Raw genomic sequence first — 70,886 nt, forward strand, 5'->3', positions numbered from 1 at the left:
ATGGTTTTAAATATATCTATATACTCAACACATGTTGGTCCTACCCAATTTCTACAAGAAAAGAAGTTTGGGTTATTACAACCTCATCCTAGAATAATAGACCATCAACCTCCAACAGCAGCAACCTATTTAAGAAAATGAAATCCTTATTATATAAGGCTAAAAAATTAAAATTAAAATTAAAATAATTTATTTATAAACAATAATTAATTAAAACTTAATAAAACTGCTTCCCCATTTCTCATTGCAGGTTGGTAGATAGATTAGCAATTAATATTCATCCCAATTACAAAGCCACAAGAATTATGCAAATCACACCACGTAGGATTTGTGATCACGAGTTTTTTTCTATCCTTAAGAACAATTCGAGTAGGTGAAAAATGGGGCATAAACAATAACTTTCATTCCATTTGCGTGGCTCATTCTCTCAATGAATGTATCGGACAATTCCTTTAAAAAGTAATGTGCTTGCTTAGGAATATTCAAGCCACGATCAAAATCAGATGACCTCAACTTCTTTGTAAAAAGAAAAGTGGATTGGAGCATTTAGAGGATATCCTTGTATAAGGTCACTTGGAACGGGTTTTGCTATTTTAATTTTAATTTTAATTGTTCATTTTCTTTTTCTTTATGTTTCTAATGTTAATATTGTATTAAAACAGAAATAGGTGCAATTTCGGTTCCAATGAGCTAAACATGTTAATTACAAATATACAAATCCTTTGCACTTACAATCCAAGATTCCATGCCCGCTTCATGGCGTGACTTCCGCTCCATGGAGCAGATGTTTAAAAAACATATAAGAAATCAATGAATAATGATAAAGTTAAGCTAGTCAATCCAAGACAAGTTACAAACAACTAGAAAATTTCACCTCACCTTTTCTAAAAAAGAAAAAGATTGAGGAAAGATTGGGAGCAAATTGTGAATGAATAAAAAGTATCATGCCTATTCGGCATGAAATGAAATCTTCACCTCACTTTTCTTAAGAAAGGACAAGGACAAGATTGAGTAAAGACTGACAACAACTGGTGAATGAATAAAAAATATCATCCCAGTCAATTAGAATGTTGTAATAAAATTATTGTTCAGAAAAAAAGTGAGTGAAAATGATTTAAGTAGGGGCTTATTAATTTGTTCTGGAATAAGCACGTTTGTATCTAAAAGGAATTATCTGATTCAATCACAGAGAGAATGAACCACGAAAATGGATTGCAAATCATTATTTATATATCCTGATTTCACATTGCACATGTGATTTTGAAGAACAGAGAGAAACCACATAAAACACCAAGACTCAAGATCATGAATCCTGAGTGGTGTGATATGTATGTTAACTGTGGGTTTGTAGTTGGTGCCAAAATTAATTGTTGGTCTGCTACTATTCTGCATCATCTTGTCTGACAAAGAGAATGTAGACTAGTAGTTTGCTATGTTAATAAGAGTTTGCTATCTATCATTAACAATAATATCATATATATATATATATATATTATATAGGAGTGAACATGGATCGAGTTGGGTAGCGTTTAGGGAAAAACCTCATCTGACCTGCATAAGGTCGGGTGAGGTTTACTTCAACCCTTAACCAACCTCATTTAACGATGAGTGGGGTTGGGTCGGGTTATCTATCACTAAGTTTAAAATTTTTCCTAAAATTCTCCACCTAAATCATTATGGTGCAATTAAATACTCAAGCCTCATATTAAGTGGGTTGGATAGTTGGGCCATTAGATACTCAAGCCTCATATTAATAAACTAATAGATAGAATAATAGCCTAATAGGTGTTAATATATTAATGGGTATTGTCTATACAAGTATAAAACAACATTATATAATAAAATGAGGTTAGGTCGGGTAAGATAGATACCTCATCCGACTCGCATAAGGTCGGACTACCCTTTAACAAACCATTATTCACCCTCAACTATGCTGATAGGGGTTGGTTTAGCCGAGCCGGGCCGGGTCGGGTCATATGTGGGTTTTGCACATCCCTATATATACAGGAATTCTCCTATGTGGACCAAAAAGTGTGGACAAAGTTTGTGGACCAAAATCCAATGGTTGTAATAAAACACAACATAAGTGGGGGCCACACATTTATTATGGGACCCACCACATCTATGGTTGAAAAACAAGTCCACAAACTTGGTCCACACTTTTGATCCACATGGGAGAATTTCTGCCTATATATATATATATATATATTAGAAGATGATTCTTAATATACCAAAAATCACAGGTCTCTAATAAAAAAAATCACATGTCTCTAATTAAAAAGTCAAAAACAAAGATAAAGTTTTCTGATCAAGAAAATGACTCATAAAATCATGTTGTTATCCTCTCTAGCTCATCTAGATTTATGAATCATTGGCTTTTAACTTTGATTGTCCATAACATTTTTAATCTAACCAAAATTATATATGTCCATAATTTTCTCATCAATAAACTTACATAATCTAGGTGGCAAGCCATATAGGCATGCCACATAGATTAGAAAAAAAACAAACAAACTTCATTAAAGAAGCCACATAGACATGCCACATGTTTATGTAAAGTTTATGGATGTTTATTTTATGGATGTGTAGTGCTTCCCTTAATCTAATTCATCATTCTCTATTTCTTTATATCTTATGTTAATACTGGAAGTCTTAAAACAAACTTGGTACAATTTGGGTTAATAACTAGGATTGTTACGGTAACGGTAAATTATCCATTAGTATATTGTCATCAACATATTGGTTACCAAAAATGACAGAATATTGGTATATCGTTACCAATATTTCAGTATGGTAAATCTATCAATGAATTCGATACCGATAACGGTAAGTAAAGTTCAAAATCGATAAATTTCCCGATTACCGACATATATATTAAATATATAATAATAATATTTTTAATTTTTAATCAAATTTATTTATAACCGTTACATAGATCTATACCATTGATTTTTTAGGGTTAGTGGTCTCTTATTTGGTCCTCACGTTCTCTCCCTCCAGCCTCTCATCTCTACAGGCGACTCCAATTCCAATCCAACCGTCCATGAGAGCCAAAGATGATCAAGCTTCAGCCCCAGCCATAGAATCTTAATCATATCTTTCAATTCTTAAGCGGAGATCATAATCTTCATCCTCATACTTCATTTCTATTAGCGATATCTCCAAGGGAAGACCACCCAAGATCTGACTCAAGCTCAATCCACTAGTGATAGCATCACCGCTTAGGCTCGTGTACAAGCCAATCAATGATCAAAATCGTGAATCGATTGTAGAGTGCTCGTTGTATCATTTCTCCAAGAAAAGACCCACCCAAGATTGGGTCCACTAAGAGATTCTTTATTTCTTTTTTGTTATAACTACAACTTATCATTCTTGTTAGGGCTATTATTATATTGTGTCATCTAGATGTGATTTAACTTGATCTGATCTCATTTTTAGGAAGACTGTAAAGGGTTCTTATTATGAACACACAAATGTGTTGTGTTTAGACTCTGTTTTCATTCCTGTAGTTGCAGTTTTGCTACTTTTATAAGTTGTTTGTGTCATTGAAAAAATTATCAATTACCGATATATCGGTATACTGACTTTATCGATAACAGTATCATTGTCGACGTTATCGGTATGGTAACAGTATTCAGTGTTTGATAATGATAACTGTTACCATAACAACCCTACTAATAATAATGAAATAAAGTTTCATTTTTGTTATATAATACCATATTCGAAAAACTAATTAAATTTTTGACATGATTATTGTCACTTTGACCACGTTAGTATGAAGAAAATAAAAGAACCCATAAATTTTTTTAAAAGTATATAAGGTTCTCATAATTTATCATTAATTTATTCAATATTATTATTTTTTTTTAAAGAACAAATTTTCCCATTTAAACTATAATTTCTTTCTACTTTAGGATTAATGGGCCAAATTGTACAAAGACTTAACGATCGACTTCCAATACGAAGCCCATCCTACTAAAGAAATATAAATTTTGTGAAAAGGCAAGAACATGATGCGAGAAAAGAAGACAATCTTCTACCTCCCATCCCACGAGAATCCTCGAGAATGACATTTTATTCTCAACCTGCTTCAAACAATCTATATGAACAACCCATTCAGCTTGAAAATGTCTCTCTCTTTTGCAGCTTCTATTCGTACACTCTGTTCATATTCAGTGCGTAAGTTTCCCGCAGAGTACACTACACTTGTAGTAAGATGCGTTTGCTCTGTCGGGTTGAAAGGGCGATTCGCGTTTAATCACAGTAAATTGGGCGTTGATCGAAGTAGGTTGAGAGGCGAAGTGAAGGCGTTGTCGTCGATGGCGGACTCCGTTAGGAAGAAGAATAAGGAGGTGAAGGTGTTCGAAACGGAGGAGGATCTGGCGGTGTCGCTGGCCAAGTATACGGCGGATCTGTCGGACAAGTTTGCCAAAGAAAGAGGGTCTTTCACTGTTATTTTGTCCGGTGGTTCTCTTGTCAAGTCTCTCAGGTGAGAGCTATGTCTTTTATGTTTGAAATTTAATTTTGATTTTGTATTCAGAATGGTCTGTTTGGTTGCCAAGAAAATAAGAAATGAGGAAGGAAATTGAAAGTTTAAGGTTTTTTCAAGAATTTCATCACGAAAGCAATGCAAATGCAAAAAGATTCTACCTAGTTTGAATTTTAGCTGCGTTGTTCAATTTGGTGTCAGATTTTCTTTTCTTTGGAATAAGGGAATAATACTACTGATGGGTTTAGTTTTTGATTTTTCAGGAAATTAGTGGAACCACCGCATGTTGATTCCATTCATTGGTCGAAATGGCATGTTTTCTGGGTGGATGAGAGGGTTGTGCCAAAGGATCACCCTGATAGTAACTATAAACTAGCATACGATGAGTTTCTCTGTCAGGTATCTATGAGGAGAATTTTTGTAATCTTTGGTGCAATTCTTTTTATTTGAACGAATTATGGCTGAAAGGCTTTAGCCCTATCTAATCACTTGTGAAAGAAAAGTTACTTCATATTTGAATTTTGAAGCTATTAATGGTGGATTCTCCATATGCATCTCAATTACAGCCAACATGTAGAGAAGTAGGCATTGTCACTAGCACATTAAGAAATTCCCTCTCTTAACTAAAATGCAGCTTTGTGTTATTTTCTGGGGCATACATGTACGCATACTTAACTGCTAATCATGCAATGACTTAGGATGCGTTGTTGGCCTTTGATGAAATTGGAGTTGCGGATGCAACTATTGGTATTACTTCTGCAATTCTGCAATAAATGAAATATAGTAGCATGGAAGCATGCATTGATGCTCGGAACTGATTGGCAACTTTTTCAATCCTATCACTTTTAAAATGGAGGCTTAATTGATGTAAATTGATGATGTTCAATTCGCTGACTAGGGTTCATTCTTTTTATAGTATTATTATACTTTGGTTCAAATTGTTGTATGTTCATTTCTATGCAAATTTTGAAGACTTTACAATAGTTAGTAATTTACTATCTTTGTGCCCCTCAATAATGTTATCTTTTGCTCTGAGAAAAAGAGTAATTAACTCAGAGCTGCGCTGAGATCTGAGAATGCAGTTCTTTTTGGGAGCCATGTGCTTATGTATTCCATAACAAACAGAGAAGTTATAGGATTGTATTATTCGAAATCTCTCTACATTACAGCTTTTGTCTTATTCTTTCAGGACTAATAAGTCATATTGCACTCTGATTAGATTACTTTGTCTGCTATTCTTGTCTTAACAGGTGCCAATTCTCCCTGGTCATGTTTATGCAATCAATGATGCCCTGTCAGCTGAGGGTGCGGCTGATGATTACGAGACCTGTCTCAAACAGTTAGTTCATTGCAATATTCTAGACTCAGCTACTAGTGGGTTTCTGAAGTTCGATCTCACGCTTCTGGGTATGGGTCCAGATGGACATGTGGCTTCTTTATTCCCATGGCATCCTCTTGTCAACGAGAAAGAGAAATGGGTCACATTCATCAAGGACTCACCAAAACCGCCCCTGGAGAGGATCACCTTCACATTTCCTGTGATTAACTCCTCTGCATATATTGCACTTGTGGTGACTGGTTCTGGTAAAGCAGATGCAGTGCACAAAGCTTTCGATGAGAATAAGAATCCCATGGAGCTGCCTGTCAAAATGGTTTCACCGGAAGGGAAGCTGACTTGGTTTTTGGACAAGGATGCAGCTTCACAGCTGTAGGAGCGAAAATGCCTATGCTGTTGTTAACGGTTAATCGATAATCCATATACAGGGTAATGTATCCATATATCTGTCTCTTCTTCTGTTTTGGACATGGTTGGTTGGTGGAGGTAATGAGACCTTTCGTTGTGATTTAACGATTTCGGTTGATGTTGATTTTACGGTTAACGCATGCCAAATGCAACCGTAGGAATTGATGTCCTGATATGTCACTAGTTTGCTATACGGATACTTATGCCTTCGCCAGTTTGTAGACATCTTTGTGGACGGTGGTTCATAGTTACAAATGAAGCTGCGAAATGTTTTCTTTTGTTATGTCAGTAATATGAAACAGACCATCTTTTCTTTTACTTTTTTTCATTTCGTTCATTGGAATACATATTGTAGATTGGAGAAGAATTCCAGTTCCTGCATCATTAAAACATATGCACTCCACAGTTTCCAAATTGCTACAATGAATGAAAATTTCATGAGGTTGTAATACTTTTTGCAAATCAAAACAATATCAAAATGATTCACGACGAGTAAGACAACGTTGGAGGTGTTGTATGTGTTTTCTTAATTCGTAAGCTTCAAGAAGTTGGTTTTGCTTCATTTGACTGCACAGTGATCGTAGTTCATCCTTAACATGAAGAACTCAGACCCAGTCAATCGCTGGGTTAAAATCTCAGCTTGCCTCCTTAATTGATTCTTCTCTAGAATCAAGCGGATCATTAATTAGTGCACCTATTTGGTGGCATTCTTTATTTTTTGGAGTCATTAACTCAGAACTGTGTTGAGATCTGAGTAATGCAGTTCCTTGTTAGGAGCCATGTGTTTATGTATTCAATAACAAACAGAAAAATTATAGGATTGTATTATACATAATCTCTCTGCATTGCAGCTTATGTCTTAATTCTTTCACGACTATTTAGTCATATTGCACTCTGATTAGATTACTTTGTCTGTTATTCTCATCTTAATAGGTGCCAATTCTCCCTGGTCATGGTTATGCAATCAATGATGCCCTGTCAGCTGAGGGTGCGGCCTATGATCACGAGACCTGTCTGAAACATTTGGATATGGACACTTAATCGCTGGTTTTTTTGCATGACAAAGTTAATTGCGGTAAACATTGTTGAAAGGAAAAGACAAAAAGAAAAGCTAATACGAACTTGAAAACCCAGCTGAAGGCAGTGCAGTATTATCACCATCAATAGAAAAACCTACAGTGTCCACAGAATCTTTGTTCTACAGTCATAGTGAATGATGAAGCTGCACTCGGTATTGGGACATGCTAGTGATAAATCTTCACAGTCTTCGCCACATGAAATGCAGGGAAGATAATTTCTTGTCATTTGGACAAAAGTGAGTATCCGACCTTCATGGTGAAGGGTATTTTCGATGAAGGCATCGCCAAGAACACATTTCATATGACCGCTAAATCCACATTCCAGACAGTAGTAGAACAAGAGCTCTCCTATTATCTGATCCTGACAAGCATCACAAGAAAACTCTCTGTTATATTGTTTATAAGAAGATTGATGGACAAGGTGAACGGTATGCTCATGGCTGCTTTCAACTGTCTTCGGCGGAAGTGTCAGCCCGCAGAATTCACTACAAGTGTCACACAGTTTGTGCTCCGAAGATCTTTGGAGTACCGAAGAGAGAGGATGTAAGTGGTATTCATGACCTGGTTTGAGGTAAGGATGCTTACCAAGAGCACATACGGGATGAGCACAATAATCAATCTCTGCACAGTAGTAAAACCAATGCTTTGGATCTCTCGCCTTTTCGCATAAATCACAATAATACTCACCATAAGCTTTATCAATGGAGTGATAGGTGAGTAAATATTGATCGCAAAAACTTGAGTGCTGAATTGTAGCAGGAAGTGTGGCGCATTTGTAGCACAAGGCGAATAAACACTCGGGGCAGCCGAAGGCGAACGATTTTTCAAGAGCACCACAAGCATTACAAGGAAAGCTGGTATATCGAACGAGAGAGAGGTCATGCTCGTGACCGGAATGTGTGAATTTGTGCGGAACTGAAACACACGGAATACAAATTTCGGAACCATTGATTCCATCACACTGGTAGGTGAAGCCATGGCAATGATTATGGCAGGCAGAACAAGAGAAAATGCCATTGTCATCCCACTTCGGTTTTAAGTCGTAGATTTGGGCATGATTTCTATCCATGGCATTAATGCATGTTGGTAATCGAAGGCAGGTTTCGTGAAGCAGGAAATCACATTCTGTACACCTGTAGAAGGGGTTTGAGATTGGTAGAATGCATCCATCACAATAGTACTTCTTGTTATTGTGAGCATCAATCTCGTCGTCAGAGAGGGTTAAATTGTGGGGATGACTAAAATGGTTGATCTCTGTGGGTACTGTGTGATCGTCTTCTTCTTCTGGTTTAATCTTCTTGGACCAAGGCGGCTGGAATTTCTTCAAATTCCTAAAAGAGAGAACCATATCTGAGTAAGTATGTCTAGGGAGGATTAACGCCTGATCTTCATCTTGGTCCCTGATCGCATTTTGTAATCCACATTTCACATGGACAACGAAATTACATTCTGCATCCGGGCAATAATAGCAGGCATAAATCGTGCTCACCTCATCGCGACAAATTCTGCATTCGGACTTAACACCTTCACTTTCTTGAATGACACAAGCGTGGACGAGAGGATGACGATGCTGTCTAAGAGAGATTCTCTGCGATGTTGATCTGCAATTAAAATGGACCACAAGATGACACACAGTACATATATTAGGCTGTAATAACCAATCAGCAAGGTCACAGTCGACGCCACACGCATCGCATCTAATATTCTCTGCCCTCATGAGGAGAACAAACTTGTGTTTGTGATTACTACTCTCTGCTTCTTGTTCGCGTTTTGATGACAAGGAGGCACATTTGACGTCAACTCTGAAGCTGCAATCATCACAAACATAGATGAGGCCTTTTTTTGAGTAATAGCAACCGCAAATATAACATGTCTCGGCAGCTAGACGAAGACTGAGCCTGTGTTGTCTATGAAAACGGTGCCAGATCTGAGCGGTTAGCTTTGCGCAACTCTCATGAAGGGAAAAATTGCAGTCACGGCAGTTGTAGCTTGCAGCCGTTATTGGTTCCTCACACAGATGGCAAGAAATAGTATTGTCACCATCAGTTTGGTCTTCAATATTACCGATGAATGTTAGCTTATGCTGGTGAGAGTAATGTTGGATCTCCATCACAGACTCAGTTCCAGTTCCTCCTCGCATAATACTTGACTGCGCAACAGAGTCTAGCTAGCTAGCTGCTCAGGTAGATGGCAACTTGTTTGAGTTGGGATTAGGGTCTGGAGCTTAAATTGACTTGATCAGCATGTGCAGGGAAGGCAATATTGTAGCATCTCGATAAAATATGCCACTACCTCCAAACCATTCTTGACAAGAATAATTTCTTTTCTCATGCCACTATTTCGGGCTCGAAGATTCGTGGTTTTGTTCTGATCAAGACTCCTTTTCTGAGATTCTTCTCTCCATACCAGCCAGTGAACCAATCAGCCATGGAGGTCGGTGATTAACAATACCAATTACACTACCTTTTTGAAGAAAGCAGATAATATTTTTTTTGTTAATATCAAGAAAAATATTAATTTTTTATATTTTGTCTACGCGCCTAACAAAAATATTAATATTTTATATTTTGTAATCCATAAACGACCAAAACCTTGTGGCCCTTTCTTTGGATTCTGTAAGTGTGTTTTTCTCTTTTATATTAGCCAATTAACAGAGGAAAACATGGGTTGAATTAACTTTGGACTTAAAAACGGTCAGGATAATTTTTGATCACTGAAAGATGATCAAAATGGAGATTAAATGTGCCAAGTTTAACCCAAAAATTTAAATTGTTCAACATTGATCACTCGAGCAAATTTTAGGGAATTAGGACAGTCAACAATCTGATGTGGCATATGACACATTTGATCTTTCAATGATCAAAATGAAATCTTGATCACGACCAAAAGTTCATTTAACTCCGAGGAAAACCGTATCTGGGTAATGAAGGTTACAAGCCCCATATACTTCGCTACACTTCAGCATATTCAAAACAGAAGAAGGATGCTCCCACCTAATGGGCTGAGGCGGCCCATCTAGCTACATTATGACTTATGAGGTACATCATTTACTGTTCTTGATGAATTTGTGCAGTATTTTGTTGCAGGGTCCTTTTAAATGACTACAAATATTGTAGGACCGTTGATGAATTAGGTTCATCAACTACTCCATCACTGCATTTAATTACACCATTATTGAGAGGGAGATGGGTGCATTTAAATTCATATTTTAGATATTAAATTTTTTTTCCAAGCAAAATTTTCTTCATAGGGGATGTGGGTTAATTAAATGGTGAGAGATAACTTCAATCTCATAAACAACTCCAGTATCACAAAATCTGTCGAGTTCAATCATAGTTGGATGATGATGATGATAATAATACATGTGGATGAGAAAAATCCTATGTTTTGAGAAGACACGCGACAAGGATGACCTGTACAAAAGTTTCCACAAGTGAGGATAGTTACAGAGTAGTTTTCTCATGTCAACCCATTAAGATCTCAATCTAGAAGGATTGAAATTCAAACCACAAGATCAAGAAGAACTGTTAAACTAAAATCAAGAGGAATCGTTAAGCTCAAATTTCAAACCAAAATGATATGTGTTCATAATTTTGATATCCATAATTGTCCATAATCTAGGTGGTATGAAGAGAAGTGTGAAGGATCATTTAATACAAAATGGTTCCCCACACTTCTCCTCATGTCACCTAGATTATGGACATCAAGATTATGAACATGTAATGCTTTCGAATTTAAAATGACAGTTCAAATCAAATTTAGGGTAAGAAAATCTCAATCAAAACACTCCATAACGATTATAAAAGGAACCTCATGGCTTATGAATGAGGTACTACTAAAAATTCACTTGAAACTCCTCGATTTCTCTCTCTTAAAATATTTAAGACTTGAGCATCGGAATATCTCCAAGCTACGAAGGACCGTTGATTCTTTTGTTATAGGTACGGAGGTTCAATATCGGCCAATTCTTAAGTCGTTGGAATTTTTGCATCGAGAACAAACGTTCTGATTTTCAAATACAAAAAAAAAATAGAAAAATTAGGTATGATCATGATATCCGCCGTACATCTTTTATCCAATCATACACTGTTCGTCTGTATATCTGCTTATCTCATTTCAGTCAAAAAAAATAATTATAATTATAAATTATTTTATTAAAATAACATAATAAGCTCAACTGGACATTTTTCCTCCTTGTTGGAGGTTTTTTTTTATCACTTCTCTAATTTAATTTAAGCCAGGAAATTATTTTTAATAGACACGTGTCATTGGGACCCACCTCATCAGAAAATTCAAGGACAATAAATAACTAGTGGGGCATACATCTTTGCTTTGGTTTTGGATCAATCGACTACAACGTGGACCTTAGTGGGGCCCACGCGCCACCAGGTCTCTCTCTGGAAGGATCAGATCAGATCAGATTAGATCGTCGGTGACTCCTTTTTCTCTTCCTATCTGTTTCTCATCCGGCAAAGCGGAGCGAGTGCGAGTTTAGGGAGGTTTGTTCTGTTGTTGGGTTAGATTTATCCCGATGTCCAAACAGACCTACAAAGTCTGCTTCTGCTTCAGGAGGCGGTTCCGGGTGACCATATCGGAGGCACCGGACGAGATCAAGACCTTGTTCGATCAGTATTCGGAGAATGGCTTTATGAACGTTGATCATCTCCGCAGGTTCTTGATTGAGTTCCAGAAGGAAGACAATGCCACCAGAGAGGACGCTCAGGCCATCATCGATGGCCTCAGGCATCTGAATCTCTTTCACCGAGGCGGTACCAATCTCATGGGCTTCTTCAAGTACCTCTTTGGGGACTCCAACCCACCTACCAATATTTCTGGAGTGGTAACTAGTTTACTTCAACTTTTTGGAGGCTTTTGTGATGTGGGTTTTGTGTTTGCTTGCTGAGAAAATGTGGGAAACAATTATCTCCTTGAAAAGGTTTTTTGTGCTCAGCTATTTGTGGATGTTGAGGATTTCTTTGTTGATTTTTTATTTTTGTCCCATTTTACTTGGACATTGAAGCTTGTTCACCTGAACTAAATTATGGCGTGGGTTATCTGTTGGTACTTGGCAGCTTATGAAAAATTTAAAGATAGATGTGAATTTCTCCCAAAAAACAGAAGTCCTTACTCAACAACAGAGTTGTGGCTAGAAAATGAAGTGGCAGATTGAAATGAAATTTTAAGTCATTTCTTGTTACTGCTTCTCAATTCATCCAAGTTGTGGCTTCCAATCTTACTTGTTTAAAGGATTAACCGTGTTTGTATGTTTCAGGTGCATCAGGATATGACAGCTCCGTTATCACACTATTTCATACATACTGGCCACAATTCCTATCTGACTGGGAATCAACTGAGCAGTGCATGTAGTGATCGCCCCATCATAGAAGCATTGAAGAAGGGTGTGAGGGTGATAGAACTAGATATATGGCCGAATTCTGCAAAAGATGATGTGCATGTTCTTCATGGAGGGTACAAATTCGTTGTTATAAATGGTGTCTGATTTAATCTTGACGTTAAGGTTCAATATAGAATGAATGATTGCTTCTTTGATGACCTTTCCTTTTTTTGTTCTTCTTGTCATCTTGAACAATAATATGTTATCGCAACCAAAAATGAACACTTAAAAAGTTGAATGAATATCTGTTCAGCATAAGGAGTGGTTATCTTTCTTCTTCATATGACTCTTCAGTTTGATCATGGTTGAAAGATTGAACTAGTGGAAGTTGTGATTCGAAAACTTTAAATGGTATTATTCTGTGCCGTGATTGTAATTGTTGAAGCATTTGAAGTGTTTTTTAATCTATTTTTGCAAAAGTTTTTGAATTTGATAGTGTTTGCTTGGTTATCGCAAGGGTTTGAGATCCCCTGTGGTTTTGAAGTTGGCATGTCACGTAAAATTTCATACTGTTTTTCTTCCTTATTAACACAAAACAAGGTTTAGGAATTACTGGGGATCTCAATCTTATGGCACTGTACTTTATATGATCAGTTGTCCAAATCATTGGCTTTGTTAATTGATAAATGATAATCATTTCCAAACTTCTGAAATAGTGCTGAATTAAATTCACATATGAATGTTATTAATTGTGAGGTTTACCGGGTAGGACTCTCACAACCCCTGTGGAACTAATCAAATGTTTGAGGAGCATTAAGGAGCACGCCTTCATTGCTTCAGAATATCCAGTTGTTATTACTCTAGAAGATCACCTTACCCCAGATCTTCAAGCTAAAGTGGCTGAGGTAACTCTCTCGATTTTGTTTAAGGATTTAAGATAGTATGGCTTTTAGAATTTATCGGTCTGTCATTAATTTCTAGATGGTGACTCAAACATTTGGAGACATACTATTTTCTCCTGGCTCAGAATGTTTGAAAGAGTTCCCATCTCCCGAGTCATTGAAGAAACGTATTATCCTATCGACAAAACCACCAAAAGAATACCTTCAGGCTGCTAAAGAAGTTAAAGAAAAGCATCCCGAAAAGGGGAAAGCTGAAGACAATGAATCAGCTTGGGGAACAGAAGTCCCTAGCATTAAAGGCCGTACTTTAGCTGATGACAAGGTGTGCAATGTTATAAGTTATGATGATTTAAAGCACCATGTGTAATGTTTTGCTTGGTGTCACTGTCTTATCTGCTTCTAGTAGAATGATTTGAATGAAGAAGATAGTGACAACGAGAAAGATCTTGATGATGGAGACCTCAAGTCACATAAAAATTTACCACCACCACCTCCAGAATATAAACGCTTGATAGCGATTCATGCTGGGAAGCCTAAAGGCGGATTAAAAGAATGCTTTAAGGTGGATCCAGATAAAGTGCGGCGTCTTAGTTTAAGTGAGCAACAGCTTGAAAAGGCTTCTGAAACTTATGCAAAAGACATTGTCAGGTATTGATAATTATCTTCAGTAAACTTTGTCTGTAAGAATTCTTATTTTATGATATTTTCATACTATCTCTGTGTAATGCATCATTTGTTTTCCTAGTATTAGAATGCAATGCATTCAACGGAAATCTGATCATATCTTTGAGTTAGCTGCATTTCTTAGCTCAATTTTATTCAGAATTATACCAAGTAGTTTTAACAGATAGTAAAGTATAAGCTACATGCCCATTAATGGTGACGATTTCATGTGCATATGGGCAAACACGCTTTGAGGTGAGATTTTGGTAGTGCGTATTCGTTACTGGATATGAGCAAGGCATGGCTTTGGATTATATTTTGCTATTCTATTGTCTTTCTAGTGGTGCGTACATTGGGATGAGAGTTTGCGTTAGTTAAAGAATTGAGATGCTTGCCTGCAAGTAGTCTTAGAGGCAATAAATGGCGTGCATTACCTCTTTTATGTCTTTCGGGTTGGCTTTTGCATAGTACATATTGGTGGTTTTCTTATTCTACAATTTTTTTGTTTAGTTTCCCTGATTCGTTGGGAGTTTCTCTTCTTAGGCTAGCTTTCTTGATGGTATCTTGTATAGTAGCTGTTCACTTATGGTACACCATCTTTTTGGCAATTTTTTTTCTTCTAATGAAACCCATATTTATTATGGAAATTTACAGCAGTATTTGTGTATTGTATTTGCTTGTAATTGTCGCAGAATCTTTTCTTTTTCATTCTTTGGCCAAGGCAAAAAGAGGCAACTTCTCCCTGTACTATTTTCTCCCACAGTTGTGATGGCGTTGGGTAAGGGAAGATGTATGATCCTTGCATTGTAGTGAGGATGTTTCTAGGATTTAGATTTGTTACCCCTAGGATGTGATAAAGCAACATTACCACTATGTGCACAAGATCATACATATTGATGGGAAGGTGCACAATAGCCTATTGGGTGTTACCACTTTTTTTGAATGGGAAAAGAAATTTATGAAGTTGCACAAGAGGAATTACAAGGGAGACGAGAGAGATGACCCCAAGAAAAACATAATAGTGACTAGGGGTGAATATCGGGTCGGGTTCCGGGTTATCAGACCGGGTCTGACCCGGCCCATAATTTTTTATGGGGGGGGACCCTGTCCAATAACCCTGTTAAAGATTATCAGGTTATCGGGTTCTGGGTCGCCGGGTTATCGGGTTCCGGGTGACCTGGTATCATTAACAAGTCTCAGCCCATGACCGCAAAACCCAATATCTTCTTCAGCTTCTCCTCCATTCCTCGATTCAGACTTCAGCCATGGCTCTCACAACCTATAATCTTCTATTTCGTCCTCACTTGTCACTTTCGGGTATCACCGTTGGGACTCGAACGCCAAATCCTAGTGATCCCGAAGATTTGGCTTCAATTTTTGAGACCAAAGCGATGGCAAAGAAGATGAATATGATAACTATCTAGAAGAATATCTAGAATAAGCGGTGGTGGTGTTCGGATGTAGGAGAAGAAGATATAGAAGGGCTTGGGATTATGGAGTAAAGCTCTTGATAGTGTCTGTCTTCATTATCGGTGACGGCTGGTTGCAGTAGTCTGTAGTGACCTAGGACTGTAAATGGGTGTAATTGTAAAAGTAAATTAATATTAATATTTAGTAATATGTAAAATCAAAATTAGGCTAAGAGCCTAAAGCAGCTGCACTGTTAATGCATGAATCCCACATCGGACAAGTTAAATAGAATAACAAAAAAATATTCTTTAAAAGCACAACCACATAAGTTACAAGCATATAATTAATATATTTTTAATTTTAATCGGGTTATTAGGTGACTCGATAACCCGAAAATCACAAAAATACTGACCCGAAACCAGGCCCTATAAAGAGGTCTTCGGGTTGGGTTTGGCCCGGACCGATAAATTGGGTTTCGGGCTTGCCCGATAAGCCTCGGGTCGGTCCGGGTTTTGAAACCCGATGAACACCCCTAATAATGACTTTTTTAAAAAAAAAAATTTGAATTGAAAACATTTTTATTCAAAAGCCACCAAGGTTACCATAGTGATCATGTTTTTTTAAAGTTTTATTGGAGTTGGAATAATTGTTTGAATTTAAATTATCTTTATTGTTTGGTAGTCAAAAACCAATTTTTCATATTTCTTTCCTCCTATGTCATTACATGCATGATTCTGCCTTGTGTTGACATTACGCGCTTCTTAACTTATGATTGGAAAACTTTTTTCCATTTTGATTCTCGTCTAGGTTTACTCAGCGAAATATACTCAGGGTATATCCAAAGGGTATACGTGTTGACTCATCCAATTACAATCCACTAATAGGGTGGATGCATGGAGCTCAGATGGTTGCTTTTAATATGCAGGTTTGTTCGAATCTTTTTTCACATGGAGGTGTCTTCAAATAATATTGCAGTTTTCATTTTCTTTCTTTGCGTGCCTCTGGAACAAGGGAGTGTATTTGTTTGCACAGCTAACCTTGAAAAAGTCATATTGAAGGATGTGATGGTTGGTGTGAGATTACATCATTCAATTGCCTGATACTACATTACATTTAAGATTGAAGGATAGTTTGTCCACTTCACATGTAATTCCTCTACATGTGTGTATATGTATGTGATGCCTGTATGTGCATATGCTCCTGCCATAAAATATAATAGGATATTGCAATGTATGAGAGAATGGTTCAAATTCCTTTGCAAATAATTTGAGTTGTTATTATGACACTTGTTTATCAATACATTTGTTTGTCACCGTTTATATATAACATTTAGATTTGTCTATGGCTCTAGGAATTATACTATGAATGTGTTATCTCGTGACAGGGTTATGGAAGATCCCTTTGGGTGATGCAAGGAATGTTCAAATCCAATGGTGGATGTGGTTATGTGAAAAAACCAGATTTCCTATTGAAGTCTGGCCCACATAATGAGGTATTCGATCCTAGAGTTACGTTACCGGTAAAAACAACTTTGAAGGTGAGTGAGCCATTGCTTGTTTCTCAACTCAATTTGTAATGCTTTCGATATCTATTCATGTCTCTAAATAATTTTGAATTCTCATCTCTTGAAAGGTGACCGTGTTCATGGGGGAAGGATGGTATTATGATTTCCCTCACACACATTTTGATGCATATTCACCCCCAGATTTTTATGCAAGGGTAAGTGAACGCAAACTATGACTATCTTATGATACAGTTGGCTGACATCTTACTTTCTATAATCTGAATTCTTATATGTTACAATCCTCATCTGGTTGCTAGTTAATTACCACTTGCAGGTCTTATAATATATTGTAGCCTTCTTAGCAGTTAATTTGTTATTCCACTGTTTGTTGGAGAAGTTTTTGATACGTAAACAGTATAGGTTAAAGTTAGAAAAGGATATAACAAGTGGGATTTGCTTAATCTGTGCAGGTAGGGATTGCTGGAGTTCCTGCTGATACCATAATGAAGAAAACAAAGTCATTAGAGGACGATTGGACACCTGCTTGGAATGAAGAATTTGAGTTCCCATTAACAGTTCCAGAACTCGCTCTCCTTCGAATTGAAGTTCACGAGTACGACATGTCTGAGAAGGATGACTTCGGAGGCCAAACATGCCTCCCCGTGTGGGAGTTGAGGAAAGGAATTCGAGCTGTCCCGCTCCACAGCCAAAAGGGGGAAAAGTACAAATCGGTGAAACTACTCATGCGCTTTGATTTTGTCTGATGTTGTACAAGCATTTCCACGTAGCGGAATGGAGTATATGCATATCTGTGAAGCTATTTGATTTCTTTGGTGTTCATGATGTTGTGAGTTTGTGCTAGAAGGAATAAAATCGTCTTTAGCATGTGAATGTGATCAAAGTTTGCTACTTCTGTTGTATTGTGAGGACTGGAAATTTATGTTGTACTATAATGAGTAGTTGTACTGAAATCTTTATGTGTATGTAATTATCAAAGCTTTATTTTTGTTGAGAAACAAAAGTACATGGTAATACCTTTTTATTTAACATGGGAATGGTTATTTACTTGTCCAAGATATTCCATTCATTTTAAGCAGACAAATCAATTATCCATGTCTAGAATTAAAATATATTCACCAGAAAACATTGTTATGCTGATACAGCAAATCACTGGTGAGCAGAAGAAAGAGAGTTGAAAATGCTAAAAGTAGACCAAATTGTGAGTGTGAAAGTGAAGATAATAAAAACATGGTAAATTTGAAATATGACTGAAAAAGATAAGAGTATTGGATGTATTTATTCAAATGTTTGTCCCAAAACCAATTTCACAATGTTGCTTAAAATGCTACAATTATGCTATTTGAAATGGGCATTTCACTTTGGTACTTCAAATTGTTTACCAAAGAGACTCATTATGTTGAAGATCACGTTATTACATACATGCCAAATACTATGAATTGTTGTTCTTCACATTTTATTAAGAATCATTGGAAATCTTTAACTCTCAAGATTTTATTTGTAAGTTATGAATCATAAGAGTATAATCAAGGAAAAGAAAATACATCTATTTAAATTGTGCCCGACTATTTTTCATTGAACATAAATCATCTATCATAATATATGAGAGTTCATAGTTTCTATGTTAACCATACATCTTCTATAGTTATTAGAAAATATAAGTATTTTTGGTAATATATATGTAACGAAAATTTTTCACAAAAGGAAGGAGTTAATGAGAAGAAATGCATGTATTTTTACAAAAAATGTATTGTTTATCTCACATTATAAATATTTATATATATAGTAAAGAATTTCTTTTTTCAAAGGTCAGAGTAAGGTAGAGCCGATCTTCAATACAGAATGAATCCGTAACTGTGTCTCCACATATATATATATATATGACAACTTTCACACACGGGATCCCGTAGATTAATTACCAATACCGGCATTAGTTTCTATCTCGGGCTGTTGCATTCCCCCAAATCCACCATCTTTGGCCACTCGAAACCACCTTCCGCCACTCGAAGGAATTTGGTATTCAAACCTCTTTTTTTGGTAGATACACCCCCATGTCAGAGATTCCATTATAATATTTCACTTTTGCAGACATTTTTTTTTTCTGTTTGAATGACACTTCATGTCAGAGATTCCATGTCACTTCTTCCCTTTTGTAGACATTTTTTTTTATTTTGTAAATATTTTTTTTTGTTTGAATGACACTTCATGTCAGAGATTCCATGTCACTTCTTCTTTTGATTATCAGTGGGGTCCATGTCAATTTGACATGGATTGATAAATTATCCCTCATGTCCCCTTCCTTCAATCCTGCGTATCTTCAAAGAAAAACATCATATGCTGCTTACGTTTGAACATTTACCAACCCTTTGATCATCATCCTCTTCAATTAACATAATCATTTGTAGGCTTCAAAACTCTATAATTATTTGACATCTCTTTCAATTCGAAATTATTTGACAAATAAAGTTCTCTAAAAATTATTTACTATAATAAAGTAAAACAATTATTTTATTGAATCACATTAGTACATGTTACATCCCTAATCTTCTAACACAATAGTTTCAGGAGGGAACCTAGAACGAGTATACTGTATATACGCATCAAGTTGTTCCATATAAGCTGTAGCCCATGTAGTTGCACAATCATACCGGAAGTGTTTCCATTGATACATAATGGGAGGCATCAAATAACCCTCTGTCAACGCAACCCGAACGTAATGATTATTAATTACGTGCCCAATAGCTATAGCAACATGTTGATATAGCGGTGGAAGAGTTGATCGAAGTGGCAAATATGTAAGCTCTGTAACTGACTAAGAACGTGTAGTATGACATTATACCTCGAAGAAATTAAGAGACCCATGTCTGGCATTGTCATCCAGTACTCAACTAGTGCTCCTCTATCTGTAGCAAAGAATTTCAATAAGTTTTGAATATGATATGCTCGCTCTTCACTGCCAAATATTGCAACATATTGATCCCACAATGTGTTCAACTATTCCATCAAGTTATATCGGATGGTGGCCCATACATCTTCGCCAAGACGAAGACAGACAACTATTGCTCGAAAGCCGCAATTTCCATCAGGTATTACATTTTCTACTTGTTTGATGTAATCTTGCAATATAGGTGAAAATTGACGAACATAGCCATCTATAGAGTAATTTATCCTTTCAGACCTTGAACTCATTTGTGCAGACAAATTTCCCTGAATCGATGTGCCTGACTTCAAGTTCGAGATAGGGCGTTCGTATGTATAACTGTGTCTACTTGGTGATTTATCTTGAATAACTGCCTTTTTGCTTTAAGATGGGGCGTTCGTATGAATAACTGTGTCTATTTGGTTCTTGATCATGAATAACTGTCTTTTGCTTGGTATTCACCACCATGTTTTTCGTTGGTGGGCGTCCACAAGTATTTGTCTTAACAGTTGGTTCTTGAACAGAAGTTGTAGACGATTTGATTATCTCCCTCAGCTTCCTTAGTAGACTGAATTTACCCTGTCTGAACTGCTTCTTAAATTGTTCTGTGAACATTTGTACCTTGACGGCACAATCAATGTCATCATTGAGTAGAGAAACACATGGTGACAAGTCAAGTTTCCTCCAATATGCATCAATGGAAGCAAGTAGTATAGGTCGATCATCATTCACATGTATTGCAATCTCGTGGGCACATGGTAGACCGTAGCATTTTCTATACTTGCATCCGCAGGCATATGAATCTTGTCCAACAACTTCATACCGCTCAAATTCACTCGAAATCAGATCCAATGCATAGATGGAAACAAAACCCCATAATTCTTGAAAGTGCTGGGTTCTGAATCGATATTGTATGATGTTTCTACTTTTCTCCAGACTGGCTTTAATCGATGAAATTTGATTTTGAATGAGCTCATGAATGAATGATACCGAAGACTTCAAGTTCGACTGTGTTGAACCCAAATAGCGTTTCAACTTGGCATGCTGACTCTCCACTCTGTTAGTAGTCTGGTTCCCGAAATGCAAATAGCTATCGGTCCAAGCAGATACAAACATTTCCTTATATGGTGTCAACCATACAGTTTCGATGTAATTAACCATAGCTGGATGGTTTTGTAAAATTACCTACATATATGACAAGTTGCATAGATATACTGACTCATTTTCTGATTCCAACAACGTTTTCCACATAGAGTAGAAAGAATTCCACAATTGCTTCTCTTAGTAATGACTTGCAGTTCTTGACGATGCTATTATAAATATGCCAGGTACAAAGTAGTTTCGTAGCATTTGGAAATACCACTGCACATGAGTTTATAAGCGCCAACTCCCTGTCCGTGACAATAACTCTCGGAGCAGTGCACTCTTCCATTGTTGACTGTAAACACCTTAAAGCCCACATGTAGTTCTCCTCTTTTTCTGAGTTCAAGTACACGAACGCTATGCAATATGTCATATTTGTGGAAGTCACACCAACAATCTCGAGGAGAGGCATCTTAAACCGGTTTGTCTTGTACGTTGCATCCATCAATAACACATGCGGGAATGCACGCAATAATTCCAACGAGCCTGGATATGCAAAGAACAAATCTTCGAGCTCATTAGTTAAAGCATTGGTACGATGATAGAAAATGTACCCAGACTCGTATAGGAAGCTCATGAGAATCTGTATTTCAGATCTATCAGCTTTCTCTGCCGCCCGAATCTTCTTGCGTGCATTGTATATAACATCAATTGTGGATGCATTGTAGGGATCATGGTTCTTCAACGAATTCAACATATTTCGGGTCTTCACGAAATTCTTTGACATATCTACTAGTATCTCATTTTTAACAGCAGATAATCGACCGACATACGGGTGTCCCTCCATAAATAATGTCGCGGCATGGCTATGCTTTCCACATGGCACCCTTAACATCCAATTGTCATCTGTTTTCAATTTTACTCCTTTCAGTCTGAAAGGACAATCTATTTTTTTGGTGCCAGTAAATTTTGTCGACAACGTCTTATTTTTGTATGTGCCACCGCGATCACAATGTAACTGCAATTTGGGCCTCTTTCCGAATCTACCAATCTCTGACCTTTTAATGATAATGATAAATCCCAAATTACGTCCAGTGTCTTGAACCCAATCAATTAAGGATTGACGCGATTTGAATACCTGATGATATAGTAATTAATATAGAAATTAAGAAAGGTAGGTCAGGAATTAAATGTTAATGTGTGAAATTTAACCCTAAAATTGAATACCTGTAGACAAAGAGCTACTTGCGTGGGCTTCTATTGGAAAAGACAAGCACCAAAAGAATTTCTTTCAGCTCATTCCTATGTCAATTATGTGGCTGATTTGGAAAGAAGGAACAACAGAATCTTCGAAAATAAGGATTCTTCCCTAGACTTTTTTATTGTAAACTGGTTTGATTGTCTAAAATTCTGGAGTCTGTCTTTCCCTAGAAATGTTTTTGATCTTATTAACTGCTCGTCCTTGATGTAGTTGTGGGTTGCGCTGCTTTGGTGCTTGAATAAATTTTTTCTATTCAAAAAAAAAAAAAAAGAATCTTGAAGCCAATAAATTTCGTGGTAAATCGCAGCATTATCATACCATGTTAGTGAAAAATTCATTTGTAACATCAACGTCTATATTGTCTTCACTTTCTTCCACATGTTCATCTTCTTGTTTTATGAAAATATCATCCTGCCAATAATGGATATTCACCTTATCATATGCAATTAATAAAAATATTTTATGAAAAAGTAAAAAAATATGTATATTTACTTGACCATCACTAGAACCACTTGACAATCGCAGATCTTCGGCCCAACTTCGTAACTGATCCAAATTCATTTTTGTCTGAAATGGCAAAAATAAGATAGGGAGAATGGAAGAAGAGGAGAACATCTCTATTTATAATAGAAAAAATTATAACCGTTAAAGTTTGAATGTTAAAACATATAGAGTCGTTGCAAATAGAGCAAGAGAGAGTAAAAAAAAAAAAGTGGTTTTGAAATCATGTAATTTTTTATGAGTTCGAGTGAGTTGACAAGTCATAGGGTGATGTACCTATATTTTAGAGTGGTTTTACATACAGTTCAGAGTAGGTTTATTTACATACCCCCACTCGAAACCACCTAATCCACTGTGGGAAGGTCGTCGTGGTACAGACAGTCACAAACGGGTGGCAGGGGTCTGCTGTAGTAAAAACTACAGCAGATCCCGCTGTAAGTAATTTGGATCCCAAAAATTTTTTATTTTATTTTGAAAAAATTATAAATGTGTAGTTTATGATCTAACGAATCCAACGATATATTTTTTGTTAGAAACAAAAATCAAATTCATCGTGATCCAGACACCGAATGTTTTGAGTTTATATCCGACGGTCTAAAATTGTTAAGCATTTTTCATATAGCATATGATTTTTGTTTTGAACAAAAAATATATCGTTGGATTCGTTAAACCATAAACTACACATCTATAATTTTTTTAAAATAAAATAAAAAAAATTTTCATCTCAAATTGTTATTATAGCGGGCATGCTGTAATTTTTTTACAACAGAGCCCGGCACCCGTCACCCGTCACAAACGGGTCTAGTAAAATTGAACCCACGTAAGAGCACTCGCATCACAGAAAAATTAATGACGTGTCATTGACAGGTGGTATTTAAAATAATTATGACTGTAATATTGGGAAAAAACTCAGGTTGATGATGTATCCGCCACTCTCCCGCTGACGGCTCACCTCAAACAGTCGAACGCCACTCCATTCCTCGAAATACCAAAATGACCTCCGCGAACCACCCAGCCCCGTTGTCGGAGTCCGACTCCGATTCCGACCACGGAGACTCCCAACTTCTCCATCATAACGACCTCACCGACTCTATCTTCAAGTCCTACTTCGAATCAACCAGTCAATCAAAATCATCCTCATCAATTAACTCCTTTGATCTCTCGAAAATCCAGTCATTTCTCACATCCTCCTCCTCCGGCGCTTTATCGTGCCTCATATGCCTCGAGCGCATCCGCCTCTCTGATCCAACCTGGTCTTGCACCTCCTCCTGCTACGCCGTCTTCCACCTCTTCTGCATCCAGTCCTGGGCACGCCAGTCCTCAGACCTCTCCGCCTCACGTGCTGCCACGCGTCTTCCTATCTCTCCTGACAAAGCTGCCGAGTCATCCATCTGGAATTGCCCCAAGTGCAGATCAGAGTATCCAAAATCGGGAATTCCCAAGACGTATTACTGCTTCTGCGGGAAGCTCGAGAATCCTCCCAGCGATAACCCATGGATATTGCCGCATTCTTGCGGCGAAATCTGCAGCCGTCCTCTCCGCCACAATTGCGGCCATTTCTGCTTGTTGCTTTGCCACCCGGGCCCCTGCCCGTCCTGCCCGAAATTAATCAAAGCTAAATGTTATTGTGGCTCCGTCGAAGATGTGAAGCGCTGCGGGTTCAAGGATTTCTCATGCAATAACGTTTGTTCTAAGACTTTGGACTGCAAGATTCACAGGTGCACGCAAATCTGCCATGATGGTCCATGCCCTCCGTGTTACGAGATGGGAGTTTATCGTTGTCGGTGCGGGAAGTCAAAGGAAGAGAGAGAGTGTTTTGAGAGGGATTACCGGTGTGAAAATTCATGCGAGAGATTGCTTGGGTGTGGAAAGCATTGGTGTGATACAGGGTGCCATAGAGGAGAGTGTGGAGAGTGCCCTCTTCAGGGGAAAAGGACGTGTCCTTGCGGTAAGAGATTCTATGAAGGGATGCCTTGTGATGTTCAGGTGCCCCTATGTGGCGCAACCTGTGATAAGTTACTCGGTTGTAGGCTGCATCAGTGCCCAGAGCGATGCCACCGTGGGCCATGTGTTGAGACTTGCAGGATAGTGGTAAGGAAGGCTTGCCGGTGTGGAGGCTTGAAGAAAGAGGTATACTTTTTTTTTCCCCGGGTATCAAGGATGTGCGGTTCTATTGTTTTTTAAATTGCATAAACCTGAGGCCTATGCATTGGTAAACAAATTCTTGTTTGGTCATAGGAAAAGAGGATTGTGATTTCATAGAATTAAACATATATGGAATTAAAAAGAGAGAGAGGGGCACAGAGTTAAAAACATAAGAAGAAAGAAATTTTAGATGCTTGGTTTTTTGCGAGGGATGGATCTATGGATAGTGCGAGGATAGAGATGAGTGGAAGAATATGGGTTTAAAATAAGAGAGGAAAAAGAAATAACAATAAAACAAGAAACTCTCTTCATGGTTTTATGATGACATTTTTTTAAGAAAGCAAAAAAACTGGTTACTGATTTCTATGATAATCCATTTTTTTGCTGAACATGTTTGCAGTTTTTTCCCCTTAAAATAGACCAAAATATGCAAATCCCACATTGTGAGGAGTTCATTGCAGCATATTTCTGTCATTTTGTGCCATGATTGTGCTATGGTTAATATTTGAAATTGGAGAAGTTTCACTAAGTTGAGAATAGGTTCCTTGTCATCAAGATTTAGCATGTGAAAGGAAGTGTCAGAGAGTGAGAGATTGTGGCCGCCATGCTTGTAAACGTAAATGCTGTGATGGGGATTGCCCACCGTGCTCAGAGGTTTGTCTCAAAGTATCTGCTGGTTAACATTTTGCCATTCATATGAGAGTACATTTGGAATGAAGTATTTTCCTTTTTTCTCCCTAGATTTGTGACAAGAGGCTACGGTGTAAGAATCACAAATGCCCTTCTCCATGCCATCGGTATGGTTACCTCCTCCTTTTTTACTTACATTGGCTATATGCACTAGAGGGTTAGCTCTCCTTTAAATAGTAAAAGATGACATAAGTGTTTTATCATATTTGCAAACCCCATGGTTGGGTTTTCGAAATTACCTATCAGTTATATTTGTATTACAATTTTTTGTAAATAGTCCATTCTCCAATTTTGAAATGTACTTTTACAGCACAAGGTTAAGATTTGGTTTTTAAATAATAGGTCTGTAGACTATATCTTGCGTTTCCCAGACCGTGCCTCCATTGTATGAGGCTTGGGCATGTGAGTAGTTTAGTGTTGAACTTTTTATGTCTGTAATTGGCATATATGCATACAGTTGAAAATTGAAACCTTTGAAAGCTCTGGTCATTGAAGCTTAGAATATTTTAAATTATCTTCTAACTTGAATTTTCAAAATTTTCATATATAGGAATGACATATTGGTTGTTCTATTCTTTGTAGAGGCCCTTGTGCTCCTTGCCCAGTAATGGTGACGATTTCATGTGCATGTGGGCAAACACGCTTTGAGGTGAGATTTTGTTAGTGCATATCCGTTACTGGACATGAGCAAGACATGGCTTTGGATTATATTTTATTTTTGTTATTCTATTATCTATCTAGTGGTGTGTGCGTACACTGGGAGGAGAGTTTGTGTTAGTTAAAGACTGGAGACACTTCCCTGCAAGTAGTCTTAGAAGCACTAAATGGCTTGAATTACCTCGTTTTGTGTCTTTGGAGTTGGCTTGTGCATGGTATATATTGGTGGTTTTCTTATTGCACAATTTTTTTGTTTAGTTTCCCTGATTTGTTGGGTGTTTGCCTTTATCTTGTATAGTAGCTTTTCAGTTATGTTACAACACCATTTTGGCTTCTTTTCTTTTTCTTTTTTCTTTTTTTTATTGAAACCCATATTTATTATGGAAATTTACAGTAGGATTTGCTTGTAATTGTCGCAGAATCTTTTCTTTTTCATTCTAAGGCCAAGGGGAAAAGAGGCAACTTCTCCCTCCACTATTTTCTGGTTTCATGATGATATGTCACAGAGCTAGAACTATCTGTTAATTCCCTGTAGGTATCCAAAGTTGGATGGGATGGCTAAAAGAACGACTGTCATTTTAAAGGTACAACAACTTCCTTGCACAAGGCTCCCACAATAGTGGTGGCGTTGGGGAAGGGAAGATGTATGATCCTTGCATTGCAGTGAGACTGTTTCTTGGATTTAGATTTTTACCCCTAGGATCCGATAAAGCAACTTTACCACTTTTCCATTAGTCTCCCTTAATAATAACTTTCATGTATAGAAGGTACACAACTCCCATACATAAGGCTCTTGCGGTGGAGTTGGGCTTGTCATATATCAAACGAAAACTCTGTACCCAGTGATATTGGCAGCCATTGATTTTCCAAGAAGAATCCATTCATAAGTTAATGATTTTTAATATGGACTATCTGTTCTCTAAATGTATTGTTGGTCTAGTACTGCATGGAAGTGTAAAGTTCTAAAAAAATTTCCATTCAAAAGAATGTCAAGAAGGTACACAACTCCCATACATAAGGCTCTTGCAGTGGAGTTGGGCCTGTCATATATCAAACAAAACTTTGTACTCAATGATATTGGCAGCCATTGCTTTTCCAAGACAAATCCATTCATAAATTAATGATTTTTAATATGGACTATCCATTCTCTAAATGTATTGTTGGTCTAGTAATGCATGGAAGTGTGAAGTTCAGAAGTTGTAAAAAAATTTCCATTCAAAAGAATGTCAAGAAGTTTGATTATAGCATTTTTTTAATGGTCATTTATTCCTGGCTGGAACATCATTAGGATAATAGGATGTTCACCTGGTAGGGTGTTTTTTTGTACTCCTGTTCAGCTCTTATCTCCTCGTTGTGGAAGTTTTTGTGATAATTTGTCATTGCTTTTTCAGACCACTCAGAAATGTTCAAATCGCTTACTACTTCTTACATTTGTTTGATGTACATCATGTTGGTGAATCATCTGGCTGTTAGCCTGTTAATAGAATTCTTGCTTAGTTTAGACCTTTGTGGTTTATAATTTTTGCTTTATATTTTGATGTTTTTCTCGATTTATACACAGACTAGGTAGATGGGATTATGTGACTAATTATTTTTTGTTGCATTACTGATGTATTATTAGGTTCCTTGTGGTACTGAGATGGATCAAAAGCCTCCTAGATGCCGTAAACTATGTTCCATAACTCCTTTATGCAGGCATGCATCAACTTGCAAGGTATCCATGGTTGCTCGAATTTATAATCTTAACTCTTTGGTTCTCCAACCAAAACCCTTTCTTGGTTATCAACCTTTATCATTATGGATGTGTGAGTGCTTGGTGATAATTACTTAGCAAAGCCTTAATATTTATTTCTTGTGGAAAAAAATATAACTAGAAGTAAGTAGCCCATTGTTAGAGCTGCAGGGGTGCAACCTAGAGGTTTATTCAATTCTTAGAAATAGCGCTTTCACATATTATGTTGGGGTAAGACATTGCGTACATCCTGCTTGTCCCCAATCCCTCCCACTGTGGGAATTTTATATACGAGAGTTGTTTAACTTAACAGGCAAACATGTGGCATAGTGGTAGAGTTGCAAGGGTGCAACCTAGAGGTCACAGGTTCAATTCCTGAAAACAACATCTCCATATATTATGTAGGGGTGAGGTCTGTGCTGGTGTTGTTTACCCTTTTTATTTTTACTTCAAAATTGAAATCAGTGTGTTGCTAAAAGAATTTTAAGGATGATAGATCTTTCATTTTGGTTCAGCCACATAAATGCCACTATGGAGGCTGTCCCACCTGTCGGCTACTTTGTGAAGAAGAATACCCATGTGGCCACAATTGCAAATTAAGGTTTGCCTAGCTTTTATGTTGAACGTACGCTGTTTTTTTTTTTTTTTTTTTTGTCTCCTTCTTTCTTTTTTTGAAAATCCACCTCTTTGTTTATTTTGTTATTTTCTTGTTTTTGTGCTCCAGGTGTCATGGTCCGACGCCACCTCCAAATCCAGAATTTTCTGTGAAACCTAAGAAAAAGAAATTGAGTCATCAGACTGAAGGTACTCCTGGTTCTCCATGTCCTCCATGTCCAGAGCTTGTTTGGAGGCCATGTGTTGGTCGTCATATTGGATCAGAGAGAATGGTTAGTTCCGCTTATTAACGTATTTATCATTCAGAGCAGTACATGAACAATTAGGGTTTGCGGAATTGATCTAGCTGATCCCATAAAACCCTCCCGTAGTTTCTTCATTTCTTTCTTCTTGCCCAGATGGTGTGCTCAAATATAAAGCAGTTCTCCTGTGAAAATTTGTGTGGAAATCCTCTTCCTTGTGGCAACCACTATTGTACAAAAACTTGCCATGCACTCAGTAGTCCGTCTACAGCATCAACACAGCATAAAAGAAGTCAGTTATGTGAAGATTGTAATCTTAATTGCCAAAAGGTAACTCTTTCATTCCTTTTCTTTGGACTTTGAATCTTTTTCATTCGGACTTTTTTTATCAGCATAATTTTCATCTTTCACCATTTACTCCCATAATCTTTTGGGTTAGCAAACTTTCCACAATTTGGTGATTCATTTTTACTCTATGTTGTTTACTTGCTTCTGCAACTGCATGGGATTGTTAGATATAAAAAAAAATACGTTTTTTAATTCCTGCTTGACATTTGGTATGTTTATTCAGGAGAGGGAACCTCCTTGCCAACATCCTTGTCCCCAGCCTTGTCATCCAGGGGATTGTCACCCCTGCAAAGTTCTTGTAAAACGATCATGTCACTGTGGCTCAATGGTCCATGTTTTTGAATGCATATATTACAACACCTTGTCAAAAAAAGAACAGATGGTAGTTCGCTCCTGTGGTGGGCCCTGCCACAGGTAAATGATAGATTTTTCTATTCTTGCCTATCAGTTTTGTGTGGGGCCACCATTGGTTGTTTATTAAATTGATTTATTTAACTTAACAAAGTCTGAATTCAAGCTAAGCTATCTTTTTACTGGAGCTCTGCCATTTTTTCCCTTTTAAGTTAACCATGTCACGCATGATTTGGGTGTATTTGTGCATATGTGTATCTGCATTGCATGCAGAAAACAAGACTTTGCAAGTCATGTTATTTTTGTAAATATTTCTCCGTTTATATTCATGCTTCTTGTCTTTAGATTTGTTTGGTCAAAATGTCGCTTGGACTTTGTCACTAATATCGGTCATGTAAAGTAGTCCTCTAGTGTTCGTGATGAACAGGAAACCCAAATTAGAAAGGACAGCCCACTGAACAGTAACACGAACCATAGAACTATCACTTTAGATGTTCTACCTTTAAAGTTAAAATGTTCTCAAGTAATTAAACATAGGCTTTTGCAATGGAATGGGATATTTAGGCTTCATTAGAACTGCTACTCAGGTGAAATCAACTATTAATAAAATTAGACCGGAGAATAGATATTAAAACCTTGAATTCTTACTGTATCTGGAAAATACTGAAATACTGGAGTCCTGCTAGTAGAAAGTAAGGAATAAGTTGTCTGGTACTTTTTCGTAATTTGCTTGCAGAAGTCTTTAATAACAAATATTCTTTAACTAACCCGAGTTCAGACATGATAGGCATGACTCAGTACCAAATTTCAATTGGACTAAAGAACTCTGAATCTGGAAACTACAGAAATAGCCTTAACTAGATAGATAATTGTGAAATGGTGACACCTATTGATGAGTTTCAAACTAGTTTTGGAATTCTTCAGGATTGATTCTTTCATCAGTTTAAGTTTCACTGCACTTGTGGGAGAACGTGTGTTTGTTTGTTTGGCTTCCAGTATGTATTTTGCCATTTTTTCATTGGGTCACTCCAGTATGTATTTTGCCTTCTTTTTTTTCATTGGATCAATTGACAAAATAATTTCTTTCATATACCCTTAATGTCATGAAGATGGCAATGTGTATGTGTGATGATGTTTAAACTACTGAATCACTGATGTAGATTTTTGCTTAAGATTTAAAGAACCAGAAACCCGAACCCCAAGTTATTCCCAAAATTAGGAACCCTAGGACAGAAATTTCCCAATTCCTAGGTTTTTAAAGCTGAAACAGAACAACCAGCAAACAAGCACCGGGTTGATCCATTAATTTACAAGTTAGAACAGTAGTGCCCTGAATTTCTCTCAGATAGGGTCAGATAGTCTTCCCCTCTCAGCCTCTCACGAGCTTGTAAAGGAGTCTCTTGCAAATTATTGCTGTAAAAATTCAGTCCATCCATTGCTAAGGCAAGCAAGCCTTTAAATAGAAGTTACAACGAAATCCTAGCAATATTAGAAAACCTAAAAGCACATGGGCTTCATGGGCAAAGGCTTAAGTAAATAAAAGGGTATCTTCTTCTAAAAAGGATTCCTGACCAAAACGTAATTTTTTTTAAAAAAAAGTAAACATAAAACTGGCTACTGTCTTGCATCAATGTGTATGTTAGTGGAGCGTCATCCCAAGATACCCCAATAATCAGTCAGGTAATGTGCTTTAAAATTTTTGGAAGTTACAAGTTTGTTTAGGTCTTCCGCAATATATTTTTCAAGTGGCTTAAGGATTGTTTAGTTTTAGTTTTTTCCAAGTGCAATAGTGGCTTGTCCAAGGAGAGCATTGCGATTTACCCCTGACATGGATGTCATACTGGTGGTGCAGGAAGTTGCCCTATTGTACGCATTTATGCCCGGAGACATGTCACCCAGGCGAATGCTCTTCACCCGACAAGTGCCGCAAAAAAGTAAGTGTGTTATATGATCAATAACTACTGGAGAAAATTGTTTCATTTATTAATTATATGAGTTCTATATAGGTATATGAGTTCAATTGTTGTCCTGCCTCTCATGCTATGTTCATCAATCATCTGATTAACTTTTTCGTGTTGCCTTTATTCTTGGGCAAGGTAACCATCCGTTGCAAATGCCAAACCTTGAAAAAGGAGCAGCTCTGTCAGGATGTTCAAGCAACCTATCGTAGGGCTGGTTGTGATCCCAAGGATGTGTCTAAGAATCAGTTTGGAATTGGACTTCTTCCTTGCAATTCTGACTGTAAGAGTAAAGTACAGGTGGTTGATCCAGAACTGAACCTGCGAAGGTCTAAACCATTGGAGGTATTTATTTTTTGCCATGGACTATTATCTCTCTCTTCATCATTGGGATTTAGCATATGGCACATAGTGGTAAGCCAAACCTTTCCGAAGTAGCCAAACATAATGCCTTCTCTCCTCTCCTCCTACTATTAACCCCCCCCCCCCTTTTTCTCCTTCCTCAATTTTACACCTGCGCCAGTATTTAATTAAAATTGTAAGTGGTGGTTTTTGAAGTATTCATGGCTCATGGTTTGAACCAGTTTACCTTATGACTTCATTTCTGCACAGAACAGTTTCTTTATACTATAATCCTAAAGCCAAGGCTCGACATCCAACTTTTTTTGACTTGGTTGAGCCTATTATATACATCCACATGATGAAAAAAATCTTAATGTCATGTTCATGCTTTCACATTTTCCAGCGGAGGATTCAACTCGTGGATTATATGTTGACGACGTATTGTAGTTGAATTCTGTGTCATGTTTCCTTATTTTTTATTTGCCTAGTTAGGCTGGATATGTTTTGGGAGGAACCGAAGAAAGTTTTTTGAAGAAACTTGTGCATAAGTTTATTGTATGTGTATGTATATGCACATACATTTACATTTACCCAGTAGATGCATCCAAATATGTGTATTATAAATACTTGGCCCCTCTCCTCCATCGCCCTCCTCTCAGACATAATGTTAATATGATTTTGCTAACAAATGGGTGGTGGGCTCATTAGCCACTTTCTTGTTTTCTGGTTGTATATGCTTTCACGTTTGTCAACATAGTACGTTTGCCTTGAGTGAGCACCACATGGAAATTTAATACCAAACTTGGTGATTAAAGGAAAAGGAGTCTGATACTGAGAAGCATGTGCCCAAGCGTAGAAGGCGGCGTGAACGGTTTCAAGAACCCAAGCAGCTTACAAGATTTCAGGTATCGTATTTTGTCCAGCAAAAAGAAAAATGACTCTTGCTTGCCTTTTGTTGGTTGGTTTTATGAAAGCTGTCTGTTTTCGTCGAACAGAACATTGTTGCCACTGTGAAGCGACTGCTTCTGCTTTTTGCGATCCTGTTATTGCTTGTTGCAGTAGCATATTACGGTTATCACGGCCTCATGAAACTCTCAGACTGGATGAACGAAGTTGAAGAGCAACAACAGAGAAGGCGGCCCTTGCGAATCTAAACCATTCAGAACATTTTCATTTCTCGTCTTATTTTCCTTCATTTATTTTTGGCCAATGCGCCTTTTGATGTAAAGAAGCTACAAGTTAAACTCCAGTAGACACCAATTACTCCCTCACATTCATTTTTCTTAGGCAAGTTTATGATCAATTACTAAACATCTTGTAGAGATATCAGAGACTTTTCATTATGGTTCTCGCGTTAACATTACTCTATCCCTCCCTGAGCATTTGTACTTTAACAGAGCAAACTTATATTTGTTATTAAAATTGTTCAGCATTTTCATCATTTCTGTTAATATATCTATTATTTTCAATATGCTTTACTGAACTGGGTCATATATTGAAGCTCAAATCCTCGCAGAAAACAGCCATTGACAAAGCCTTTTTTTTTCCCGTCAAAATCTGTCTTATAATACGCGTTTCTCAGTAGAAAACGACAAACACGTGCATGACTTGGCGGCCATATATGTCGTTTTTACTTTATAGTTGGCCTCTAATTATTAAACACCTGGGCACAACATAAAGAGAGATAGATAGATAGGCATGGAAGTTTTTAGTCAAAATGGTGGATTTTGGGGGAACATTTGTGGTGGAGGGTGTAGCTCTACTCTATGCTTCAAATATTTGCTTTCAGAGTTATCTTTTGTCTTGTTAAACAAACTATAAAGGCATTGATTGCTTCTTAGTTGTAACGTCCAACACCCAACGACGACAAATAACAGCTTCACTTGACTGCCATTCAGAGTCAACGGGGCATGCATTAGAAAAATATTATGACCTATTTTTCTTGTTTTCTATTTTTGTTAAGTCCCACGTTGGTTGATATACTCAACCAAGAGTAGTTTATAAATTCAAGCTTACTCTTTTACATCCAACTAGGCCTTTTCCCTAGTTTGATGGGTTGGGCCTTGGCCCACTTACTTCTTAGGAAGAAACAAAGTCATACGGGTTCGATGTATCCACGAGAACCGGACAACCTCAAATATAAGACAATATATGGTTGGTATTTACAACAATTTTCTAGAAAGCTTTTTTTTTTTTTAAAGCTGTTTTAAATTTATTTTTTGTTTTTTGTGTTTTCTAAAATAAAAAATCAAACATGTTTTCAGAATTATTTTATGTTCTTCGAAAAGTAAACACAAAAAATATACAGAGAACAAACATATCAAATAAACTATGATGTTTCCAATCGTATCAAATAATTATATAAGTGCTTTTAATTATTAATAATTTATTATTATTCTAAGTTTTTGTTTGATTATTTTATAGTCTTCCAATACTTAGGGAAAAGAATCGAAATGGTTCCTCAACTTTGATAATTTGGTCTATTGAGCCCTTAAACTTCATTTTGAGTTAAACATACCCATGAACTATGATGAATGATGTTCGTTACTCATTCTCACATTTTGCATCCAATTCGTTGATTTGACAAGATTTTTCCGTTAAATGTCGTACATGTTGCCCGACATGGATGTCAAGTATCTTGCAAAAATGGTTCATTTAAGCCTCTATACATTGATAAAAATGGATCAAATAAGCGTTGAATGAAAAATGTGACGAAGGGGTAACGGACATCATTCATTATAGTTCATAAGCATGTTTGACCCAAAATAAAATTTAGGGCCTCTATCGACTCAATCATCGTAGTTCAGGAGTCAATTCGATTCTTTTCTCCCAATTGAGATTCTCTTAATAAAGAGGAATTGTTATTTTTTTTTTATAATTCTTTGGAGTTGATTTCAACTGCATTAAGTGAATATTTTATATAGTGAATTGTCAAATCAAATGCTTGATTAGAATATATCTATACTTCAAATAGTGGGTATCTTCAAAATCCTATTAGGTTTGAGAACTAATTTCAAAAAATTCAAAATTTCAACGTATTCATATTACTCTACCCTTTTATGTAACAAGATATAACAAACCCCACTTTAATTTTTGCTAACAAATTAATGTATTTTATAAATATTTATATTTATATAATTTAAATAGGAGGAACAAATGAGAAAACCGACAAAAAAAAGTTGGCCACCGGCCACAAAATTAATTTCAGTAAATGCAGCATTAATATATCAGGAATAACAATCACTAAATCAACCATTTAATGCTCTGCTTTATTGGCATTAAAGTAAGAGGCACCGCTTACTTAATATAATCTAGAATTGATTCTAAACACATTAAAGTCATGCTGATGCAGGATACTATGTTTGACCCCCTATACCTATACCTCTCTATTAAATGAAAACCTAACACTCAATTTTCAAACTCAAATTCACATCTAAAATCAAGTTTGGAAGAAAAAAAGAATCATTTTTTAATGGAGAATTTCCTAACCCAACATGCCTATCAAATACCTATTAGACTCGACGTTTGTGACAGCAAAGATTAGGTCAAAACTCGTGCAAGAAATAACGTCGAAATTGTTGGATGTTGGAGTTGAACTTACGACCTCCCACATTTACGACAATCAACTTCACTATCCGAATCAAGTTTGTTGAATAACTTTTGTAAGTATTGTGCAAAAATCTGAATGTTCATATGAATACATAAACAATAGGTACATATATGCAAATCCAACACTAACACTTGAAGAAAGTAAAATAAAGAATAACTTGCTATCAAGAATTATTGTTAGTGATCACAAAAATGCCAAAACCCTACACTACAAACTCAAATGTTAGGTGAAGAATCTCCTCTAATTTCTTTACATTCACCAAAAGAGGTATATGAATGTATACCCATATAAAAATCATCACCAAAAAGAAAGAATAAAAATTGGACTAAGAATTCAATTTGCTTTTTTTTTCAGTCTGAAACAATTGAGATTGTACCACTAGAGATGCTGCCATGGCTATTATGATCACATAGTGTCAATGCTCTCTCCAAATTAGCAACAATGTCAGACATGGTTGGCCTATCTTTCCCTTCCAAATTCACACAATGCATTGCAGTGTATGCCACCAGCTCCACCGCTTCCGCCTCGTTCAGCTCTGGTGGCCCAACCCTGCCATCGAATATCCTAACCAGCTCTCCGGCCATTATCGCTGGGACTGCAAAGTCCACCACACTAATTGGTGTTCCTCCATTTTCACCGCTCTTGAATATAGCTCTCTTGCCAGTCAAGAGTTCTAGCAATACAACTCCAAGTCCATACACATCGTTCTTTGCTGTTAACACATTTAGTCCATAGTACTCGGGATCAATGTAACCAACTGTTCCTGCTGCCTTCATTGGCCGGTTGTCGCTGTCTGATTCTGGCCCCATCAGTGATAATCCAAAATCAGATACTCTTGCTGTCCAGTTTGAATCAAGCAATATGTTGGAGGACTTGATATCTCTATGAATTATTGGAGGGACCGCATAATTGTGCAAGTATTCAATCCCTCTTGCAGCATCTAAAGCCACTTTGATCCTGATTTTCCATGAATTTATAACACTTGAGCTCTTTTCGACGTTGTTCTTGGCATGTAAATGATCATAGAGAGCTCCATTTTTCATGTAGTCGTAGACTAAGAGTCTCTCATCTCTCTCTTCACAATACCCAACAAGCCTCACCAAATGTTTGTGGTGAAGCCTTGACAGAAATGCCAATTCTGAATCAAATGCAGTCTCTTTCTCCTGGAATTTCTTCATTTTCTGACCCGTTTCGCCTCTTTTAATGGCTACTTCACGACCATCCAGCAACTTGCCTCTGTAAACAATGCCAAAGCTGCCTGCACCAATTTTGTTCTCTAAGGAGAAGTTATTGGTGGCAGCCGCAAGCACTCCGAATGTGAATTCCTCTGCTTTATCAGCATGCTTTGATGAAGTTCCACTTCTTTGACGCCTCATCGCTCTTGAACCCTGGCGCCTGATAGTAGAAGATCTTGAAATGGGGCTATTATTCGAGTTTGCTCCACCATTGGAGCCTGCTCTAGTGATTGTAGGTTGTACTGAATTATAAACCTTTTTGTTGCCAAAGCAAACTCCAGTATATAAACAGTAGATTATAGTACAAATACCAAAAAATGAACCTACTGATCCAACAATAGCAAATGCCAACAAGCCCCTTCTCAACCCCCTCGACGGGGGCGAAGGAGGCAGAGCTGTTGGAGGTGGTGGCACCAATGGTGGCGGCACCTGTTGCATTGAAACATTGAAATCACAAACCCTGCATATGTTACCAGAACCAGAACAGAGGTTCTCAGATTGGGAAAACAAACCGCAATCATTACAGGAAGATTGAATACAAGGCCCCGGAAGAGTTCGAGGCAATGGAAGCTCCGACACGTCAGGCCAACCTGGTCCCCAACACAATATTGACAAATTAGCAGTTGTTAATCCACAAATGAAATCAGACCCAGAAACAATGTTCTCGAAAGAAACCCGAGTTGTTAAATTCACACTGTAATCTCCATTTCCGCCCCAACAAACCACTGACCCGTTTGCAGTCCTGATTGCACAAGTATGGTTAGCTCCGAGTGCTAATTCTCTATACTCTAACTGAGCTTCGACCGGAATATCCAATTGGCCGGAGCTATTGTCGCCTTTACAGACTAAAAAGCCGGTTGAGTTCACCCCGCAAACATGTGAACCGCCCGCTTGAACACTCAACATTGACATGTTTCCAAATTCGGACTCAATCCGACTCACAATCGGGTTACTACCCCAACAACGAATTGAGCCATTACCGGCGAGAATCCCACAAGAGAAACCAAACCCAGATGAAATTGACCCGAATTGAGTATCCCCAAAAGGTCTAGTGTAACCGTTTCCGTCTCCGCCTCTCCAGCACGAGACAACGCCGGTGGTTGTCGTAGCGCAAACCTGATTGTCGCCGACGGAGAGATTGTTTAAGAAGATGGAGTCATTGTAGTAAATACGCTTCCGTTGAAAGGTAGAATTGGAGAGGTTCCAACAGAGAAGACTATAGCCACCGGACCTGAGACCGCAGAATATGGAGGCTCCACCGGAGATGGTGGAGAAAGAGACGTTTGGTTGGATTTGAACGGAGACGTTAAGACCACGGCGGTAGCATTGAATGTGTTGCGTAGACTGGGAGGCTACGACGCCGCAGACGGTGGCTGAGGCGTAACTGACGGCGAGGGTCGATCCAGAGCCCAAGGCATGGGCTAACTGGATGTTTACGGTAAGGAAATGGACGGTCACGACGATGACAGCGATTACGGAGACGGTGATTGGAAATGGTGAAGGTAATTTCGTCATCTAATTGGATTGTGAATGACGGCGGCAGCTCCCGAGTCGCTCAGCCTCATTGATATGACCGATTAGAATTTTCACAGAGAAACAGAGAGAGAGATAGTCCCAACGAGACCGGAAGCTATGAGAGTAGAGAGAGAGAGAGGCAGGGTTTACTTTTGTAGTTTTCAGCTTCAGCCTTCAAGACTGTTTTCTGTTTCTTATTTTCTAAAATTAAAAACAGAAAAAGTTTTTTTCTTTTCTATTTTTAAATTATTTTAGCTCTTTTCTTATTTTCTAAAATAAGAAACCAAATAAGTTTTCGAAATTATTTTCCATTTTTTGAAAAATAAAACAAAAAAATGCATGAAAAACAAGTATACCAAAAAAGACTCTAAATTTTTTCAGAATGTGTTTGTAAAGAGTTCAAATTTTTTACCATAAATAGGGGAAAATGTAATTATGATTTTCCTTAAATTCATCGTTTGAAATATAAATTTTTTTTTTTGAAGGTTTGACATATGATTGTTTGGTGCGATTTGCATTTTTTGTATATTTGGTAGTTACTATCAAAGAAAGATTTGCATTTTTTGTATATTTGGTAGTTACTATCAAAGAAAGATATGAAATTGAATTTCGATGATATCGCATTTTTTAAGGCATGAAATTTATAACATATCTTATTAGAAGATTATGTATATATCATGTTTTTATAATCATCAACCGAGCATTTATCCCAAAAGATATATCATGGTTTTCATATATATATATTTCAAGAAAAGGAAAATTTATCCAAGGATGAATAATTGGATTTTCCATTGTATCTATGAAGAAATTTTTTAAAAAAAAACAAAGATTTTTTGTGTTTAATAATTTACACGTTTATGAAAGAAAAAAATCATAAGTTCTTTTCTTTTAAAGTGTATGCCAAGTAAACAACATATTACATTTAAAAATCACATAAATATCATCAAAAGCTTTCATTGCAATCCACAATGAATCTTTTGGATTCATCGGTTCTAACAAAATGTTATACTAATAATTAATTAACCTACAAAAACCTCTTAACATATCGAGTTTGAAATCGATCGTATTAATAGACAATTTTCATTATTTATAACAAGTTTTATTTATTTATATATAAATATTTTGAAGACATAGAAGACGATTGAACCCTTGTTGCCAAGGCCAAGGGGGAAGTAGACTATCCTTGCAACTCCAACTTATAACAATTCATGTAATATAGAGAATTAATTTGTTGAGAGAAGAAAATCCATTAAGAAACATATTTCATAAATTATTATAATTATAAAAAGAAGGAATCTATTTCAAAATAAAAACTTACCATCATCATCATTCGAGTCATTTTCACTACGTGTATTCGTTTTCGCCATTCATTTCTAATTATGATTAAGTTATCATCTACTTTTATTGAATTCATATTCTTTCTTACTATTTCAAGTAATGTCTTTTTAGTTCTTTCTCTTTAGTTTCTACTATCTTCTGCACAAATTTCTTCGATTTTCCTCATTGTCGCATTGCTTTCTCTAAGTTTTGCATGTTCATACCTTTTTAACCAATTCTCCCACAATTTATCTTCAATTGATGTTACTCCTACTTTAAATATAATAACCTTATTTCTTATCTTATCTTCTCTCATGTGGTCACACATCGAACTAAACATTTCATTTCTGCTACATGTCTTTTTTGGATATGTTATCTCTTAATAGCTCACCATTCAGAACTATATATTTTTTTGCGGGTCGTATAGCTAACATGTAAAATTTTCCTTCAACCTAAAAGGAATCTTTCGGTCGCATAAAATCACGGATGCACTTCTCCATTTCATACACCTGTTTTAATCATATCAGTTACATATTTACCAGTGTCTTCATCATTTTGGAAAATCGAGCCAAAATACTTAATCGTTTGTTACTTTTCTTTCACCTAATTCAATCGTTTGTTCATTCTCTTGTCTTCTCTCATTAAACTTGCATTTCATATAGTATCTTTTAATCCTACTTAATTTAAATCCTTTAGACTAAGGCTTGCCTCCACATCTTGAGTTATATTATCTCATTCACTAGATGTATGCATCCACAAATAACATGAACCAAGGTACCTCGCCTATCTTGGATATGTTGTGTGAGTTCATTAATTACTATAACAAATAGAAGTGAACTTAGTGCCGACCCCTAATGCAAAACTATTGTGATTGAGAAATTCTCATGTAACTCCTTCATTACTTTTAACACTAGTTACGACTTCTTCATACATATCATTTATTATAGTAATATAAATAATGGGGCCTCATATATCTTCTCTAAATCCCTATCACATTTTCTTTTAATCTCTTCAACATCTATTATTATGCCTATATCATTTATATTTATATCGATTCCAGTATACCATAATTTGTAATACGTATTTTCAATCACTCTAGATTTTTCACCCATTTAATCTGTTGTAGACACATTGTATTAACCATACGTCTAATCATGGTGTCAATTAGTTCAACTAATCAACATGTGACCCTATATTTCAAGCGTCAACTAGTTCAGCTAATCTAGTCATGGTTTGCACGCCATGAGACCCACAAGTTTTGAAGGGTTGGCGACTGTTGACTCAATAACGGCTGCGAGTAAGATGAACGTTTTTTCAAAAACAAAAAATAAAATCTAAAGCAACACGGAACTTTAAAATTAAACATGACAAGTGTGCACTATTATTTCATATTTATTTTAAATTACTTTTACACATAAATTGTCCTCAACAACAAAACCTAAATTTGAGGAATAGAAGATGTATATATTTGGTCAAATAAAGATGGATTTTATGAGGTTAGAAAGAGAGAGATGAGGGAGGGATGGGGATGGTTTTTGTAATACTTGGTCAATGTTCTGAATTTCTATAGATTATTCAATATTTTTATTTTTACAATCTTTTTTTTTTAAATAGGGGGAGGGAGATTTGAATCATGGTCATCAAGGTGATTAACACCATTCTTATTCCTCCAACTATTGGCTCAGGTGTTTATTTTTACAAAAATAAAGAACGAATTTTTTTTTTCTAGAATATATATGATTTAGATTTAATTTGAATATATATGATTTAGATTTAATTTTGCCTCATTAATGCCAGGAAGGAAGGATAATATTAATCAGATTATCAGATTTGATTCAGTCAGTTTAATCCAAATAAGGATAATTGATTTTGCATGATTTTTGTTTGTGTTTGTGTGTTTATAGGTTTATATGAATTAATTTTTCGATCTCATTACTAGAGAACTTAATATTTATTAAATATTAAGGTTCGAGTTCTTCACACGCTAATAATAATAATATTACTAAAAATGGGATTCGTATAGGAAAAATTCATATGTTAAGTATTTGGCTTTATTCCGTCCCGAGGTTAGCTGAGGGGATTTTTTTGACATCAAAATCCGCAATCATTATCTTTCGAGATGTACACTGAATAAAGTTACGAGCCCGCGCAATAACATGCAAACTATCGTGCCAAATAAAAACATGATAAACTCTAGATACATAGGTTATTCTGTCCCACTAACATCAGACAATTACAAAACCTTTATTCCATGGAGAGGCATCAAAAAACGGCTGGAAATGAGAGCCAAACACAAGACCTTACTGCCACCTAGCAACTCTCTTTATTTTTTATTTTTTTTTTACATAGCCAAATCTGTTGAAATTTATTAACAATTGAAGCTTTAGAACTATCTTATAATTAGCACTTCATAAATGATTCACAATCTCTAGATAAGTCTATTTCAAATTTGAAAATATTGTAAATGGGATTCTTCAAAAAAAAAAAGAGGATGGATTCTAGGAAACGTAGTTAGAAAGAGATTGAAAGGGATATATGGGTCGTTAGGTGAGAAATTTTTGTGCGAGGGTCTGTCAGCCTGAGTTTAATTCCATATCGAATGTCTAAAGAGTAAATTTATATGATATCGTTTTCGGTTATCAAGAAAAATAGATATATGGGGTAGCTTCATTGCAAGAACTTTCTTTCATAACAAGGAACCTAATTTGGGTTGGACCATGACAAAAGACATTTTTGGCATGTTCGAAGACTTTGAGTTATGTGGAAAAGCAAGAAAGGAAAGTAGTGGCTAAATAAATAGGACTTGTCACGAAATTCCTCGGCACATTCGTTTGTTGTTCCTTTAAATTACATCTAGCCTTTGTGAGACAAACATTACGTGTGTTTTCTTTCATTTTTGGTATCTAGAAGTTGACATTTTCAAATTGATCGAAGGGTAGAAAGTAAAACAATTCGACCCTCCTAAATAGGTTATAATTTCTTTCAAATAATATATATTGATTTTCAATTCAATAAGTGGTCTTGCCATCCATATGGGCACTTTTTTTTTTTTGTTTGTGTTAGCCACAAATACAATATATAGTCTAATATCTCCAATCACTTTTTATATAGCTTTATGAATTACTAGTATATTATTAGGAGTTCTTTTTATTTCTACACGAGCTCGTTCATAGAATTATCATGTGATTACCAGTGCCGACTCCTTGGGGAGGTTAGCTAGGCAGTTGCCTAGGGCCTCTCATGGGAGGGGCCTCATTTTTTATTGAGTTGTAAGTTTTTTAGGTGTGTACAGTGTACTTGCCAATTAATATAAGAAAAAATATCCTAATATATTGCTATTTAAGAAAACAAGCTCATTAGTCCAAATACAAAATGACACGCCTCACATATATAAAAATTAAACAATGTAATTCATTGACCTAGAACTTTGATTGCAGTGTAACCCACTAGCAGAGTAGCAAATCAAATTCCAACCGTACAAGTGCGGGTCATAATTGTAAAAAACACCAATAAAAGCCAAGGTGTAAGAGAACCTGTTCCGCTGTTTGTCGTCTACTCGTCTTATTGTGAAGATAGATTGAACGGTTTGGCCATATTGTCTATTGAGAAAAAAAAATGACAGCTAAACTTGATCGCAACGATTTAATTAACAATTATGCACACCAAAAGGCTAGAGGAGTATCAACTTTTTCTTCTTAGATTTAGTTTAGCGTTATTTTGTTTCATTTGATGTAATAAATTTACAAGTTTAAGTTGCTTAATTTATTGGATATTGGTGATAATTTATGTGTATTCAAGAACTAATTATATTGCATTTTGGATTTATTAGACATACTGGATTTTAGATTTATAAAAAACAAATTATTTAAGGGGATGAGGGCCTCATTTTCTTAATTTATCTAGGGCCTCCAAAATGCTGGAGACGACCCTGGTGATTACCTAGCAACATGGTTTGGACATATAAAAACTTTAATTTTAGGCACCTTTAACGACTATGTATTGGACCATTCTATTAAATAATCCATCTTTTTAATCAAATAATATATCTGATGATATCAAAAATATAGTTTTGGACGTCATCACCATTTTTTTTATTAATTAAATAATATTTCTTTTCTTGAACATTACACCACCTTGTGTTTGTGAATCTAGCAACAAATTACACAATATATTTGTTTACATAACTAAATATGATAATCATGCTTCCAGAAATTCAGGTGTGTATCATATACTACATGACATAGAACAGAAAGGAAAAAAAGATTTCTTTCTTCTTTCGACATTTGAATTTTGAACCATCACTCGTGTGATAATTTAAAATTAGTTCTTTTTCATTGAGTTGACAAAAAGCGAATTAGAACAAATTAGGTGTCATTTAAATTTTGTTGTTAGGTATTTCATTTGTTGATTAATAAAAAAAATAGGGTGAAAAAAATATGAAAAAAATACAATTAAGAATGTGATATTTTTTTTTAATATATATGTGTGTGTTATAGTCTAGGGAGTTAGGGAGACATGACATGACAGTCTAGGGTCTAGGAGAGGAGGATTCAAAATAAGGGGGTTCAAATATCCAAATCATTCGTTCAATAGCTTATACACAAAATGTGTACTTTTTATGTATTTTTTTTAACCGAGAAGGCACCATAGATACAAGTTTGTGTTTTGTACATCCAATCAGGGGCGGAGGTATGGCTTGCCCCCCTTAGTTTTTTTTTTTTTGTTGAAAATTACCCTTATACTATCAAGAGTCTTTATTCTACTCAATCTTCGGCTATTTGACCTTGATATTGAGCATCTTCTTGGTAGGAATTGCAAGTCGACATTGGTGTGTATAAATGATGGGATCTATTGTCTAGTAATGGTGAAATCGGTAAAAGAGGAGAAGAGACAATTGTGGATTATGGTTACTATGTGGGTAAACTTATAAATTTTTCGTTTAAACTTATAATGTTTAAAAGTGGTGTAAAGTTAATATTTTAATGGTGTGTAAATAAAATTTCTCAATAATCTATCTGATGACACGAAAAATATAGTTTTGAATGTCATCACTATCTTTTTATTTTATTAATTAAATAATCTATCTTTGTTTGAACATCACACCACCTTGTGTTTGTGAATCTAGCTACAAATTACACAACATATTTGTTTAAAAAACTAAGTATGATAATCATGCTTCCAGAAATTCAGGTGTGTATCATATACTACATGACTTATGAAAAAACAAAAAAACAGAATGGAAAAAAGCTTTCTTTCTTCTTTCCACATTTGAACCATCACTCGTGTGATAATTTAAAATTAGTTCTTGTTCATTGAGTTGACAAAAAGCCAATTAGACCAAATTAGGTGTCATTAAAATTTTGTTGTTAGGTATTTCATTTTTCAATTCACATAAGGAGTGACATATATTTTGTTCAATAGCTTTACACATAAAATATTTACTTTTTATGTTTTTTTTTTCATCGAGAATGCACCATACAGGTTTGTTCATTATACATCTAATAAGAACATAAATTTTGACCGTCAAGCCCGCGTACACGAAAATTTTTCACATTATGACATGATAAGTTGGGCAAAAGTGTGACGCGTGGCCAAAATGGTATTTGCATCCAATGGGTGAACTTTGTGTATGTAATCAATGGAAGTGGTCAAAAAGTGGACAAGTTTTTGAACATGTATAAGTAATTGAATCATGATTAATATCTTGTTTGATTATTATCATTATAATAATAGTAATACGAAATGATTAAAGAAAACTAATTACGTTTCCATGGAAGGATTAGACCGACATGTCAGTGTCTGTTCATACTTGCAATAGTGAAAGACTGCTTCCAAAAATTATAATTACGACATGAGGGTCTCTCCAGCTGATTAAACTTGATACATACGAAGAAAATGATAAGGAGATATGGTGGTCACGCTTACCAATCAATACAAGTTTGAACATAACTTATATGTTCGAAATCTGAGTTCAAATACAAAATTTTTGTCCAGATAAAAACTGGGTCCGGATCCAAACACAGAAATATTATGTGATTTACTTCTCCGGATGCTAATCTGAATTAGATCATTGTCCGATTTAGTTGTCCGGGTTTAAACTAATCCGGATTTGAAATTAAGTACATCTGAAATTCAATTCGAGTTAGGGTTCGGACATATAAATATCTCATAAACACGTACTGTTGTCTGACCTATAACCGATTTTTTTTTTCATCCTTACTCTAGCCTCACAAAATTCAAAAAAAAAAATAATAAAGCACAAAATATTTTGTACAATCAAATGGGGTATTAGGTCAGACTAGTGTGAAAACTGCCTAAAGATAAGTAGACAACCCCACAAAAAGGGTCCTAGCACATGTATGTAAGTATAGTTTTTTTTTTATTATTATATAGAATGTAATTGTAGTTGTTTCATGACATTTAGACATTGACTATTATACCATTTATGGTGACTATTATTAATTCATTAAATAACTGCAAGTTTGCCTTTCTCTACAAAGAATTGAATAGACTGTAAACCCTAACGGACTTTGATGGCCACACAACTTTTTTTAAAACCAAGAAATCACTCAATGCAATCCCAACATGACCTTCGGATAGTTGAGTGACCATAAACCTTGGGCCATTAGAACAGCTCGCATCACGTTGACGATAAATAAGATTGGATCAAAACTCATGTAGGTAGAGGCTTAGAAGTGGGACAAGCCCACAAAACCATGATTCCACGAGAAAATATCATGGTTGGTTGGTTCGAACTCCCAATCTCGGGCACCATAAATAAACCCTATATCCAAAAAGATAATCAATTAAGTTATTGCCAAGCATCAAATAAAATCATGAAACAAAAGGTAGGGAGATATGTCACTACAAAGAATGAAAAAGACTGATCAAGCAAACACCCGACTTTGTTACCTTTTGTCAACAGAGTATATTATTATATATATCAGCTTCAGAGGCAGGCAGAGCTGGAAAAGGACTTGTTTGATAGCTTAAAGTGCCTAACATTTTTGTTGGACTGCTAACTAATCCTTAATTAATAGTAAAGCTTAACCATTATCCAGTTGACAAAGCTATCACCGACCATGGAAAGTCATTCGCACTCCTTTGTTGGCACCTGGCAGACAATTTCCACCTACTCATAATAAAGCTGTAGACAAAAGGAAGGAAACCATACCTTGTAACCCCAGAGCTGGAAAGGCAGCCAGACATTGCTGAGTCCTCAAGGTTTGAAGCCTCTTCAGTCTTTTTGCCAGCTTTCAGGTTGGTTCATGTGTTTGCACATCTAGCTGAAGTTAGGCAAATGGCGAAATCTGAACCATAAACAGGCATTTTTAACTTTTAACATTGAAGTAGAGAAAACACTGAAGACATGATAAATGAACATCAGAGCAGCTTAGGGATTTGCTCTGAACTCTTCTTTGACCTGTAAGATAATAATAATTTATATGAAAGATTTTCTACCAAATGCAAAGGAAGAAGTTAATCCATCAACTCTATAAAGAATGTCTAGGCTGAAGATCATTAGTGAACAAGTCGTTTTCAAGTTCGAGGGATACATAAAGATTCCAATTGCAATGTTACCATAAGAATCTGGACTTGACAAATTTACATACAAAAGTTCGCCCATCTAATAGACATAAGCAGCACAAAAATCCTTTTCTTCCAGAGATTTGCATTCCGGCAATCATCCGTCACGCAAATAAATGTTATACACAAAGTAGTGCTGCTTCTGAATGGAAATGATCTTTGACAATTATGAATGGATGCCATCACTGCATAGGGTTCTTTTATTCTAACGATGGCCAACTGGATGCGGGGATTCCCTGCTTTTGAAACCATTCAGGCATGTGGAACCTTTCATAAAGCAAAGGTCTGACATCGTTTTGCTGAGATAGATGCTTGAGAAGTGGAAGAAGAACATCCAGCAGCTGTCAAAACATGCAAAAGACAGGACGGTAAATGATAACCAAACACAATAGAAGAGTAGTAGGCATGCGAGCTTGAATAAGCTAGATGTCGATACCTGTGTATCGCGTGGTTGCCCTGCAGTGAAAGCAATACAAGGAATTCCATTAATTGGTTGCAGCAAGAAACTGAATGGATTGTTGTCAACTATGACTGTCCGACATAGATTTTTAGATAAGCAAGAGAGATCTTTCACATGCTCCCTATACTCCCTGTATTCATGCCAACAGAGTTTCACAAGCTTTATAACACATTTATCTTGAGCCAAAAGGAAGGGTCATGAACTTCACACTCCAATCATTGTAAGTAATTGGTTAAACATATAATGATCTACAATACTGAAAAACATAAGTCATACACCAAAATGAACAGCAAACTATGATGAGCACTTAGGAAACTTTACAACATGCCATCAACATATTATTCAACCTAGTTATCATTAAGTATGAAACTATGAACATGAAAATATCCATCCCCATGCTCATCCAAAAACATATATACGTGCTTTATTTCCTCTCCAACTTGAGCGAGCATTAGTCATAGTTCATCAACAGCATAGTAAAAAATTATTGCATTTTCTTTTAGTGCAGGCGACATGAATTTTATGTCTGGCACAATCCTTACTCGTTTTCTGCAGTTGAGAACTAAAGTTTTCAGACGACAGATCTACAAAGCTATGACATTATCCTCAAACAAGTTTGGAGAACAAAAGTGACGAAGACAGTTAACTCATCAAATCTATGCAGACTACAAAATAGTGTTTATTTTAATGGGACCATAAAAGACTTATTCAACCTCCACAAATAGTGAAATTCGAATTCGGAATAGATGTGGAAAGGCAAAAAGTAAGAAGTAATTCAAGGCAGAAGTAGAGAATAATATGGCGTAGGAGACGGCACATAAATCTTCAAGAATTTGCATTACCATGCACCAAACTCTAACCACAGACAGATAACGCGGATTATTACATTCCTGGCATGGAGGTGGCAGGCTTTCTTTGCAAATATTATATATAGCATATAGTACAATTATATGTGTGACCTGCAAAAAATAATATTTTTTATCATTAGGTTCATTGCATTCTATTAGGCCACCTTCCATCCACAGAATAACGACAAGTTACCGCTGCTCACATTAGACTAAGAACGAAATTGGGTCTTTGCAACAAGATAGGTTGGAAATTACTCTAGATAAATTGAATATTATTATCTCCCGAATAAATCTGCTTCAAGAATTGTGTAATTGGAATCCCAAGAATATGCCAATGCCACTTTGCTCACTTCAAAAGAAAAGCTATTCCAATTTGCAAGAATGCTTCCACTTCAGAATTACTTGGTACACATGAGAGACATGAACAAAATAAAATGTGGAAATTGTATCATATATGCTTAACTACTGCAACGAGGGTCATTTCCCTGAGATAAGTCTCATAAATTCTTGAATTAAGAAAATGTTATTAGCTTGCTAAACACCATGGTGTCATCTGAAAATCGCATATGCCATAATCAAACCATCCAGCAAAACAAATAGAAATTTTATTCTAATCACCATCTAAAAGAAGAAACAAAAAAGGGACAAACTAGAGGGCTGACTCAAGACAGCCTCCTCAGTCAAGCCAGCTCAAGGTGCATAAGCAATGATATTCAAACAATGTGCCAATAACAGAACCAGGTATATGCTTATGTGTTTAACTTGAATAAGCTAGGGTGACATATGCATATATAAGTAATAAAAAAAGTAACAACATATTGGAAAAGAGGGATCCAGGAAATAGTACTAACGTGCTAATTGTTGAAGGCCGATAAAGACGAAGCATAAATAGACTTTCCACATCTATTCTGTCAACAAGAGGTCTTGCATATCCTATCAGCACAAACAGGATAAACTTTTAAGCCAATGAGCAAGAAAATAATGGCAAATCACTAAGAAATAATAAACCTAGAAAAATTGTGAAGTAGCAAGCAAACCTTCAAGGCCAGCAGTAAACAGCACAAGATCTGCAAATTTACTAAGTTCCTTCAAAAATTCTTGCAATCCTGGACGCTCAAACACCGTAACGTAATTTATCTTAGGCTTTCCTTCACATTCCTTGAAATCCCAAAATACACAAATGAAAGAGTTTCTTTTATATGATTACTAAATGACCTATTAACAACGAATTGACTAATATTACAATTTTATAACAAACCTTCTCAGAAGATATGCATTCCAGCTCGAACCACGTCAATCCAGCCTCGGTGGCTTGATTGCGCAGAGCAGCTGGCAAACTTGATGTCTCGTATGCACATACTAAAGTTTCATCCAAATCAAGCACAACCTGTAGTTACATGTAACTCGACAATCAGCTTATGCAGTAAGCAATCATTGCAAACACCTTGCACAAGGCTTCCGCCACCAGTACGGTCGCAAAGGGGAGACTGACATAGCCTTGGCTCTGTTGTTGAAACTAGGAGGGCTAATTTTCTTTTGTTATTTTTTTTAATAGCTGTGAAAGGTTTAAATAGAAGGAAACAATAGAGAGACCAGAAAGAACTTGATGAAACCATTTGAATTATCATCTTACCGCTTCACTTCAAGAAGTAACTCAAGGTAACTAAGATTTAAGTGATTTAGCATCATGGTCTTGAACTCTTTTAACAAATAACCATATTCAGTGATGGACGCTGAGCCATTCTAAGGTTGATACACATATCTATACACCTATATGTCTATATATATCTACGTTCGATACAGTGTTTTCATAGAAACAAAAACATTGAGTGAAGTAAAAATTCTCAATTTTTCATGAAATTGAAGCATATAAGGTAATAAAAAGCTAAAATTTATTCCGATAAAATTGAATTCCATAGACAAATACATATCAGCGACCGTACCGTTAGTCTCTCGAGACGGTCGACGGCGACCGAGGGAGGAACGGCTGGGGAGACGTCAACGGTGGTGGCAGGATCGGTCTCCGGCAACTCGACGACGGGCAAGGGTTTGAAGGGCAGAGAAGAGGAGAGGAGAGTGTGATGGCCGAGAGCTCTGATGATTCTGAGGAAGATCTGGAAGAAGAATCCAAGCCAGTTCAACAGAGTCCTCAGAAGTTGCAGAGAGGGCCGAGTCGAGTAAACCTCGGCCTGAGTCAACTCGGCCATGGACAAGATAAAACGAAGTCGTTTGGTTAATTGTAGAGAGACGAGAGAGTCGCCGACCTCTGAAGAAAATAAAAACGAAGAATCAAAGCGGTGACGGTGGTGGCGGTGGTGGTGATAGATTCAACCACGTCCAAGTCCCCCGACAGAGTGATTGAAGAAGATATCGTAATACCACACACGCGCTGATTAGGTGAGTAGAGTTGTTTTCTTTTAATTAAATGAAAATAAAAATTAGATTAAAAAATTGACAAAAACAAAATTTAATATATTCAAAATTTTGTTTATTATTGTATGGCTAAACCAACTCTTAATACTCTCAAAATTGCGAGTGTTTCTTATTTCTATTCTTGAAATTGAAATTTTGCCTCAAATGTCCTTAAAGTTTCAAAAAGCTAATCATTTGTATTTCGAAATCGATTTTTCCATCAATGTTCGTCGAAACTTGAATAGCTGGCAATCGAAAGGCTCAGCTGGCAATTCCATGTCATTATTGTATCATCACTCAATTATCTCTATTTGAATTTAAACGCATACAAGTACATCATGATTTGTGTATTTTTAGGAAAATACTACATAGGCCATGCAGCATCTCTATTAACATGTAGGTATGATATTTGATCACTAGAAGCTAATATATTAAATCTCCTCTCGGTCTCAATAAAATCACAAGTCAATTAAATGGTGATCAAACACTTAATAGCATTAAGAAGGGTGATAAAAATACCCAACATGCAAAATTAAAACTTCAAACATATAAATTATTGAAACCAATCCTTCATAATTTTGGCTACATCTGCAGCCCTAAGCCCCTAACTAATGGAGTTTAGTCTATCATAGTTGAAATAAAATCCATATAAATTATAATCAATTGATAACATGAAGAAGAAATATAAAAACAGAAGTAACAAAGAAAACATTGTGCATGTTAGATGGATTTCTTAGTTTCCACCGTGCTTCTCGGATTTTCTCCCCCTTTCTCTAGGTTTTCCACGAATTCTCCAACGTTGGGACACTTAGAAATTCACACCCCCATACACACTAACAGTATTGTCCGCTTTGAGTTGTCTGGTTTTCGAGTATCACAACTTTCTTCCTCATTAGCCTAGCTACTAAGGGTCGAAACCCAACTCACTTAGATTAGGAAAATTTTTTGTTGGTAGTAAGGGGTGTGCTTTATTAAGGGGAATATCCACATATCTTTTTACGATGTGAGACTTCTAACACTCCCCCGCACTAGTAGAAGTCATGTCCAACTTGATCGAATTGTTCCGATACCATGTTAGAAATCCACACCCCCATACATGCTAACAATATTGTCCATTTTGGATTGTTCGGTTCCCAATGATACATCAAGCCACATAGCTTTGTTCCTCCTTAACCCAACTATTGAGGGCCAAAACCCCAATGTTCAAAGCTCAAATCACTTGAGTTAGGAAAAAATCTTGTTGGTAGTAAGGGATGAACTTTACCCTTATTAAGAAAAATATCTACACATCTTTTTACGATGTGAGACTTCTAATAGGAACTACTCTTTAATCTCTAGAATTGTATCTCCTTATATGCGATTCGAAATCCTCTTTTTTTTAACCTTTTTTTTTTTTTGAAGGAAGATTTTTGAGTCTCGACTTATCACGCATTGTTTTTCCTTGAAATTGACTTACTAGGAAAAATTGGTCAACAAATTAATTATAGCTCGAACTTTTAAATTTAATTCGCAACAAAATTTATGACAATTGGACTTGTGTAGCGAAATTTATCCCCAATTAATTGAGACATGCTCTGGCTCTCTGGAAATTCCTAAAAGGCTAAAATATAAAAATAGTTTAACTTCTTTTCTTTTGACTTTCTTCCAAAATTAAATCACCTCACCAATACGCAATGAAGATTTTGATGTCTTTGAAAGAATGCCTAAGAAAGATGTGATGTATTGGAATGCTTTGTTCCTTGGCTCTTTATTTTAATTTACTTAAGTTCTTGTTTGTAATTGACATGTCAGCCTATGAACCATATTTCTTTTGCTAGAGGGTTTTGTAATTGGTCGTGTGCCATCTAATATCTTTCTTGTTTTGGCTTTTGCCCCCCCTGTCTTAATACAGATTTTCTTTCCAGTGAATTACCCTGTTTTGATTTTGTTACTTGTAGGTATCGAAAAATAGTGAAGACACGTGCTTCTAATGAGGACGAGGAGAATTTCGGAAATGTGTTATTTTGGACTTGGTGTTTTTTTTTTAAACAAGGGAGAATGATTTAAACCCTGATCATCAGGGTTTTACACATAATTTTTATCACTTTAATTAATGATTCGGGTGTTATTTTGGACTTGTTATATTATGTTAATTTACATTTGGTGGGTTTAGAACTATATGGTGCACTTGATACATACATACATACATGGCTCATTTTAGGGAAAATAATATAAATACTTATTCGGTCCTTTTCGTAAAGTTTGTGGTCATTTTGCTTGCTTTATTTCCCTTTTAATTTTAACAATACTACTATAATAAAGACTTTGATGAGTCATAATATGAGACATAAATTATTAAGCAGTATGGGTAAGGTTGACACGCGCCGCAACAAGAGAGAGTGGGGGACAAACAAACGGACAAAAATAGAAAGCGAAAGCTGCCATTTTTAATTTGCAGCGAATAAGCCAATCGAATGAGACAATGTTTCTCCCTTTCATTGCAACCTTTTTTTCCCAGAAGTCTTACATTGCAATTATTAGATAACAGTATTGCGGTCGTCCACATATTATGGGCTTGTTTGGGAATTGTAAGGTATGATGTGGTGTTTTGAGTTATAAAATTGTGGTGCTGTAAGGTGAGTTGGAACGTAAAAAACTATTTGGCGCATCACTTTTAAAACTGTGGTGCGGTGCTGTGAGGTGCGTTTGACGTATCTAAATTACGGTTATATTAGATGACTAATAATATTAATATAAAATTACTTAAGGTTTACATTGTACATTAATATAAAATAAAATAATTGACCTAATTTGATTACGTAGGATAATTCAACACATATTGTAAGCGTTTGGGAGTGCTGTGAGGTGAGTTGGAACGCAAAAGCTGTTTGACGTGTCATAAAAAACTGTGGTGCTGTGAGGTGTGTTGCAACTGAACACAGTTGCAACACATTGCCAAACTCATACATAGTGATAGCTCGCACTAATCTAAGTCTCTTAAATGTAAATTTTAAAACATTTTAATCTTTAAAATACATGTTAAATTTTGAAAAAAAATTACATATTTTGAATTAGTGCATAAAACTCTTTCTAACAAGATTTATTATTGATGAATTTTATAGGATAAATCTTAATTCCATTATTTTCTTCGATGTAATTTTAAAAACAATGGAATCTATATTAAAACAATAAATTTTAAACAATGAATTTCTACGATAAAAGATTGGAATAAAGCTATTCAATGGAATAAATCTCTTGGGCTACCAAACTAATGAATTACATGTCATTTTCAATTAAATAAAGAGTTTTTGTGTTTTGAAAACGTGGGCCATATCAGGCGATGACAAGGCCCTGGCATATCCAACTGACAACCAAACAATCCAGCAGGGAGACCCAAAAGACGAAGATTAAAAAGGTAGACAGGATTGTGCCCGGGCCCGGCCAAACCAATTGAGACAACCAAACAATCCACCAAGGAAGCCCAAAGGGAGGGAGAGTGAAATGAATAGCTTTAGGGATTTCCAAATGCTAGATACCCAATAGTCGAGCTCCACAAAACTAGCCCAACAACTAACAAGGCAAGCCCATATCCAATCCAGAACTGGGAATCAGCTGAGACAAACCGAAAGAGCCATTCAAAGTCGGAAAAGAGAGCAAGGCCTGGGCCCATATGAGTCGGGCTTTGGGTCAGGCTTCGAACCTATGGGTCGGGCTTCATAAATCACAATTTTATTGCAGATGAAAGGATTGTTTGTGTTAATAACAATGATCGATAAAATTTCATTGCAAATATTAAGATTACTGCATAAAGAATCACAAGAAGTCCTCCCTGTCAAAAAGACAAACTAGATCAGTCATCAAATAAGGGAAACTTTACAGTTTATGGCATATGTTTATAGTTTCTTTCTCTACACTTGATGGCTTCAAGTTGTGTTGCTTCTTTCATTAACCAGTAGAAGCGCACAGCACATTGCATGTAAAGAATAGAAGTATAACTCCAAGAAAAAGGTAACACTTCAACTGTCCTATAAAGTGTTAGGGAAGGGAAAGGAATATCCGAGTAGATTATTGTAAACATCATGTAATTCAAAATATCCGGCTTTTGGTCTAGCTTCGGGCCGGGCCATTTGCCCGTCCATATTCTTTTCGGGCTATCTAGGCCTAATGTCATTTCGGACTTGACCTCGGCCTACGGGCCGTTTTGGTGAACCCTACTCTCAAGCCTCAATTGCTGAAACATATCCGGTAAGTCATGACTAGTGAAAGGATGGCATGAATATATTGGGATGTTTCATGTACCATAATCTTCATAAATCTTTTTTTTTTTTTCCTATGCTTATATTGGGATGTTTCATGGGAGGAACTAATTTGATCAATCATTTTTTAAAAAGATAAAAAAAATTCGATGGATTTCATCAATGTTAATGTAGAAATTGGGGAACACACTTGAAGGTGAGTATTATAATAATGAAGGTGGATTTCACTCAACTCGTTAAGATTTGCTTCAAACAATTGGTATCTATATATTGCTGCAAATAGTGCATGCAAAACCCACATACCGCCCAAAAGATTTACTAAAGCAAGCAGATAATTCATTCATGTGACCCATTAGAATATCATCTAATTACCGACAAGAGGTGGTTCATTTGGTAGCGGATAATATTATTAGTATGTATGAGAGTGTGGATTTGCAACACTCAACTAGTTAAGATTTGCTTCAAACAATTGGGATCTATATATTGCAACCAATGGTGCAAGCAAAACACTCACATACCGTCCCAAAGATTTACTAAAACAATCAGATAATTCATTCATGTGACCCATTAGAACCTCATCTAATTATCGACAAGAGGTAGTTCGATTGACAATCAATTGAGTTATGTATATGGGTACCGAAAATTCGATTCTAACCACAAACATATTTATTTACTATATTTAAAAAAATAATATATCATCTAATTTTTTAGAGGAAAAGACAGGATGGAAACTAATGGAAGACAAAACGACAAACTTCTCCCCACTAAACATAAAAATCAATTACTTACCTCTTTAGAGCTACATCCAAGCCAAGTAGCCCACTTTAACCATCCACCCATCCATCCTATTTTTGTCCATAACATGTTTACTTCCTTTCTTTTTATTATTATTATTTTCAAAATACCCATAATTGCCTCAAAAGAAAATAACTTTTTCAACAGTTGAAGGATCACTAAAGACACTCATACGCATCTCCTACTACCAAATAGGAATCCCCACCTCATCAAAGGGCAAAAAAGAAGACGACAAAATACTTACATTTCTACTAAATATGGAAAGTGGGATGTCCTTGAACAGAGACTCTATTTGGGATGGCTTGTGCTTCAACCATGGCCTAAATTATTATTAAGGTATTGGGGGGCCAGGTGGGTTTGCCATGTTAATGGCATTTTTGAATCAATGATATTGGTGTCTTGTCTTGTCTTTATTTTGGGTTTTGTCCAACTTTTTTTAGGCAATCATATTTTATGGTCTTTAGTCACATATGATGCATTGTTGTTTTGAATATCTAATCAAGGATTAAACCTATGTGATATAAAAAAAAATTTTGAAAGTTAGGTATTTAATTAGTTCTAGGTTTGAATCAACAGTATTTTTTAGTAATTATCTTTTTAGGAACTTCTTATGGTTATTATTTTGTATGAGTTGAACAAAAAGACAAAAAGTTTGCTCTTTTTTAAAAAGAGTAAAAGTGATTTTGAACACATTGCAAGAAAATAAAGTTTTTTTTTCGAAAGGTTATCGATCGAATTTTATTCATATACCAATAATTTTGGTAAGAAAATTTGAGATCCATACACACTCGAGCCATCATAAAGATATATTACATCCAATAACTTCAAAGTTAAAACAGAAACACAACTACACCTCAGCAAAACGAGTATTTTTTTAATTACATATAATTATTACATGTCAATATCAAGTGCTCAAAGATTGATTAGATATATGAACCAAGAATTCTTTCTTTTTTTTTCAAACACGGTCTAAATACATTTCCATGAATTAATATGTACAAACAAAAGTAAAATACAAGATATATTTGATTAAAATGAAATAGAGAAAGGGAGAATAAACTATGAAATATTCGGAAAAAAAATTAAATGAAAAATAATTGATAACGAAATGAAAGAGTGAAGTCATGTCTTAAGGCCCTTTATGATGCAAAGAATGTTTAAGTCGTGCTATATTCATTCATTAAACTTTTGTTTTTAAAAAAAAAACAAAACTTTCATTTTCAAAAATAGTAACGTTGAATATATTCATGGCCACACACCTACCACTTGCGACATCAATATTATTAAAAGACCACAATATGTCACAACATTGTTTTTGGTCCCCTAAATAGTCCAACTTTTTTCACTTCTAAATTCCAAATAATTCGATTCGAATTCACTACACAAAAATTAGTGAACTCGAAGATTTAAGGTCATTCCTTCAATTTATTCTCTATTTCTAAATTTAGTCATATCGACAAATTAGAATTAATATTAATCGGAAACTATATATGGAAACAATAATTAGTGGATATTAATAAATTAATACAATGAAAATCTCTACCCATTCGCGTAATTCGTTTTAAGGATGGGGATTTAGCTTTAGCTTTTAGGAATTGTTCTTGAAAAGTTAAAACCTTTTCATGCCAAGTTTTTAGTTGTACATATATATATATATATATTGCAATTGAGGGAATAGTCACATCAACTTTTACAATTTACACTTGACTAGCACCGGAGGCATGTTGGCATCTATCCCCTCTCCCCACAAAGCATGCAAAGCAAATGTATTTCATATTATAATCAAAGAGGTGGTGCGAATATTTTGCCGTAAAAAGGGTTAACATTAGAGAGATTAATTTGATGTGTTTCTCCCACTAGTGATATTCCTATATATCACCCAATTTTGTCGAATCAAAAGTCATATACCTAAAGATTTCATTATCATACAAGATAGAACAATAATTATTCGATCCAATGCAACTTAATTTGGGTGCATTTCGAATTTCATTTACATAAAATTAAAATTATTGCAAAATAAAATGTTGTGGTAATACGTAATTGGGGATCCTTTATATGAAACAAAAACTATTAGAAAAACCCTTTACATGGCAAATATTAAGGACCTGTTTGGTTACAATTTTCAAAACTGTTTTCTGTTTTTGAAAATTCAAATGCGATTGAAAATTCGTTTCGATGAGTGTTTTTATAAATTGTTTTGCAAAATTGAAAACTGTTTTTGGTTTTCAAAAACCAAAAAACCAAAATTGTTATTTGAAGTTTTGTAAAATTCTTTCATGTTTTATCTTTCATCTTTCCTCTTTCTCGGTGCAAAATTATCTACCAAATGAATTTTGTTTTCATCATTATTTCTTAAAATTATTTTCAAAATTTAAACTTAAAATCAGTTTTTAGAAACAAAAAAGTAAAAGCATTTCCAAACACACACTTAGTTAACAAGTGCACAACTAAATAATTAATTATAAACTCTCCCATGTGAACCAAAAGTGTGAATAAACTTTGTGAACTTAAAACCCAATGGTTGTTATAAAGCAAAATAAAATGGGGCAACACATTTACCGTGGGATCCGCCACATCTATGATTGAAAAATAAATTCACTTATTTCACATTTTTGGTTCACATAAGAGAATTTATGATAAAATAGCTAGTGGGCAGGAGTTGAATGGGCGCAAGCCTAATCATCACAAATAGGAGAAACCCCACTAGGAAAGTAAGAGCCACATAGAATGATCAGCAGAAAGTGTGTGACTAGAAAAGAATAGAATGAGTTCATGCGCATTAAGAGAGGGTTGGCCCATGAAAGTGAAGAGATAGAGGAGCAAGAGATAGAGAGTGATCGAGTGAGTCGAATCCCATCACTCTTTATGGGAAAAAGCCTAGTCTCAGACTCAGTCTCCGTAAATAATGTTTACAAGTGACAAGTGAGAACAATAGTTGAAAATCTTGATATGTAATTTATATTTAGGGTGTAAGTGATGACCCGTCAAACATTAAATTTGTGGTAAACTTGATGTGTAATTTATATTTATTTTCGAACTCGAAATTTTTGCATTTGTCTACAACTCTCGATACTATATATATGAAACACCCAACGACGAATCTAGCAAATGAGTTGAGTGTGAGCTTAGTTAGTGGGTGGAGTCATGATTTTTTAGAAGAGAGGTCAAAGATTGACGGGGTTTGGGGGTAGTGCCCTCGAAATTTTTTTAGAACTATCTACTTAAGAGTAACCGTAACTAAGGAAATGTCGATACAATCATTAGATTATACATTACAAATTAAAAAAAATAAAATATTCAAGATAACACAGAACAATCATAAACCAATTCTGAAACACAAGAATTTTGTTTGGTAATGTTGTCACAATGAATGTTGAAATACAAAAAATTCATTTAAACATATATAATATCATCAAAATAAATATGATATAAGCAAATCTGAAACAGATAATATATAATCATATCTAAAATCAGAGCGATTTTCACTCATTTTATCAAATCGAGTTCCAAATATGATGCGTCTTGATCCGTGGAATTGATTGACGATGTTGATTGGTTGTATTGGTCGGATCGATCTCTTTTTCAAACGATGTTAGTGAACTTTTTCGACAACTCAAGTGATAATCGATAGTCGGTGATGAGTGGACTTTGGTCGGACTGACCTAGAGCTTCATTTCAGTGGTTCGTTCGTCAAAAATAATGGTCGGACGACCAACTTTTGTCCGACAACATTAAGGAATAAGAAGAAAGAAAATGAGAATGAAAAAGAAGCAATCTTTTTAATATACAAGGATATTTTGTAAGTTTGTAAGTTTTGTCATCTTTTCTAATGTTTTTAAAAAAATTATCTTTATTGGAATACAATTTTTAGTTACAAAAATCCCTACAGTGTAATGTAGTTTTATTTACAGCCCAAGTAATTTCTTGTCATTCTTATGGAAATAAATGAACCTAATAATTGAAGAAATTCTTTTTTTCCACTTTGTTCTTTTCTTCAAAAGATACTTTATACTTGACAAAGACACACAAAAAAAAAATCAATAAATTAATTAAATAGTCAATTTCAACTTTGCAAATATGTTCAAAGCCACTTTAAATAAGGTGTGAAGTGGACTATGAGTATAACCGAAGCCAATTGGTATGGCCCTTGAAAATGTCAAACCTAACACGCATATAAAGAAACATGTTTATATATGTGCAAAGTTACAAACAATATTTTCAGAAAAAGTTGGGAGATTCCAAAGGCTGAAAGATATCTTCCACACATGTAGATTCCATTCCTTTTTATACACAAATAAATCTCCATCAAGATTTCCTTTCCAATGCTTTTTAGTGTTGGTGGGACCACACTAGAGCTGACCATGAGCCGGGCTTTGCCATGGCTCTACATGTTCAACTAATTAGATGATAGTCTAGTGGTAAATCTTATTGAGATCAAAGCGTATAAATTCGCAAGATCATGAGTTCTATTTCCATTGAGAGCAATACAATTGTGGCAACGCGCTGAGATTTGACCTAACTTATTTTTTCATCATGTGAAAAATATCTGTGCGTATGGCCTTATGGCCTGACTTTAAGTTTATATCGGATATTCAAAATGTAAACTTATAGGGTCTCATTCTCGGTTACTCAAAAAATAACTCTACATGTTTTGGTTCTAAAATTTTGACCAAGCCTAGCCTTTAAAAAAATTGCACATACCCAACCCCGCCCATGAGGCCCAACATATATTTAAAAAATAAAAAATACATGTTCTTTCTAAAAACTATAAATAAAAATAAAATTTAACTGGTAAGTATAGAAGTTTTATAGTAATCCATACACTACAAATCTACAATATATATTTAAAACTAAACTATAAATAGCAGGTATCAAAAAAAAAATATATATATATATATATATATACACTATATCATGTATACTAAATATATTTGAAGTCGGACTAGGTGAAAACTCTAAGGCTCCGTTTGGATGAGAGGATAAGACTCTGTATAGTATAAAATTATCATTTAATGAAGTTATCGGGTGTTTGGACGATTTTTAAAATATTCGGAATAGTAAACTTTATACAAAAGTGGTTCTTATACAATGCCGGCCGTATAATATTAAGACACCTCCAACTCATTTTTATTTTATACGGAATAGTTAGTATAAGAAATAACATGTCAAATGACACTCTCATTTTAGATAATCCAGACATATTACCACAAATCTTATATTATACAAGCTTAATATCATATTCTTTCCAAACACTGGATATGATTAAATTATACATCAACTTATACAATGATTAAATTATACATTGGATAAGAATATTATATTATCCTATACGAAATTTCAAACGGAGCCTAAATTCCCAAGTCCGACCCAAAATTTAAATTAGACTTAGATTTTTGTCCAAGCTCCACCCCTAAGCCAAAAAATTTGACCAAGCTATGTTTTTTTTGTGATTAGCGTATTTCTCTTTCGCTATTTGAGGGTAGCAAATAGCAATATATGGGAAAATGACACTTCATTGTATAAACGAGTGTTTTTTCTTTCAAAAAAGCATAACGGTCCAGACAAATGGTCAAATTGTACAGGAAGATTGGTAGAACGTAATATATACGCTTTATTCCAATTGGCCATTGGCCATCCATGTTACATCTCATGAGTTTGAATCTCCACTCACTCCTTAATTTCTTTAAGGTTTAGGTAAGGATGAAATCAGACCCGACTGAGCCGAGTTTTTGACTGGCCTTAGGCTCGGCTCATATTCATAGAAGGCCCGAGTTCGATCGGGCCTAAAATATTCAAGCTCGAGCTTGGTTCGTGAAACATAATCAAAGCCTGATCGGTAATGACTTTCCTTCACAATCCACATTCCATTCTCATGCCCCCACTACATCAACCTCCACCATTAGCTGGATCATCTTCAAGTTCGAGCTCAATAACAGGCCGCCCTTGAGCCACCTTTGGGTAACCTGACCCATTTTCAGCCCTAGGTTTAGGGCTGCTTAATTGCAAATCCTTATGGTCCGCCTTACATTAGACCTGAACCGAACTTTTATATGGCAATGCTTGCTCTTATAATATTGTGGAAATAATCTTACTAATAATCAACTTACATCACTTAAAAAAAAGAAGAAGAGGGATCATGATCCAGGTACTTAAATTGTTTTTAATCTCTCGAATACCCTAACAACTTAGACTATTAAAAGAAATAGTTCGACTCAAATCTTTCATGTAAAAGATTCATCTGCAGCCAACTCGGTCCAAACGATGACCCTACTAGAGCTTGGAAGGCCAAGTTGCAATGCAAGAGAAGTGGTGGGGGAAGGTGGAGTCATACAAACATATACGAAAACAAAAAACTAGTAAGCAGACAGTGACACCGACTGACTTTGCAACTAATGGCCCCCCCTCAAAGAGCAAGTGGACACAGCATCTCCTCCTGAGACAACACACAGACAGCCTCACTCATCACAAACAAAAAATCTCAAGATTTTGCAGAATCTTTACTCTCAATCACCCACTTTACCCCCCTCACCTCACCTCACCTGTCTCTTTTTCTGGTCTCCATGGGGACCCACTCCACGTCAGCAACAATGCTCCCCTCATTCCCTCCCCTGATAATAAATAATTCATACCCCCCTCCCCTTCCCTTCCCACTTCACCCACACAACCACCCCCCACCCCCCTTCATTTATGCCTGCTCCAGTAATTTTATTTTAACTTTTTTAAAAAATATTTTCTTTTCTTTTATTTAGTATAAAACCTATAAACAAACCCATAAAAAAAAATCTAAATCAGTACAGTTAATTCGGTTTCGGCGATGCCAACGCCGGTGAGTGCGGCAAGGCAATGTTTGACTGCGGAGTCGGCTCACGCGCTGGACGAGGCAGTGAGCGTGGCGCAACGAAGGGGACACTCCCAAACGACGTCGCTTCACGCGGTCTCAGCCATCCTTTCCTTGCCTGCGTCGATCCTACGCGACGCCTGTGGGCGTGCTCGGAGCTCTGCGTGCTCGCCTCGCCTTCAATTCAAGGCACTGGAGCTTTGCCTCACTATGTCACTCGACCGGCTCCCGTCGAGTCAACTTAGCGGCGACCCGCCAGTGTCGAACTCGCTAATGGCAGCCATCAAACGCTCTCAAGCGAACCAGAGGCGGCACCCGGACAACTTCCATTTGTACCACCAAATCTCTCAGCACCAGAGCGCCATGTCCTGCATCAAAGTCGAGTTACAACACTTGGTTCTGTCGATTCTCGACGACCCGGTTGTTAGTCGGGTCTTCGGGGAAGCGGGTTTCCGGAGCTCCGACATCAAGCTAGCCATTCTCCGCCCACTGCCTCAGCAGTTCTTCAAATACCCTCGTTCTAGAATCCCGCCACTGTTTCTCTGCAACTTGACCGACAATCCGGATCCGGGTCTGACTCGACGAGGGCTCAGTTTCTCCTTCTCGGGCTTCCACAATTTTCTGGAGGGAGACGAGAATTGTAAGAGAATTGCCGAGGTTTTGGGTAGGCCTAAGGGGAGGAATCCTCTGCTTGTGGGTGCATGCGCTCATGATACACTTGCAACCTTCGTTGAAATTATTGAAAGGAAGAAGAATAATAATACCAATTTACCAGTAATATTATCTGGGTTATGCGTAATCTCCATTGGAAAGGACATATCGAAGCTCATAGATGAAAATTCTGCCAGGAGGACTGTAGACATGAAATTTGAAGAACTGAGTCGGTTAGTGGATCGGAATACGGGTCCTGGGTTGGTGGTAAATTACGGGGATTTGGATTCATTTCTGAGTTCTGATAACAATGGAGCTTTGAGTGGTGAAGTAGTAAACTACATATTTGCTCATTTAACAAGGTTATTGCAACTTCATGACAAGGTATGGTTGATTGGTGCCACAGGAAGCTATGAGACTTACTTGAAGTGTCTGAGTAGGTTTCCTTGTATAGAGAAAGACTGGGATATGCAGCTCCTCCCCATCAACTCTCTTAAGCCATCATTGCCTTCATCTTACCCCAAATCCAGGTCTGTTTTGTGATACTATCAACATAATTATGGTGGTGGTCTTTGCTATTGAAATTTTAATTAGTACTACTTTACATTTTCATGGAATCATGGCTTTGAATTTTCATATTGGGTCTGTTTTGTAACTGAGTGGGATTCTTTACGAGTTATCAGTCTATCTGATTGTTCAGGAGAATTGTGTGATGTTTATCTCATGAGCCTTTTCATTCTTAAAGTAAACTTATTGTAATAAGCGAAGACAATATTTTATTATACTCTAGTGTATTTTAAACCATTGTAAAATATTCATAGCTATTTTTTTTATTTTTTGTTTCTTTTTGTGATCGGAAGTCAATTATGTTGGTCATATCCTTTACCAGAGTTGCACTGGTTGGGGGTATCAGCTTTCAACAATGTTGAAAACTGGGTCTTTTTAGATGGATTATGAATTGAGGTAAGTTTTTCATTCATTTCTCGTCCAATTTATGGTTTTTATCTCCATACATCTTGGTTTACTGATTATAATTGCTTTTCTAAGTAGCCAAAAGTACCGTGATGTTGTTTCTGATCTTTTAGCTTCAGAAGTAACTGCTAGGTTTGTTTATTCTTTTAAATATTATAGGGATAACTAGTTATTTCATATAAGCTAGTAATTGTTTGTTTAAAAATCCATAATGAATTTGTATAGGTACGTTTACTTTAAAGCAATTTTGTGCCTTGAAATTTCATTGTTTTGTGATTATCTTGTGATCACAGCTTGATGGGCTCTTTTGTTCCTTTTGGTGGGTTCTTTTCTTCGCCTTCCGACTCGAGATGCTCACTAAGCACTTCATATCAGTGCATACGCCGCTGTCATCAATGCAATGAAAGGTGTGCAGAAGAAGTACTCTCTAATTCAAAGGAAGGAACTGCTGCTTCTGTGGCAGATCAGTACCAATCTGGCTTGTCTTCTCGGTTGCATATGGCTGAGATCAGCACAGACAAGAGATTGGATTTGGTGTGTATCAGTTTCAGATCTTTAAAATTTAATTTTCTGTCATGCTTCCCTTTTTATGAACTAGGAACACCTTAAGTTGGGTCATAAGTTTTGATGTAGAAATTTTTATTGTTGTTCATAGCAAATGTCTGGATTGAGTCACACTGTACCACACATAAAGGTAAACAAGCCCTACTGCCCTTTCTTAATAGAATTCATGCCCCCAATGAAAGCGTCGGGAGCCTTTTCAGACTAAACTGATACAGTGATACCATTTAAGAAGCCACATCTATTTTTTTGAGTCAAGTTTAAGTTCTGATTGCATCGGTCCATTTCTTGCATTAATTTGGAAAAGGGCATGAGGCTTGGTGTACGAAAATGTAACCTAATATAAAATAACCTTACAATATTCATATAAAAACTAGTTTTCTATCCCTTCAGTGCAGACCAAAGATGATGGGATGGGGTTAAGTACCAAAGTTGCAGAAGCTGAGAAGAAATGGGACAATATATGCCGTCGCCTTCATCACACTTGGCCACCTGAGTCTAATATCTACTCCACCCAGTTTCCCACTGTTGTGGGCTCTCAGGTTGCTGAAGAGAAAGTTAAAAATTGTGATCGTAGCAGCAATGATTGTGTGGAAGTGAGTTCAAGCAGCTGCATGAATTTGCAGAAGAATTCTAAAGTGCAGTCAGATGTTCCTGCATTTGCCAAGTCCAAGAACGAGAGTTTCCTATCCAGAGCAGAAGATCTCGGATCAAGCAGTTGCAAATCTCCTTGCGCTCAATCGAATTCAAGCATTGGTGATGGTTTCCTAACATCTCCGACTTCTTTGACTTCTGTGATCACAGACTTGGGTCTAGGAATAACATGCTTCAGTCCTACAAATAATGAATTGAAGAAATCAGAGAATCAAAATGGTATGAAACTTACACAGGAGTTATCAGGCTGCTTTTCAGCAAATGTTGACATCAGCAACGGGAGTATCTCCGACGATCATGCTCGGTTTTCATCCTCCTCATGTCCAGTCTCATGTGGGCGGTTTGATCCAATCAATTTCAAAATGCTCTACAAAGCTGTAACTGAAAGAGTTGGGTGGCAAGATGAGGCTGTCCATATTATTTGCCAAACTGTAGTTCAGTGTAGGGAAAGAAATGAAACATGCCGGGGGACTAATCCAAGACGGGATATATGGTTCAACTTTGCTGGACCTGATCGGTGTGGCAAAAAGAAAATTGCTGCTTCCCTTGCAGAGTTAATATATGGAAGCAGGGAAAAATTTATCGCCGCTGATCTAAGTTCTCAGGATGCTAGCTATGATGCGAGGTTCAGAGGGAAGACTGTCATTGATTACATCGCCGAGGAGTTGGGCAAGAGGCCCTTTGCCATTGTCTTTCTTGAATATGTAGATAAGGCCGATTTGGTGGTTCAGAATAGTTTGTCCCGGGCTATTTGGAGTGGTAAATTTCCAGATTCTTATGGGAGGGAAGTCAGCATCAGTAATGCAATATTTGTGATTACTTCACCTACAGGCGACACTAGAATCATTTCTTCACCGGAGAAGCCGCCTACCTACTCCGAAGAAAGAATACTGGGATCAAAGGCCTGGCTAAAGACAATGTTGAATGAACATACAGTTCAGGGAGATACTAGCCAAAATCTGATTATGTCCTTCACTGTGAGAAAAGGAGTCTGTGACCCCATCTTTGCAAACAAAAGAAAGCTGTTTGGTCGGACTGAAATTATAGAGCAGAATGATGTCCCAGATTTTGCAAAACGGGCTCATAAAACATCAATGAAGAACCTAGACCTGAACATCCCCTCTGGAGAGAATGAGATGCAGGAACATATTGACTTTGATTCCATGTATGAGAACCCCAAGGCTTGGTTGCAAGATTTCCTTGACCGGGTGGATAAAACAGTGGTTTTCAAGCCCTTCGATTTTGATCGTCTTGCAAACAGCCTGTTGGCTAAAATCAGTAACACCTTCCACAGTATTGCTGGCTCGGAGTGTATGCTGGAGATCGAGTCGAAAGTCATGGAGCAATTACTGGCAACTGCATACTGTTCTGAAAGGAAAGAAGTGGTGGAAAATTGGGTGGAGCAAGTCCTTAGCAGGGGATTTGTGGAAGTGCAGAAAAGGTACAATCTTGATTCTAATTCTGTGGTTAAACTAGTTTGCCATGAAGGCCTTGGCTTGGATGAGCAAATGCCAAAAGTCTACCTTCCTTTGAAAATCCTAAAGCATTAACTGTGGTCGAAAAGTTTGTTATTGTAGTTATATGTACAATTTAGTCTTTAGTGCTAGTGAATCTTGTTTAGCCTGTTAGTCCCCATGGTTCCAATGGGTTTTTGCAGGTTTGAATTAGGATTTGTTATGATATTATACATAATCTCTAGTTAGTGGTTGCCTGATATAAGGTTGGATAGTTGTATGTATCAATAGTAGTATTTTTTTTGGTGATTTCTGTCACTCAAGTTGTGTAAGCGCTTATATATATACCTCTTGAAAATAAATTTTTATCTTAATATGAGAAAGAATAATAAAGTTTGGTCATTCTTGCAATTGAGCCCTTGGTTGAGTGGCAATGACTTTGCATGTCCTTGACTTCAGGTCATGGGTTCTAGTCGCACCTCCTCCTGAATATTTATAAGAAGGTGTGTGGGCTTAGTCTGCCCCTGTATGGGCTCGGTTTGTGCCCCTGCGTGGGGTCTGTTGACACCTGTACTTTCCTAGGCTTGATGGTGTGTGAGCTTAGTCTGCCCCTGTATGGGCTTGGTTTGTGCCTCCTGCCTGGGGTCTGTGGACACCTGTACTTTCCTAGACTTGATCTGGTGGTGTGTCGTATATTGTACTTGTACTCGTACTAAAAAAAAAAAAGTTTGGTCATTCTTTCATCAATTCATCTAAGGTTTTTTTTTTTTTGGCCTGTTTCTGATTACCTTTTAGGGTCTTGATAACAAGTGCCTTAAGGGTAATAATTAAGGACTCACCACGGAATATCATGTAGCATTCATGTGTGATGAATACTCTCTTACATAAATTTATGTCATTTATCCAATGCCCTAAGCGCACTAAATAGCATTTTCCTACCTTTTAAAGCAAATGAGAAGGATTGAGCCTTCAAGAGCCTTTCACAGGCGAAAATTTCATGCTATTGAGTTGGATATACTTATAGTCTTATACAACAATCCATACTTGGCTCTGCTACCGTTACACCATAAGAACAAAAAGGCTGAAAATAAAAGGCAAAAAACATAGCTTTGACAGAAACAAGTTGATCAAGTCCCAAGTTTTTCTTTTGTGGAAGAGCATATATTTCATCTATAAATGGTCTTAACAAGTGCATCCATAAGCATCTTGGACTGCCTATCAGCACCAACAGAGTTTAAGACCTGAGATTTTACTTGTATAAGAAGATTTGGCAAAACTTCTGCCTCTGTTGAGAAGAATTAATGTTGACACGTTTGGCTTGAATTCATAATTTACAGCAAAAACAGTGACTTCCTCATTGTTGCTTCTGATGAGCTTGGGAGTTGGGAGTGTGATCATTGTCCATTGAGACATGATATTTATGAAGAAGCTAAGAAAACATCATTCATTTCTAATATATATATATATATATCTAGGACAAAAGTTTCAAACTTTAGCAGATGATATGATGTACCAGATGTTAATTTACAGGAGCCAAATCTGCATGCTAGCTGCATAATTGATTTATCGTGAAGTTGTAGTTTCTTACTTGCTTTGAGTGTCAAGACCAAGGCCTCCCTCACCCTTTGTTGATGAAACAGTTTAACCACTTATGCTCCATTTGTTTGACGAAAAATCAACCTCCTAAAATTGTTTTCTTAGCTTTGTGGTGTTTGGAGATAAGAAAATAAAATTAGTCAAACAAAATTTATAATAAGTCAACTCAAAATAAGGAGTTGTAAGATGGAAAGCAACTTCCTTATTATCTTTGGGATGTTGTTTTCCTTCAACAATAAACTGATTGATTGTTAAGCTAATTTTTTTGCTAAAAGTATATATGGAAGGTTTTTTAAGGTGAATTAAAAAAACTGTATCTTTTATATATAATACTGTATATATATAAATACATATAATAAGAATTTTTTTTGCTCAATGTCACGTGGGACCCGGAGGAACTTTTAGGTCAATTAAAATTGTACCTCATATATATAATAAGATATTAAAATTATACATCTTATATGTATATATATGAAAAATCTTAATTAGAAAATATTAGTTTTAACAAGTTATATTACTGTGATTGTGAATATATTCTATTAGAGAATATACTGAACATATACTTGTGTACACAGACCATTTATAATTATATACACATCCACATATATAGTGAAATGAAGTAATATTAGATGTGTTTGTATATAAAAAGCATAAAAGAAGTTGGAGTATTTTGTATTTTGTTGGATTATTCTCTCAAAATAAAATTTAATATTTGCGTCTTATAGTTGTTATGTATTGACACATTGATAAATATATGTATACACACATTATAGAAAATAATAAAGTTGTACCTCAAATTTATGTTTTCCACCAAACAAACAATAGAAAACATTAGCAATTTTTTTTTGTCCAAACACTAGAAACTAATTGTTTTTCCATGATAATTATTTCCTTGAGATATATTTTCCATAAGATGTTAGTTTTCCTCCAAACAAACGGAGCATTAGTTATACCTCCGACTCCTTGTATATGTATATGTGTTGGCTGAGGGGTAATAATCTGGTTTATTCTACTTGTGGCTTCCATCACAAGATAAATTTGTCTCAGTTTCAATTTTCCAGCTTGAAGGATTCATTCATAGTTAACGTAGACCTATGTTGATTTGCCAAATTGATTATGTGCATGTTTGGGTGTTTGGCAGAGTTTATTTTGTCAAAAACTCCGGTTTATAAGCTAATTATAAGCTCCAAAAAAAATATGCTTCAAATTTAAGCTTATTTTAAATATTAATATTAATTTTATTTATATAAAAATATCTTACAAGCTTAAACTTAAGATTACATTTATTAAAAATTTATCAAAAATAAAAAATCATAAAATAACAAACTACTTATATCTTCCAAACTAAACTTAAATAGATTTTTTTTCAATCTTGTAAACAAGCATCAGCTATCAGTTCCACCGAACACCTAACAACTTATTTTATCACTTATAAGTTAACTTATTTTTAATAGCTTACAAATTAATTTATTTTGATAGCAAATAAGCTCCGTCAAATGAATCTTATGTTTGATTAGTTTTTCGTTATCATTAGTTGATTCTGGTAAATATGCTTTACAGGCATCGGTTATTTCAAAATCTACTTGGGATGTGTATTAGGGTTATTTCCACATACGAGTTCAGGATAAGAATCAAACCCCTTGATCTCTAAAAAGAAAGGTTTCCCTAACCTAATCCTATCAACAAGGAGTACTTGTACTAGTAGTAGTCACCCCCCATAATTTCTAATAGGTTAAAGATTCCAATCCTACCACATGTTAAAAATAATTAATATTAAAATCAATATTGTTATTATGGGTAAAAAGATTGATCACATTTAGATTTAAATTCATGAATATTAGGTTCAACTAGTCAACAATTATCCTTTCTTTTTTTTCTTTCATAAGTAATTGTCATTACCACTAGACTTTGTAATTATTGTTTTCTCAATTTGTTGGTCTAATTCAACTACAAGTAAATCTACACAATGGACTAAGCTAAGATATTTTATTACCATATATCACTGTCAACATATCGTGTATGGCAATATTTACCAATTCCCCACCATATTTTGCTCCCCCACTTGAGTTAGCAATACTAAACTTTTGATTTGTCATTTGTTTGATTTCCATGTTAGTGGTCTTATTTCAACCATACATAAATAACTCAATAATGCAT

General features: G+C 36.0%; 8 protein-coding genes across 10 annotated transcripts; 4 read left to right on the plus strand and 4 right to left on the minus strand.

The window, feature by feature from the left end:
- Nucleotides 1-3,972: 3,972 nt before the first annotated feature.
- LOC120003063 (probable 6-phosphogluconolactonase 4, chloroplastic) lies at nt 3,973-7,292 on the plus strand. 2 transcript variants are annotated; one of them, XR_005469252.1, is made up of 4 exons: nt 3,973-4,489; nt 4,753-4,888; nt 5,740-6,254; nt 7,167-7,292. XR_005469252.1 is itself a non-coding variant. In XM_038851964.1 (3 exons), exons 1-3 carry the CDS (start codon nt 4,104-4,106, stop codon nt 6,199-6,201), a joined length of 984 nt encoding a protein of 327 aa, XP_038707892.1. In that variant the 5' UTR covers nt 3,973-4,103; the 3' UTR covers nt 6,202-6,551. The 2 variants fall into 2 exon arrangements, 1 of the variants encoding a protein (XP_038707892.1); XM_038851964.1 differs by lacking the exon at nt 7,167-7,292 and having other exon boundaries at nt 5,740-6,551.
- A 60-nt stretch (nt 7,293-7,352) lies between these two features.
- On the minus strand, nt 7,353-9,895 carry LOC120003056. The gene has a single exon (XM_038851955.1). The coding sequence runs from the start codon at nt 9,450-9,452 to the stop codon at nt 7,407-7,409; it is 2,046 nt and encodes a 681-aa protein (XP_038707883.1). The 5' UTR covers nt 9,453-9,895; the 3' UTR covers nt 7,353-7,406.
- A 1,838-nt stretch (nt 9,896-11,733) lies between these two features.
- LOC120000937 (phosphoinositide phospholipase C 2-like) lies at nt 11,734-18,147 on the plus strand. Its single transcript, XM_038849110.1, has 9 exons — nt 11,734-12,152; nt 12,585-12,781; nt 13,417-13,552; nt 13,629-13,871; nt 13,956-14,197; nt 16,430-16,547; nt 17,007-17,159; nt 17,255-17,341; nt 17,597-18,147. The coding sequence occupies exons 1-9, from the start codon at nt 11,844-11,846 to the stop codon at nt 17,888-17,890; spliced, it is 1,779 nt and encodes a 592-aa protein (XP_038705038.1). The 5' UTR covers nt 11,734-11,843; the 3' UTR covers nt 17,891-18,147.
- Nucleotides 18,148-20,421: 2,274 nt separating this feature from the next.
- Nucleotides 20,422-22,969, minus strand: LOC119996256. The gene is made up of 4 exons (XM_038842827.1): nt 22,901-22,969; nt 22,727-22,819; nt 21,425-22,285; nt 20,422-21,249 (listed from the first exon to the last, which is right to left on the minus strand). Exons 1-4 carry the CDS (start codon nt 22,967-22,969, stop codon nt 20,422-20,424), a joined length of 1,851 nt encoding a protein of 616 aa, XP_038698755.1.
- Nucleotides 22,970-23,816: 847 nt separating this feature from the next.
- Nucleotides 23,817-33,430, plus strand: LOC120000999 (NF-X1-type zinc finger protein NFXL2). 2 transcript variants are annotated; one of them, XR_005468705.1, is made up of 13 exons: nt 23,817-25,039; nt 25,595-25,708; nt 25,796-25,851; nt 26,327-26,393; nt 28,023-28,115; nt 28,649-28,734; nt 28,858-29,020; nt 29,147-29,320; nt 29,562-29,752; nt 31,542-31,623; nt 31,786-31,992; nt 32,747-32,894; nt 32,985-33,043. XR_005468705.1 is itself a non-coding variant. In XM_038849211.1 (13 exons), exons 1-13 carry the CDS (start codon nt 23,903-23,905, stop codon nt 33,141-33,143), a joined length of 2,619 nt encoding a protein of 872 aa, XP_038705139.1. In that variant the 5' UTR covers nt 23,817-23,902; the 3' UTR covers nt 33,144-33,430. The 2 variants fall into 2 exon arrangements, 1 of the variants encoding a protein (XP_038705139.1); XM_038849211.1 differs by having other exon boundaries at nt 32,805-32,894; nt 32,985-33,430.
- Nucleotides 33,431-35,821: 2,391 nt separating this feature from the next.
- LOC120014747 (putative serine/threonine-protein kinase-like protein CCR3) lies at nt 35,822-38,505 on the minus strand. The gene has a single exon (XM_038866828.1). It carries the CDS (start codon nt 38,347-38,349, stop codon nt 35,950-35,952), a length of 2,400 nt encoding a protein of 799 aa, XP_038722756.1. The 5' UTR covers nt 38,350-38,505; the 3' UTR covers nt 35,822-35,949.
- An 8,628-nt stretch (nt 38,506-47,133) lies between these two features.
- Nucleotides 47,134-50,947, minus strand: LOC120002851 (CTD nuclear envelope phosphatase 1 homolog). Its single transcript, XM_038851738.1, has 6 exons — nt 50,505-50,947; nt 49,820-49,948; nt 49,599-49,719; nt 49,413-49,494; nt 47,690-47,843; nt 47,134-47,594 (listed from the first exon to the last, which is right to left on the minus strand). Exons 1-6 carry the CDS (start codon nt 50,766-50,768, stop codon nt 47,454-47,456), a joined length of 891 nt encoding a protein of 296 aa, XP_038707666.1. The 5' UTR covers nt 50,769-50,947; the 3' UTR covers nt 47,134-47,453.
- Nucleotides 50,948-62,802: 11,855 nt separating this feature from the next.
- LOC119985957 (protein SMAX1-LIKE 6-like) lies at nt 62,803-67,536 on the plus strand. The gene is made up of 3 exons (XM_038830488.1): nt 62,803-64,022; nt 64,758-64,998; nt 65,424-67,536. The coding sequence occupies exons 1-3, from the start codon at nt 62,818-62,820 to the stop codon at nt 67,227-67,229; spliced, it is 3,252 nt and encodes a 1,083-aa protein (XP_038686416.1). The 5' UTR covers nt 62,803-62,817; the 3' UTR covers nt 67,230-67,536.
- Nucleotides 67,537-70,886: the final 3,350 nt, after the last annotated feature.

The sequence above is a fragment of the Tripterygium wilfordii genome, chromosome 1 (genome assembly GCF_013401445.1).
Source record: "Tripterygium wilfordii isolate XIE 37 chromosome 1, ASM1340144v1, whole genome shotgun sequence".
NCBI classification, from domain to species: Eukaryota; Viridiplantae; Streptophyta; class Magnoliopsida; order Celastrales; family Celastraceae; genus Tripterygium; species Tripterygium wilfordii.

Coding starts and splice junctions, on each gene's coding strand:
- LOC120003063 (XM_038851964.1), top strand. CDS start 4,104: ATGAACAACCCATTCAGCTTGAAAATGTCTCTCTCTTTTGCAGCTTCT. Junction 4,490..4,752: donor TCTCTTGTCAAGTCTCTCAG/GTGAGAGCTATG, acceptor TTGATTTTTCAG/GAAATTAGTGGAACCACCGC. Junction 4,889..5,739: donor ACGATGAGTTTCTCTGTCAG/GTATCTATGAGG, acceptor TTGTCTTAACAG/GTGCCAATTCTCCCTGGTCA.
- LOC120003056 (XM_038851955.1), bottom strand. CDS start 9,452: ATGCGAGGAGGAACTGGAACTGAGTCTGTGATGGAGATCCAACATTAC.
- LOC120000937 (XM_038849110.1), top strand. CDS start 11,844: ATGTCCAAACAGACCTACAAAGTCTGCTTCTGCTTCAGGAGGCGGTTC. Junction 12,153..12,584: donor CTACCAATATTTCTGGAGTG/GTAACTAGTTTA, acceptor TGTATGTTTCAG/GTGCATCAGGATATGACAGC. Junction 13,553..13,628: donor TTCAAGCTAAAGTGGCTGAG/GTAACTCTCTCG, acceptor ATTAATTTCTAG/ATGGTGACTCAAACATTTGG.
- LOC119996256 (XM_038842827.1), bottom strand. CDS start 22,969: ATGAATTTGGATCAGTTACGAAGTTGGGCCGAAGATCTGCGATTGTCA. Junction 22,286..22,726: donor ATGAATTTTTCACTAACATG/GTATGATAATGC, acceptor CTATATCATCAG/GTATTCAAATCGCGTCAATC. Junction 21,250..21,424: donor TTATAAACTCATGTGCAGTG/GTATTTCCAAAT, acceptor TCATATATGTAG/GTAATTTTACAAAACCATCC.
- LOC120000999 (XM_038849211.1), top strand. CDS start 23,903: ATGACCTCCGCGAACCACCCAGCCCCGTTGTCGGAGTCCGACTCCGAT. Junction 28,735..28,857: donor GGCCACAATTGCAAATTAAG/GTTTGCCTAGCT, acceptor TTTGTGCTCCAG/GTGTCATGGTCCGACGCCAC. Junction 29,753..31,541: donor TGTGGTGGGCCCTGCCACAG/GTAAATGATAGA, acceptor CTGGTGGTGCAG/GAAGTTGCCCTATTGTACGC.
- LOC120014747 (XM_038866828.1), bottom strand. CDS start 38,349: ATGACGAAATTACCTTCACCATTTCCAATCACCGTCTCCGTAATCGCT.
- LOC120002851 (XM_038851738.1), bottom strand. CDS start 50,768: ATGGCCGAGTTGACTCAGGCCGAGGTTTACTCGACTCGGCCCTCTCTG. Junction 49,495..49,598: donor GTTTACTGCTGGCCTTGAAG/GTTTGCTTGCTA, acceptor TTGTGCTGATAG/GATATGCAAGACCTCTTGTT. Junction 47,844..49,412: donor CGGCCTTCAACAATTAGCAC/GTTAGTACTATT, acceptor GCATGAATACAG/GGAGTATAGGGAGCATGTGA.
- LOC119985957 (XM_038830488.1), top strand. CDS start 62,818: ATGCCAACGCCGGTGAGTGCGGCAAGGCAATGTTTGACTGCGGAGTCG. Junction 64,023..64,757: donor TCATCTTACCCCAAATCCAG/GTCTGTTTTGTG, acceptor TTGTGATCACAG/CTTGATGGGCTCTTTTGTTC. Junction 64,999..65,423: donor CAGACAAGAGATTGGATTTG/GTGTGTATCAGT, acceptor CCTTCAGTGCAG/ACCAAAGATGATGGGATGGG.